The sequence below is a fragment of the Gossypium arboreum genome, chromosome 10, assembly GCF_025698485.1.
Source record: "Gossypium arboreum isolate Shixiya-1 chromosome 10, ASM2569848v2, whole genome shotgun sequence".
NCBI lineage: Eukaryota > Viridiplantae > Streptophyta > Magnoliopsida > Malvales > Malvaceae > Gossypium > Gossypium arboreum.
The window spans coordinates 122,484,099-122,556,187 of record NC_069079.1 but is presented as its reverse complement, the minus strand read 5'-3'; the positions used below and the strand labels follow the sequence as shown (position 1 = coordinate 122,556,187).

General features: G+C 31.2%; 6 protein-coding genes across 12 annotated transcripts in view; 1 reads left to right on the top strand and 5 right to left on the bottom strand.

Moving 5' to 3' along the window:
• The window catches only part of LOC108489621 (GATA transcription factor 8-like), a 2,962-nt gene extending 1,555 nt beyond the window's left edge, over positions 1 to 1,407 (bottom strand). Inside the window, exons 1-3 of one of the 3 annotated variants that reach the window (XM_017794286.2) lie at positions 1,234 to 1,407; positions 685 to 766; positions 1 to 253 (exon numbers count right to left, since the gene is read on the bottom strand). The exon at positions 1 to 253 is cut by the window's left edge and continues 30 nt beyond it. In XM_017794286.2, the coding sequence (XP_017649775.1) occupies positions 1 to 210 (210 nt within the window). In that variant the 5' untranslated portion in view covers positions 211 to 253; positions 685 to 766; positions 1,234 to 1,407. The other 2 variants (XM_053020119.1, XM_053020120.1) reach the window with 2 other exon arrangements.
• Positions 1,408 to 23,374: 21,967 nt separating this feature from the next.
• LOC108487041 (dolichyl-diphosphooligosaccharide--protein glycosyltransferase subunit 1B-like) lies at positions 23,375 to 28,102 on the bottom strand. 2 transcript variants are annotated; one of them, XM_017791256.2, is made up of 8 exons: positions 27,819 to 28,102; positions 26,958 to 27,002; positions 26,025 to 26,659; positions 25,768 to 25,915; positions 25,058 to 25,237; positions 24,859 to 24,927; positions 24,514 to 24,603; positions 23,375 to 23,819 (listed from the first exon to the last, which is right to left on the bottom strand). In XM_017791256.2, exons 1-8 carry the CDS (start codon positions 27,933 to 27,935, stop codon positions 23,697 to 23,699), a joined length of 1,407 nt encoding a protein of 468 aa, XP_017646745.1. In that variant the 5' UTR covers positions 27,936 to 28,102; the 3' UTR covers positions 23,375 to 23,696. The 2 variants fall into 2 exon arrangements, with proteins under 2 accessions (XP_017646745.1, XP_052876669.1); XM_053020709.1 differs by lacking the exons at positions 23,375 to 23,819; positions 24,514 to 24,603 and adding an exon at positions 24,606 to 24,722.
• Positions 28,103 to 30,138: 2,036 nt separating this feature from the next.
• LOC108488836 (BTB/POZ domain-containing protein At5g03250) lies at positions 30,139 to 33,275 on the top strand. Its single transcript, XM_017793118.2, has 4 exons — positions 30,139 to 30,430; positions 30,966 to 31,035; positions 31,173 to 32,396; positions 32,626 to 33,275. Exons 1-4 carry the CDS (start codon positions 30,366 to 30,368, stop codon positions 33,103 to 33,105), a joined length of 1,839 nt encoding a protein of 612 aa, XP_017648607.1. The 5' UTR covers positions 30,139 to 30,365; the 3' UTR covers positions 33,106 to 33,275.
• Positions 33,276 to 34,227: 952 nt separating this feature from the next.
• On the bottom strand, positions 34,228 to 37,748 carry LOC108489012 (E3 ubiquitin-protein ligase WAV3-like). The gene is made up of 2 exons (XM_017793252.2): positions 37,023 to 37,748; positions 34,228 to 36,376 (listed from the first exon to the last, which is right to left on the bottom strand). The coding sequence occupies exons 1-2, from the start codon at positions 37,275 to 37,277 to the stop codon at positions 34,508 to 34,510; spliced, it is 2,124 nt and encodes a 707-aa protein (XP_017648741.1). The 5' UTR covers positions 37,278 to 37,748; the 3' UTR covers positions 34,228 to 34,507.
• A 9,759-nt stretch (positions 37,749 to 47,507) lies between these two features.
• Positions 47,508 to 49,883, bottom strand: LOC128282161 (uncharacterized). The gene is made up of 5 exons (XM_053020330.1): positions 49,830 to 49,883; positions 49,216 to 49,335; positions 48,775 to 48,870; positions 47,936 to 48,217; positions 47,508 to 47,771 (listed from the first exon to the last, which is right to left on the bottom strand). The coding sequence occupies exons 1-5, from the start codon at positions 49,881 to 49,883 to the stop codon at positions 47,508 to 47,510; spliced, it is 816 nt and encodes a 271-aa protein (XP_052876290.1).
• A 7,115-nt stretch (positions 49,884 to 56,998) lies between these two features.
• On the bottom strand, positions 56,999 to 61,985 carry LOC108487263 (synaptotagmin-3). 4 transcript variants are annotated; one of them, XM_053020767.1, is made up of 13 exons: positions 61,831 to 61,985; positions 61,559 to 61,724; positions 59,878 to 59,976; positions 59,725 to 59,775; positions 59,523 to 59,646; positions 59,268 to 59,386; positions 59,083 to 59,184; positions 58,887 to 58,961; positions 58,698 to 58,774; positions 58,185 to 58,434; positions 57,708 to 58,079; positions 57,479 to 57,607; positions 56,999 to 57,403 (listed from the first exon to the last, which is right to left on the bottom strand). In XM_053020767.1, exons 2-13 carry the CDS (start codon positions 61,667 to 61,669, stop codon positions 57,275 to 57,277), a joined length of 1,638 nt encoding a protein of 545 aa, XP_052876727.1. In that variant the 5' UTR covers positions 61,670 to 61,724; positions 61,831 to 61,985; the 3' UTR covers positions 56,999 to 57,274. The 4 variants fall into 4 exon arrangements, with proteins under 4 accessions (XP_052876727.1, XP_052876728.1, XP_017647050.1 ...); XM_053020768.1 differs by having other exon boundaries at positions 61,559 to 61,691; XM_017791561.2 differs by lacking the exon at positions 61,559 to 61,724 and having other exon boundaries at positions 61,831 to 61,983.
• Positions 61,986 to 72,089: the final 10,104 nt, after the last annotated feature.

Genomic DNA, 72,089 nt, shown 5'->3' with positions numbered 1-72,089 from the left:
AGCGCTGTTGTTGGAAAAAACTGAGTCAGAACCCGGGAATGACTCGGAGTGAGCAGTCCAAATGCTGGGAAAAGCGGCGGCGTTGATGGCGGAATCAGCGGCGGAGAAACCAGCTTCGACATCCTCGTTAGGGAAGTCGAGGAGATCGTCTATGTGGTCGAAGAAGCTGCCGCAATCTATCTCGTCGATGAAGTTGGTTGGTCCAATCATGGTTTCTTTATGTTAATAATTTCTCTCTAAGAAATTTATAAACCTGTCAAGAAAAGAAAATGTAAAATTTATTATTAATAATGTTAATTTTGCATGTGAATGTCTCTCTTTATTGAAAAGCGGGCACTGCTAAAATGATTGAGCCGTGTGGCGCATGTTAGCATAAGAATTTTTTTGAAAAATACAATTTTGAAAATTGAAATTTCAAATTTGAGCAATTTTGAATTGAAATTTGGAAGTATTTGAGATTTTTTTTTTTTTTTTGTAATACAAATTTGTTTTTATGTTCCAAAATTTTTTATTTTATTTGCTCAAATGGAAGGTGAAGTAAAAATTAAAATTTTCTAAGTTAGTGCAAGGTGGTCCAATGCTAGCTAAAATTTGTTTTTTTTTTTAAGGTGGTGGGAGGATTATTGATTTTTAAAATTCTATTTTCAAAAGTGAACAAAAAAATGGAGGGATTATGAAGCAAACCTTTCGTTACTAAGTGAGCAAAACTTTTCTGGGGAAACAGGAGATAATTTTCCCGGAAAATGAAGAGAATTGTTCGAGATACCTGCAACCAAAAAAAAAAAGTGAAATTGTTAGCACATAAAAGACTACAATGCTAGCTGAAATAAACTTTTTGAGCTAATGAAAACCACTTCTCAAAAATTCAGTTTCAATTCCTCTGTTTTCTCAACTACCAAACAGGGTATCATTCATGGAAAAAGAAATGATTTTTGGACCCAAAATTGAACACCATACTCCCTGCCGACACTAAAATTTCCAATGTAACAACAAACCCAATTTTAAAAACCAACAAAACTCACTGAAAATGTTAAACTTGGAGCTAAAAAGAATTCAAAAAATTCCCAATTTCCCACCAAAACAAGAACTCATTGAGAAACCCAATGTTCAAAAAGATCAAAACTTTCAACTCCAATGAAACAAGTTCCAAAAACCCAACTTCATATTGGTCCAAAATCAGTCATGTAAATGAGTAATAGTGTGAGCAAAGGCAATGAGGAGAGAAAATAATACCTTTGAAGAAGAAAGAGAGGAAAATTGAAGGGGAGAGAGAAAGGGAAACAAAGGATAAAAAGGAGAGGGAAGGGAGGATTTATGGTAGGTCAGCACTCAGCATCCTTTCCTTCATTGCTAGCTGTCTTTTACTCTTCTTTATGTCTTCATCTTCAAGGCTTCTCTCTCTTTTTATTACTCCTTTTGGGTCCCATCCTTTCTTTTTTTTTTCTAGATTTTCAATTTTTTTTCCACCCAAGGTTTTCAATTAAAAATTAAAAGATATCAAGAAAAAAAAAATCAAATTTTGGGGTTTTTTACAAAATTTTAAAAAATAATTTGTTTGAATAAAATGGAGGCAAAAACGTGAACTTTATTAGAGCACTATTTACATATTTAATTACGAGTTCGTTTTGTTAGTTCAATCATAAGAAAGGTTTTGTTTTTAGTTTCATGAGTGAATTAAGAATCATAAGTTTACCTAAAATATTTATATTTCATGAATTTAAGAAAATAGTTAATTATATATTTTTATAATAGGATAGTATTTAATAAATTATTAGTAAAAATACGTTTCAACATATTTGAATGTACATCCTCTTATATTAATAATAATATTTATACTAATCAATTAAGACTCAATCGATATTTAATTATTAAATTTAATTATAATAAACTTTGAAGTAAATTTCAGACTTAATTACCATGACCAACTTAATTTACCCCTTAATTTTTTAACTACCCTAAGTCAAAAGAAACAAGTAGCGCGTGTAAATAAGACGTGGCTGGAAGTACACCGAATTTGGCTTGCGTGGCAAATTATCATTGGGACTGTTGACGTGGAAATAGAAAACTGCGCGTGGGGTTTGTTTTACTTGGAGTTTAAAATTCCCGTGTGGATTAGATTTGCCACCTATTTCCCATAAAAATACAACTTTTATTTTCTCTTTTGTCAATTAACCTAACGCGGTTTTTATATATACCCAAGATTTTTTTAAAACCAAGTAAATTAATTGGATATTTTATATTCTTTTTATTTTTGCTAAAATAATTATTTTTTATGGATTTGCTACTTCTTTTGGAGAAGTGTCGTTCGTTTGAATTTGGCCGAATTTCAACAAATCTATTATTGTTTCCTATGCAAGTTTTGTTTATTGACTCTATTGAGAACTCGAATAAATTCGCAAAGTAATTTTATCGAGAATTTGAAGAAGTAGCGAGTTTAGTAAGTAAAAAATATCTCACTAAGTGTTTGAATAGGCAAACTGTGCCCACCATTGTGAACTCATGCCATGTAGCTTATAAGGAGTTAATTGTTGTTTAAGCTAACTATGGTGCATGGGTTTGAGTTCAACCGTGCACGATTGTGCATGGCTCAGTTTGTTCAGGCATCAAACAAGATGCTTCCACTTTATGAGTAAGATGCATCTTTAGGCTCTTAAATTATTGATAAAATCACTCTATAAAACCGAATAAGTTTTTAATAGAGTTGAAAAACAATTCCCTATTGGAGGACAATAACGATTTTGCTGAAGGGTCTTTCGACTTTAAGTGAGTGATACTTTACAAATTTCTCTTAAAAGTATCTAAAAATATCTCAAGACTTTTAAGTTAAAAAAGGTTTTATTTTTCGAATTTTAGGAAAATTTGTTCTAATATAATTAATAGTTAGCAATTCGCAAATTAAAATTATTGAACTTAAATCCTTTTCTTTGCAAAATATAATCTTGCATATTTCTAATTTTTGTTCTTTTACTTGGTGGCTCTTGAAAGTAGTATTGCATGTAAATTTTTAAAAATCTAATTATTCTCAAAATAGAAGCTTCTTTTATTATCACTTGTATAAAGTATAATAATTAATAATAAATGATGTTGCATTAAAGTTATTTGTTCATTTGATACTAATTAATTTTTTATGAACAATTTAATATTGTCTTCCAATAAGTAATTAGTTTTAGTTAATAACGTAATTGTAATGCGTGTGTGCTGATAAATCTATTACAATAAATAAAAATTGATTGAAGTGATTGCATAGAATTCCATTTTATTAAATTTTATTAATTGCAACAAATTTATTTTCATGGGGATTAAATAATAAAGAGATGAATTAATCATTTTTTAATTTTTTAAGTGAATTATAAAAAAGAATAAAAACTTAACAATAACATAATTAACGTAACTTAAACCCAAACCACAATTAAAATAGTAAATATCCTAATCATCCTAATCATCATACTAACGCACGATTTTTCTTTAGCTTTTCAAAACACGTTGCGATGCACATTTGGTTCCATAAATTTAGACCAATCATGAATTTATTTATTTTTTATTTCTGAGTATAATAATAGAGACACATTTTTACTTTTAATTTATATATCAATGAGTTGTTTTCAGATATATCCCACATTTTTTTGGTATTCGATATTGACCACTAAATTTTGAAGTGGGATGGAACAACTTATTATTATCATAAATGCCTCCCATTGTAAGGTGTTTAAATTTCGATAAAATTTTAAATAAATTTAATAAAAAGTGGGGAAAAAAGGGTTTCATTCATGACATGGAAAAACTCAAATATTTTAGTTTGTGTTTTCTTTTCTTTCAATAATCGAATTTAGAATTAGTGTTAATTGAGAATATAAGCACAATTTTTTATTACTTTATTTGTGATTCAATTGATAAAAGTAGATTTCATTGTTAATTTTAATTAAAATTTTCAGTTAATTTCTTTTAATTTTCAAATTACATCTTTTAAAATAATTTGAGTATTGAATGACATTACAATTTCAAAATATTGATTTAAATTTGAATTTTAAAAATAACATAATTAGAAGGAAAATCATAAACTTAAAAAATTAATTTTATAATTCATCAAACAAACATGAAAAATATTTATTTATTTTTTAAAATAAAATAAATGATGAGAAATTAATTAGAGGTCTGTAATTGAATACATTCATCAAGGCACCTTGTAAAATCTTGACTGTATAATTTAATGTATTTATAAAGTTATGATTTTTGGACAATGATTTTGGGTCCCCTTCCACTAACTATTAATTATAGTCTCTCCTTTTAGTAGAGGAAGAAAGAAGGAAAAATTTTAATAGAATTCGGGGCATTCTTACAAAATAATTTTACTTTTTGCCTTTTTTTTATTTTTATTTTCTATTCTTTTACTACATTTATTTTACTTCAACTTCAACTTTTTCTCTATAAAAGATTAAGGGCTAAATTGACAACAGATGAAATGCAAAGAGCTAAATTTAAAATTAACCTTTTTTTTCAAAGTATAATTACATGTAATATTGGCAAATGTGAAATATTTCCTTCTTTTTTTTTTTTCAATGTTACCCTACAACACCTAATGTAAATTAATTTATTTATTATTTCCTCCCATGTTTCCCCCACTCTATGGATGGGAACCACAGGTTGTTCAAAATTGGAAAGTGGCATTACCATCAAATAAAGGATACGAAATTTAGGATTAAACATATTTTAAAAGATTTTTTTGGGTAAAAAAAAAAAAAGAAAAAAGTTTTTATTTTTTAATTAGATATTATTAAAAGGTTAATAAAAAGAGAGTGCAAAAACATGGTTGGAGGGGTATTAGGGTGTAGAAGAAATGATGAACCTCACTCACTCCATATCTCCTTTCACTCTTTTAACTAACTTCATTTCTACTCTTTGCATCAATTCCTTCTAAAATACTCACTCCTTTTTTATTTCCATAGAAAATTTTGCTATAGTATTTTTAGAAAGAACTCAAATTTTTTTTATTATTTTTTTAAAAATATATAACTTGGGTTGCACTCTTTGGATCACTTTCTTGTAAAAGACTTCTCCCCTTCTTTGGAAAAAGCAAAATTAGGGTTGAAAATCCATTTAAATTAGTAGGAGGGGTTAGGCTCTATGCACTATAAAATTTTGGATTTGTTGCCACAACCAAACAATGGGTTTCATCCTCAAATGTATATGCCAATGAAACAATATAATTCTATAGTTTGATGGGTATCTCATTTGATTGAAAAGGAAAGGTTTTATATCTTAAATTAGATACACTAAATTATGTTACATGTAGTTGAAAAAATCATATAAAAATTAATTGAAATTTTGGTTGAAAGGGATGAATTGAGATAATGAAAATTATATTTTAGATTCAAATATCATGATTCTCGTTATTTGTATGTATTTATATAGATGTATCAAAATATAAAAAGAAGACATAAATACCCAAAATTGTTACCTTGTAAAATGAATTTTCATAATTTTACAATTGAGTTAGGACTTAATTAATTAAACAAATTATAATAGTATAAATAATTATTTTTTTCTAAAATTACAATCAAAATCAGTATAATTCGAATAACTACAATCATAATAAATTAAATTAATAATGAAATAAGTTTATATATAGCTCTTGATTATTTACTTATGTCTAAAGGGAAAACATGTTTTGTTCCTTCTTTTGTATTTTCTTAATTAGATGATGTGATAGATAATAAATCTCTTAGAAATGATGTCAACATGGATAATTTGTAATTGTAGAAAATTATGTTATTCACCTTCAATGAAGATTTTAACTTTTATAAGTCTTACTAAATTCATGAAATTAAGACATTCCACTAACAATAATAAAAGCAAAGTTTTAAAAGTTTTAGTTTAATTTCTTAAATCATCTTTTTTTGGGGGATGATATATCCATAAATTTTGTATTTGAAGGGTGCTTTATTATTTATTTACAAGTTGAATAAATATGACAATATTAATTGTAAATTTGTCATGTGTCTGTGACATACATTTTAATACCATTAAATGTGAGGATTGCATTCATAAAATTATGATAAGCATACCATTTCTTCACTTTAAAGACAATAGGAAGAAAGGTGTCATGTCCATCATTTTTTCCCCCTCAACAAAACCTTATGATAACTAATAAAATGTGTAAATAAAATAATTTATTCACTAAAGGTTCAAAATGCATATACTTATTTGGCAAAACAAAATGAATCCCACATTTCCCAAAATTAAAAGAAAACATATATAAATAAATTTTGTTATAATAAACGTTTATAATGACGGTAAAACGATTGTAAAGCAATAAGAAAATAAAAATAAGAACACACAGATTTTACATGGAAATCCTTTCGAGAAAAAATTATGGGCACAGGAAAAGAAATTCACTAATGTTGAAAAATGAATGATACAATAGGATTTTCGACTACATCTATTTAAGGGTTGAAAAACCCTGTTCTAATCAAAGTCAAATAGTAGAAGTATAGTTTTATATGGACTCAACTTGCATGGTAGTCGCAACCTCAATCCAATTTTGTGCTTAACATATATAGGCCCTCGGCCTCTCGCCCCCACAAATACCTTTATTTTACCATTGTATTTATTTTTTCAACAAGTGACGAGATTCGGGTGACACAAACTCTAACAAACTCAAATTTCTTATTTTTTAATGTTGGATTAATTCGATTGTTGATTATTGATTGTTGATTGCACTAATTGATTATGATTTTAATTATTTCAACAACATTGATTCTTACTATAATTGTAATTTTTCTACCGCAATAAAATAAATTTAAAAAGAAAAGAAAAGAGGCTAACATAAGTGTGGCATTTCCTTTTGGTCAAAGAAACATTAGGCGGTACATAATAATAATAATAATAATAATAATAATAATAATAATAATAACTAAAAAAAACCCATAATATTTACTTATGTCAAAAAATATGGGCAATGCATCTAAAAACAATGGAAAAAGCACATGGGTTTGTGCCCTAAAATGGGTTCCCATGCATTTATTCATTGATTAAATATTTATTTAATTATTTAAATTACAAGCTACTTTAAATACATATATAGTATCTAAGATTACTTCATATTAATCCCTAAACATTACCTAACACGTTGTTAGCAAATCCACTTAGACATTGACTACTAAATTTCGACTCCTTCTCAATTATATGGTTTAAACACATTGAAAAATTCTCAATTAATTCCATTTATAATGTCTACACTTTTAACTTACACAAATTACGTATGAATGTATAATAGAAAACATTTTTTTCGCCAATGCTTTAATGTTAGTTGATAATTACGTGTTAAACGACAATACAACAAGGGCACTGTCTAAAATTATTATTTTATGCAATGAAAATAAATCACTAAAATTACCAATTATTGAAATTTAAAATAATATTATCAACACTATTGCTATTATTATAAATATATAATAATTCCTGTATCTTTCCCATGCTCATGTAATACATCAATAATTTTTAAATATTTTATATAATAAATAATTTCAGAGAATGTAATGGGAATTTACTAAAGAAGAAGACAATTCTTTTACAATTAGGAATTAGTTGTCACTTACACATGGAGTTGATGAAGGAAAAGACAGGGTAACCTTCCTATTTTTTCATGACTAATATGTCCTTCCGTAACCCTGTTCTTTAATAGACAATACATAGGCAAAACCGTAAATTCGATTCGACCGTGACGTGGCGGCACCCGCGCAATAAACGGGAACGGGGCTCGTGCTGCTCCGGTCATGTGCATCGTGCGTGCAAGCAAGAGAGGGGAAAAGAAAGAAGAAGAAGAGAGTCTATGTTGATTGTGGGACCCATTTCGCACGTTCGAAACTGTCAGTTTCGCACGTTGTCATGTTTCTTTGCCAACATGGCGAGACAGGGATTCACGGCCCACAACGGGGAATCGAAGCTCGCTCAACTCCAGCTACGTTTTTGTGTAGCAAGTTTCTTCTAGTAGAGAAAGAAAAACTAGAAAAGGAACGGAAAGCACGTGAGGTGGGGCCAAAAGACACGTGACTTTCCCTTTGGAACCTTTGTTTTACTTTTGACCGTGTGGACTAGTCGTCATCGGCCACGTTGATAAATACTGACTTTACTTGGACGAAAGTACCCACGAGGAATTGTTTTTTTTACCTCTTTAGGATCTTTGATTGTTTTCGTTAGATCATGTGTTCTGTGGGGGCCACTTTTATAGCATCAAACGTAGGCAGACAAAATGTGATCTGAAGACTTTTGTGGGGCCGAGTTTAAGGTATGGGTATATATTTATAAATGAAATTACTTAAATACCCTTATTAGATATTTATATTTTAGATTAATCTATTTTGGATCTAAAGTTAAATTAAGATTCCAATTATTTCCAATTTAAACTTTTTTTTGGATTGTTTGGGTGGATTTAGATTCAAACAAATATTATTTTATTAAACCAAATCAAGTCTAATTTAAATTAAACTAATTGAATGAATGTTTTAAAATTAACCCAATTTTGTCAACTAAATCATGGACTAATTAGTAAAGGATATTATTATTATTATTATTTAAAATATTAACTCAATTTTGTGAATTTTAAATGGCAAAAAAATTGTGAATTTTATTTAAAAGATTAATTAATATTTGTTTGATAATTTTAAAAGAAGTTCTGATTCTGAACTAGAACTTTAATCTCGCAATCATCCATGGTTTGTGAAACTAATGATTAGTTTATTTAAAGTGGAACATTTGCACAGCTATTTTAATGTTTTGACTAAACCAAACACATCTTGAAAATAATATTAAAAAGGATTATTAGCAACTAACAAAAGGTTAAATAAATATATAGATGTGTTTATATATATACATACAATTTTATTAAATTTTTAATTGGCATTCAGAATTTCTCTACATGATTTCATGTGCTTGCATATGCATCCTACACACATTTTAGACTTATCATAAATTATCTGCTTTTTTTTTTTTGTTCTTTTTAATTCATAGGAGCTTTACTTAGAACCAAAAACAAAGTCAATCTGGTTTTGAAATTTTAGAGTAAAATTTAAATCTTTACATCAAAAAAATATGAGGATATATAATAATAAATTACAAAATATTTTAGTTTTCATATTTAAACATACGGAGGATCAGCTCATTGAGCCTTAATTTGGTTGGTATTAATATTATTATCAGTAGAGGAAGACATAAGTTTAAAAGTGTTGAAGTGTATTTACTCTCGTTGAGAAAAAATTAAGAGTAATTTTTTTAAAAACCGAGGAGAGACTAGGTATTTGTATAGAAAAATAGAAGATCACTATGCGATTAAAATATAAAAACTAATTAAAAAATATGAAAATTGGAAAAGAGAGACACTTTAATTAATATTTTTGTCAATGAAATATGCTCTAAATATATGTTGTTATGGAAAATCAAAACCCCTAAACAGAACCCCATAGACAAAATAGATTCAAAAGTACATGATTGGTGATTATTATTATTATCTTCTATTTTATATTTTTGAAAATTTCACTTTCTATTAATAGAATAAAATCAAGTAAGGTTAGAGGATGTGGATGAGTGTGGATTTAGCTTTATGTTACTGCTAATTGCTAAGTGCTAGCTTGCTGTCCTAACGTGGGATACAATTAGAAAGGAATAAAATGAAAAAGATGTTAATTTATTTATTTATTTACTTACAAGATTATGTGAAAATTACAATAAAGTAGTAATAGTTGTTTAACTTTTCAAAAACAGTGATAATGAAAGGTGTTTTCTCACTTTTTTGTACAAAGTTGTTTTCAAATTTTAGTGGAAACCACAAAATTATAAATAGTATCATATGCATAGATAGGGTGAATGTTTTTCATTGAAAGAAAAAAAGAAAAGAAAAACTCCATTTTTATATGGAAAATAGACTTATTTAATAAATTGTATAATTTTTAATATAAATACTGTTATGAGCAAATTTTATTTTAAAAAACTAGTTTATATAAATCCTGATTAATTTTGATAATTATTAAACATGTCAAGCATAGAATTACTTGTCCAAAGTGAAACAATTTAAAATTGAGATAGTTCAGATAAAAATATTATATATATTCAAAAATAAATTTGGTAAAAATTTCATTTAAAATATGGATTGAATTTAGGTTCGATATTCAAAACTTGAAACCATAATAAATTTACTTTTTCAAGTTTTTAATATATTGTTTTTTTTATTTCTATATCATGTAATTTATATCATATGAAAATTAAATATATTATAATATAATGTAAATATTAAAATTTATGAACTTGTTTATGTTTAAATTTTTATTAAAGGATATAATGATAGTAAAACATATATATAATATAATAAATATCAAATATGAGCTTAAACGATCTGAGATTAATTATTTATAAAAACAATTGGACTTGAATAAAATTTGAGAACCATAATCTAAGTCAAATTGAACCGTTCGACTCATGAATACATCTAATTTTATTATATATATATATATATATATATATATATATATTATTTTACTATTTCTTTATTTTAATACAATAGTTGAATTGTTGATTATTTTTAAACCTTAAAACAAAGAATAATACATATTTAAGTAAATTTGAATCTATATCTATACTTCACTGTATTCAAGAGATACAAATACAATAAGAGAATGATAAGATAGCTAAATACATAAAAGAATAACATAATTAAATTAAGCGAAATATGATTTATTTTAATACAATACTTTTGAAAATTAGAATTTAGTCTATGTGTATTTTCAAAATTCAATCACTTTTAAATTTTAAAATTTAAGTCTAATTTTTAATATTATTAAGTTTTTCTTTATTAAATTTAAGTTAATTGCAATATATTCTTTTTAATTACATGGCTAATAAGTAAGGAGTTTTTTAATTTCAAAACATCACTGCAATAAATTTAAAAAAATAATGTTAATAGTTTTACCTGAATTTGAAATATGAAAAATAGAGGATTAACTTCCTAAAATAACAAGTACAATGACTAAATTTTTAATTTTTGAGAAGTACAGGGACTATAGGCAAATCTAACCAAAAAACAAATCCAATTTTTTTTTTTTTTTCTCTTTTTAGAGAAAGGAAACACAGTAAAGGCTAGAGGGTTGAAAAAACAACATACATATATTGTTGGCTGCAAAGACAAGTCTCAATCCAGTGGGCTGAAATTTCACGTGCTCGCATGATCGTATGGTCAAGTACCTCTCACACTACGGATATCGGACCGTCCCACCACGTGGACCCCACTCTCCCACTTCCTCCAATCAACTCTTTCAAAAACTCCCGGACCCACCACTTTTACTATACACCGCAAAACACCCAACAATCCCTTCTTTAAGAGTAAAAAAAACCACCTTAATAGCCACAAAATATTCGAAGAACTCGATTACCGGGTATTAATCTGGCGTGTCGGTGCCGACACTTCGATCACCGACAGTGTGACCGGGTGTAGCAGGTGATGGTAGCGGTACCCGGTTGCGCAACCGGATATAGAAAACTTAAAAATAAACAAAGCCCGGAAATTCATGCACGAGAATGTGACGCATTATTTAACGCGTCGGTGCGGGGATTATTGACTATCGTGAAAAAAACGCCGTTTCCAACGATTTTCCGTTTCGTTTCTCTGAGTTTTCGACCGTTGACATTTAGTATATTACGGTTTTTTCCATTTTAAAAATAATTTAGTATTAAACAACATATTTTTTTTTCATTATTTCCATTAAATATATATGATATTGCACTCTTTTCTTTTTGGTGTATATTACATTGAGTTGAAATTAATAGAAAATAAAAATTTCCAAAAATAGTTATATTTTAAAAATATTGAAAGAAAAAAAGTTAATAAATCTTAAATTTATCAAATAATTTTATAAATAATGTGTATAGAGAAATGCACAACAGCATGTGATGATGCCACGTGGATGCAGACCTTCAATTCACGATGATGACGTGGGGAAATCATGTTAAAAATGGTGATACCACCGTTACACTCGCCGTGAACACGAAAGATGATTGAAAGCTATACTGCTTTTACATGTGAAAATTTTGCTACCAATTTAATTTAAAAAGAAGAAAAAAACATTTTAATTTTAAAATTTCAAATGTAAATGTTGAAAATTACAACATGGAAATTATCAATCAAATGATGTAACGTAGGGACTGCGATGCGATGTTTGAAAAATTATTTGAAATGACTATTTTTTACCTGTCAAGTGAATTTTTTTAAGGTAAAAATAAAAACTGGTAAATATTTGTTTAAATTTTATCCTTTGAAATATTGTAGTTAAGTTTTGATTTATATTACATGTTATATAAATAAAATATATTTTATACAATACAAATAATTCACACACCCACGCACTTCAGTATCACACAAAGTCAACCCTATAGAACTTTGATTTCCATGAATAAATTTACTGCTCAGTTAAATTTTAAAATACAACAACTTCAACTACAAGAGTTAAATGAAATAATAATTGTTCTTTTTATTTTAACTAATGATTGAAGGTTTGATTCTCGCTCTAGGTATAAAATAACTTTAAAATTCTTGATCAGCATCTATCTCCTTAATGAGCTTACAGAATACGGAGAGTTAATTATTGAACTTACTCCAGCAGATGCCTTGAGAAATAAAAAAAAAAACCAATCTCATTTTTTCAAGTATTATTATTAATAGTAGTATTAAGGTAAACTACATTAGTAGTCACCCAATTATGATTTTTTCTTTTTGGTCATCTAATTATAAAAAATTATCAAATGGTCACTCAACTATTTAATTTTGTCTTTTTTGTCTCCCAATTATCTTAGATTTTTAGGTGTTCCTATTTTAATATTAGCCATCTAGTGACTAACAAAGACAAAATTAAATAGTTAGGTGACCGTTTTATAACTTTTCATTATTAGAATACAAAAAATACTAATAATTAAATAACTATTTTATAACTTTTCATAATTAAAGAACTAAAAGAATCATAATTGAATGAGCTTATTGTAATTTACCCTTATTATTATTATGTAAATTCATTCAAATATGAAATAAACTGTAGTCAAGTAGAGTGGCATCCCACGTTTGTATCAAGGGCCAAAGGGAGACAAGTTCTAAAGGTTGGGACTAGGAAACATCGTGTCATTCGTACGAAATTGAAGCATACTTCCCCACACTTTAATGGCTTTATTATTATTTCGACTATTTCCTACCCAAATTTAATGTCTCCCAATTGATTCCCACTAATTAAATTTCACAAATAATATTAGGGTTGACAAGTATTAAATAAAAGTATAATAAAATACTAAAAAAGACGCGCCACAATTTTAATACAATCAGTTGAATAAAAATACATTGTTATGTATTAAATATTAACTCTTTCTTTTATTATCATATAAAGATAAGTAATAAAAATAAAATAAACTGTCATCCAATTTGTAATGTGATACATGAATTTTAATTTAATTGTATATATAAATTTTAAATTTAATTTAACTATACACATTTAGAAAACAAATGAATAATTTCAATTATTTTATGTTAAGGATATCAACTAGTTGTACCAAACATCTCTCAAGTTATGACCATTATTCTAAATTGGTTCTTAAATTTCAAAATGTTTTAATTACATCATTAAATTATCGATATTAAATTAATCATGTCATTTCATTACTAAAATTGTTAATCTATTCTTACGATATTTATTTTAAATTTAACTATATAAAATTTTTATGTCATTTAACGATTAAATTAAATATTTTAATAATAAAACAACTTGATTAATATAATTTTAATTATCTTGAAAAGTAATTAAAATATTTTAAAATTTGACAACTTTGAGTAAATAAAATTGCATGTACACAAGTAGACAAATTTAAAATTCATGTAAGGCAGATGAGGTTTTCTTTTAAATACACTCAAAAGTCAAACATAGTATCACTATGGGTTTTAGTACATAATATTTCTTTTTATAAAATATCAAAGTTATAATTAATTTCCTAAATTTAGGCAATTATATATACGAATAATATGAAATTAGTTGATATGAGGAGGAGAAAGTGACATAAATAGATAATCAAATAAGAGTATAAATATCACCTTTGACTTGGAACGAGTTAAAAACTTTATAATTTTATTATCACGAGGATATTAAAATCTTAAACTCTTTTAACTTGGTTATTGAACTATTAGAAAGTCTCCATTTTAAGTTATTGGGTAACTAAAATTATTGTTGTATGCCTTTCTTTGTTCGAACAACCTACACCAATCGAAAATCTTCATTCTTTTTCTCTTTTATTATTTAGTTTTTTTTCTTTATGAAATAATTTTTACTGTCATGAATTTGTAAACCAAAATCCAAATAACTTTCTTCTCTGATCACCAATATTGACTGTCAAATTGACTTGGAACTGTTATACCTTGTGTAGTGAGCCTCGTAGACCTTACAATGTACCTCACAGTATACCCATAGAGAGCTAAATATGTGTATCCTAATGGAATCAACTACATTGCAGACCTAGGGTTAGTTCACAAACCTCAACTTGGCGAACTTTAAAAACGGACTATCTGCTAAAACTATGAACGGGTCATGTGAATGCCCGACATAATTGGTTGCTAGTCACCTTAAAATGTCTCATTCTAGGACATAGCATCATCGTCACTACCAAGAGTATCAAATTAGACTTCCAAGTTAGTAGCCTCAGGACAAGTATCCAAACTTGTTCCCACTATAAAAGGGCTATACAAATAACTCATATGGACTAACAAGTCATTCCTTCTGCCTGATTTCCAAACTTTCCCCCAAAACTAAAATCACTCCCCAATCTTCACTCATTTCCTTCATTCAATCCCCATCTTCTTCCCCTTGTTTACCTCACTAATTAACAATTTGTGCGGTGAGCATGGACAAGCATGTCGCATCCAAGTAACAGTGATCCTCCCAGCACTAAGTTTGATCTTATCCGTGATCAAGTTACAAACCCCACTGGTCGTACCACATGAGCAAATAATGAACAAACCAGGACAACCTAACACCCAAATTCCTTACATGGAAACCAAAATACAAACCCACAAAATCAAACCAACACTCAAAACCAAAACCAACATAATCCTTATCAACAAAATCCATAACAACAATTTTACTAGTAACCCCATGGTATTACAATCCCCAAAATCAGTATCATGCCAGAGCATTGTCGACCGACCAAGTGTCTCAGCATCATCATTCATTGTCAACAATATATGGACATGCAAGAGAGGATAATAGTTATGGAAGAGCAAATGTCCTCCCAATAAAAAAGATACAAAGAACAACAAAAGTTTACCTAGGAACAAATGGTTAGATAAAAACAAGTAGATGGAAAAAAATGAAAGGAATGAAAAGCTCATTGAAGAGTTAAGAGTAGGCATGATAAATCGTGATCAGAATCTAAGGTATGGAAAGGAAGAATTTATTCATTCTGAGCATGATCACCAACATACAAACCAAGCTAATGAGGACTTAATAAATGATATTGACATGGATGATATCTATGATGAGGATCGTGATGATATTTATAACTACTCTAGTTAGAATACATTGGAACAAAAAAATAGAAAAGTTAGAAAATCACTTACAAGATTTTCAAAAGGTTGAATCCCAAGACTAGTGAAAAAGTATAAAATGAACCTTTTGCTAAAAAAATTCTACGACATCATGTCTCCCCTACTTCTATGTTCCCCAAAATAATGTATGATGGTCGAGGGGATCCTCAAGTCCATTTGGCCCATTATGTGAACCATATGAATATATTTGAGGCTTCGGATGAAGTTAAATGCAGGGCATTTTCAGTGAAACTAAAAGACTTAGCTCAAGCTTGATTTTTAAAGCTACCACAATACTATCACAAACTTTGAGAAGTTGGCAGACTTGTTTATGAGCAAATTATTGGCAAACAAAACTTTGAAACAATCAGTTGCGTACCTCATGTTTGCTATGTAGTGTGAGAATGAACTTTTAAGAGATTTCATGAAACACAACACGTGCATCCAAATATTAAAAATAATGACGATTTCATTGATAACCCAATACATACACCATAAAAAATCGCACGTTTCGCAAATTTCATATATTTCATTAATATATCCAACATCCATATTGTATAATAAAAGTATTACACTATATTTGGTATAAAATTGATTGTGGGAATAAAATTCCAAATTAAATTAAATTAAAATTTAATTTGATATAAAATTTAAAATATAAGCTATATAATTTTTAATAATTATAATAATTCGAATTAGCATAAAAATAAAAATAAAAACCAATACATGTTTCTATATTTAATTCATTAATTAATTTTAAAAATATTTATAATTATTGTTCACGAAATCAATGCATTTAGACTTATTTTATTTTCAACATATGATTATAGTTATATTTTTGTTGAATAAAGTCAATAAATTTTATATGAATACAAGATTATATATGCACATATCTTTAATTTTTTTCAAATAATTAATTAAATAAAATAAAATTATAAAAATATTATAATATTAAGACAAACAAACAAATAATCCATGCATCATGAAGAAATTGAAACTAGTTAAACTATATTTTTAGTCACTACATTTACAATAATCTATTATATATATTTGTTTTGAATTATAATTGTATGGGAATTCTTACCATGTAAATGCATATTATCTAGGGTTGCAGATGAACTAGGTTAGGATGAATAGGCCTATGTTCATTTTTTTTTTTAAATTTGATTGTATTTGGTTTATGTTTGGTTTATAATCTCAAATTTGTGTTATATTTATTAATAATTTTAAAATTCTTTTATTTAAAATTGTGTGTGGTCTTTCATTAATTTAAATTAATGAATCTATTCATGAAAATTAACCGATCATGATCACAAACATTAAACAATATGTCGCTAAGCATGCTCATGAATTTATACTTGAATATGTTCTCGAACAATTAAAAATATGTTCTTGAATAATAAACAAACACATCATAGATAAATACATGCCTTATTTTAAATATAAAATAATCAAGTATAAATATTGATGATTATATTATAAATAAAATAAATACATTAATTATAAAAATAATATTAATTATATAATAATTGAACAATAAACAACTTTGAACAAGCTTTAAATGATTTATTAAACAAGTTTTAAAGGAACATAAACGAGCTTATTTAGAAACATAAATGAACTAAACACGAACTGAACATGTCATGTTTGTGTGCATGTTCAGTTCGTCTAATAAATGAGTCTCAAAATGTTGTTCATGTTCGTTTATTTAGCTTAATAAACGAACATAAATAAACAAAAATCAAGTTATTCATCGAACACGATTTCTATTTATAGCCATAATATTATCTCTTATGAAAGAAAATTCAAAAATCGTTTTAGATTCGAATTCTTTTAGATTAAAATTTGTTGAGGTGGGCTAACTCTTTTAAGAGAAGTTTTTCAGGTGTCATTCGCTAGGTGAACCCCCAATAATGGAAGGTATTGTCCCTTAATGGGGGATTTTGTCTCCTGCCTCTACTAAAAGCTATGTACAATTCATGAAGAGGGAGTGTCTCGGTTGGTGAAAATATGACGTACAAGGCTTAAGAGAGAGGTGTCAGTATAGGAGTCGCCCCCCTTAACAACACCTTTTATTGTTGAGGGAGGCAACTCATTAGAGAGAAGTCTTCAAAGTGTCATCCACTGGGCAACCGACCAAACCCCTGATAGTGTAAGGGATTGTCCTCTAGTGGAAATTTTGTGTTCTACCTCTGCGAAGAATGGTGAATAATTCATGGAAGGGAGCAAATTGTTTGTGGAGATACGACCTACAAGGTTACGGAGAGGTGCTAGTATTGTGTGTAATATAGCTCAAGTGGTACTATAGTTGCAAGTATCTAAGTTATAAGACTTATGTTAGTGGTTCGAGTCCCCCCATATGCAGGTGCCCAATAAAACTGTATTAAAATTGAAAACCAATTTGCTAGTAGTTAGGCAACAACCTGGAAAGCTTGTTGGAGAGCTTACCTAAAGGTTCAGTCAAGTCACTTTGGAAGTAAAATACCTCACTGATAATTGAGCCATGTTCAGATTCAATAGCTTTGATAACATGCATGTCAAATTGGGTGATCGATGATTCTAAATGCTTAAATTGGTAAGAAAAAAATTTAATTGTTATATTTAAATTTCAAGAATAAATATGCAAAAAAGTTGAATATAATTCATGGAGAAACAATTCCCAAAAATTCAAAACCAAATATGGATGAAGAAATATGAAAAAAATGGTTATCAAAATTTAAATTCAAAAGCTCTAATACCATACACGTCAAATAAGATATTTAGTTGTTTTAAATAATTAAATTAATAAAATTGATGTTTAAATCTCAAGATTATATATTATTGATGAAAATAAGAATTTGAATTCTATTAAATTTCAATAAAATAAATGTTAAAAGAAGTTATATACAAATTTCTTTAGATTGATTGGTTGTTAAATTTCGATAACAAATATTTTCAAAGATATTTTTGAAAAGAAATATTAAATTGTTCTCAATCTTTACATAGCATCAGACCAAATGAATTTTTGATTCTTAATCGAATCAATCCAATTAATTAGCTTGATGTTTTTTTCTTTATATTTGACAAACGAATAACCTAAAAAAGAGAAAAGAAATTGAAAACAAAATTTGTAAAGCCTTTAATTTGGAAGTGACATAAATTAAAGCAATGGTGCCCATAGAAATTACATATATGTGATTTGATGTTTGCCACATGGTTTGTAAAGACTTTAATTTAAGAATCCAATATCCCAATAATTACAATTAGCATGGATTCTACTATATTTCCGTTGAGTTAATTATTAATTATTTTAGGTTAAATTATAAAGTAAATAATTGAATGTTAAAATGTAGTTCAAATCTTTTTAATTGTTATGTACTTTTAAATTTAGTCTTTGTAATTTTATTTTTCTAGTTTCAATTTAAAATTTAGATCTAATTATTAATATCATTAAATTTTTTATTAAATTTGTTAGTGTGACATTTTAAAATTAAAAAAAATCACTTAGTAGCTATGTAACAAAAAATGACATTGCAATGGACTTAAATTTAACAAATAATTTTAATAATGGTAACAACTCGTTACATCAACATTTTAATTAATATAAAGTATTTGAGCTAACAAATAACATTGTAAAAATTGAGGTACCAAATTATGTCAGAAAATTGAAGTATAAAGATTAAATTTTAAATTTGAGTGTAGTATAGAGACTAAAATGAAATTTGACCATTGTTATATAATCTTAAATTTAAGTAAGCATAGGGACTAAACTTGAAACTTGACCACTATTCTATACAATGAAACAAACGAGGGTGATCCACCACGTGTCAATTTTATATGTAGGTTATATGGATTGTTAGAATTAAAAATGAAAACAAAAAGCTTGCGATGCATTTCTAAACCAAACAACTCAACAAGAAAAAAGGATTCTTTGGGAAGAAAGAAAATGCTTTTATAGTGGGTTTTTTTTTTTAATAGAAATTGTGAGAAAACGAATTATTAATGATAACATTGCATGCTGTTATTTTTTAAGTAGAGAAAAAATGCATTTTATATGTGATTTTGTATGTTAGGTTTTGAATGTTTAATGTTCAAACAAAAGAACATTGTTACTCTTGAATAAATAAAGATTTAGTTAAAATTTCAATAAATTAATTTTAATAAAATATAAAATACATGAGTTAAATTACATATTCAATTCTTTGTGTGACTGATAATATATATTAAAAATGGAATAATCACGTTCCACAACATAAATATGGCTTGATGGACGAAAATGAATTGACTATAAGTATAAAAATATAGGGTTTATTATTGAATTATGGGATAATAGATATTATCAATCATTCATATTAGAATGTTGAATTCCAAAATGAGCCAACTAGTGTTGGAATAATCATTTTACAGATTATATTACCCCCACCATATGGTGAACACATTGGATTTATTTTCAATTTCCACTTGATTGAACGGTATGCCAAGATTGAAAAAACCTATACATGATTTGGTATTAACTTAATATATAATTTCAATAAACAAAGAGAGGAAAAAGGATCAGACCTAGAACATGATATCAATTATAGCTTTATTTCTATCAAAATCCTATGATATCAATATTTATCATGGACAAGGTCCGGATCAAATGCAAAATTTTAAGTCTGTTTTTAGGTCACACTGAAAATAGACCTAAAATTCTGTCCAAGGCTAACCCAAATTAAAAAGATTAATCCCAAACCTGACCTAACCCATTCATATTAAAATTTTTAGATTATTTTATATAAAATAAATAAAAAATATAATACATCAAATACACTAAAAGATTAAAATAAATGTTTCTCAACAAATTAAAAATACATTAAAAAGTCTTTATACTTAAATAACACTAAGAAAGTTACAACTTAGCAAGCAAATGTCTCTAAAATAGTAACAAAATTAATATTAAAATAAGAGTTATACAATATCTAAACAATAACAACAATATAATAGCAATATAATAACAAAATAGTAGCCTAAATTCTACCACTTTTCGAATTGGCCTTCATACCTAACTGGATAACTTATCCCTAATTAAGTCTAAGAGTTATATAATATCCAAATAATAACAACAAAATAATAGTAATATAATAACAAAATAGTAACCTAAATTCTACCACTTTTCGAATTGGCCTTCATACCTAAGTGGATATCTTATCCCTAAAAAAGTCTAATCATAACAAGAACTAAAAGAATTAGTAATAAAATATTTGAACTCGTTTTCTGTTTCATTATCAGATCATCTTGTTCATGTGACATACTTTTAATAAGACCAACAATGTGTGCCCATAGGTCGCTATGAATGATAAATCATTTTATTTAGATATTATACATACCAATACCAATATATTGTTTTTGAGTTTATCATTATTTTTAAAATAATCTTTCATATATATATTTATAATTTAATTTAGATTTTAATAAAACATATTATATATGCAAATATATCTTAATCATATATAAGAAATATATTTATAAGCAAATATAGTATTAGGGTAACTATATAACTATGCCCGCCTTTCTATTTTAGTAATTTAATTTTAAAAATTTTTAATTTAGGCAATAATGTTTGAATTTGTTTCTATTTTGATCATGATCGTTAAATTGAAAATGGAAAGCCTCTTTTCTAATCGGTATGACGCATTTAGTCCTCAATACTTACATATTCTATCAATTTAATTCTCAAACTTCCTGATCAAAACTTTCAACTTTTAAAATAAAAGCATTTTACATCTATAAATTTATAAAACCTAAAAAAGAAAAAAACTTCTCTCAATTACAAGCCATTTTCTAGCCAATTCCTAGTACCAACGAGTTTATCTTGAAACCTTATTTTCTTTTTCTTTTTCATTAGTTTCCTTTTAAAACTTTAAAAAAAACATTTTAGATTTACTCTTGTTGTTCACAATATGATATTTCCTTCAAGGTACATAAAAATAATCCCTAAAATTGGTCCTTGAAATTGAAAATTAAATCTAGAGTTAAAAATTGACTTAAAAAAATTCAATTGCTCAACCAATACTTACATAAAAAATTATGAACATTTAATCTCCTTTTGTTACATTGATAATGATTTTTAATTTTATAAAGTGATTAAGAAATTATGTATTCTATTTATTTTAAATTTTAAATCTACAATAAGCAATATGTATCACTAATAATCCAATTTAGTGTCAAATCATTTACCAAATTAATTAAAAACTAAAATTATGCTAGTCGAGTGAAATATTATTTTTAAAAATATTAAATTATTTATATAATTTTATTATAGATTATATATATATTTTTAAATTTGTATTTTCTATTATGTTTAATGGTGTTTAATTAATTTCTAACACTAACGTCTTAAAAATATAAACAAAAAGAGTTATGTATCGAATTGAATAATTTCAACCATAAATAAAATAATTTATAGATGTGAAATTCCTCTGTTTTAAAAGTCAAAAATTTAGTTGGGAAGTTTGAGGATCAAATTGGTAGAATTTGTAAATATGAATGGTTAAATTTATTGAATGATTTAGAATTAGGATAAAATTGATAGAATAAGTAAGTATTCAAGACTAAAATGTGTTATTATACCAGTTAGAAAAATATTTTCCGTTATCAATTTAATAGAGGATAACCAAAACAGAAATGAATCCAAATGTTAGTGCTTAAGTTGAAAAATTTTAGGGTTAGGTGACCAAAATAGAAACACAAGCATAATTGGATGACCATTTGTGGAATTTACCCTTTATATTAATTAGCTAAAATAATTTCATTTGATGATTATATTTATGTTTATATGTAATTATAAAAATAAAATTAATTAAGACAAAAAATCAAAATTAGTTTAAAATTTCAAAATCCAATAGACCGAAACATATCAAAATTTTGACTAAACCAAAACTGACCATTTGATAGTGAGTACTAGTACGGTACCGATAACCATGTATTTTTAAGTGGCGATCCGTACATCATTGTTTTGTTTTGCGATTAGACTATGAAAAGCTTAAGCTTAATTTGGATGGGTAATGTGTTTACCTCCAATAAAGTTAAAATTAAAAACAACAGTGGCGATAAAATTAGTTAATATAATGGTGAGATTGAATACTGTAGTTGTGAGATTCAAAACAACGGTGGGATGTATGTTTAAATTTAAACACGTTATAACAATGAGATAAGAATAGAAAATAACTATTAAGAACATTAGATTAAAAATAATATATAATAGAAGTTTTAAATTGTTTTACTTTAACGAAATTATTAAAAATATGTGAATTTATAAAATCATTTAATAAAATATTAAAATTATCTTCCGATATTTTATTATATAAAATAAAAAATTTAACATTTTTAAATCAAAGTAATTAAAATTTAAAATTTAAAATAAATAATCTAAAAGTAGTTAATTCAAGGAATGGTGAATTAAAATTTCTTTTGATAATAACATATATTAGTTTATATTAGTTTGTTATAAAATAATGGGAAAATGTTTATTATTTTAAATTAATAAAATTATCTCACAAATGAAAATACAAAATTATTGAAGTAGAAAGTAAAACGAAGAAAGAGACAAAAAAGTAAAATGGAGAAAAAATAAGAGTAAGGGTGTAAAAGAAAAAAAGACCACCAATGAGATGTTGGAACATTTGACTGGAGCATAAAGCTCCAATAGAGAAACTGGTGTCCAGTGTGTTGAGTGATGTTCCAATAGTTTTGTTCTTTACAATCCAAATGGATTGGTACGGTGTGATTCAGCCAAAAAGTACTCCAAAGGCACTGAAATGAGATCAAACGGGCATCCAAAGGAAGCCATTGTAATTATTCATCTCATTATTCTTCCTATGGAAAGGGATAGTTTTTGCCAACAAAAATGACAAAATATAATGAAATAATTATTTCATTGTAAATTACGATATTTAAAAAAAAAAAAAACTACTAATTTCATCGGAAAAAATTTCGGAACTTTAGCATGCAAAATAGTTGCTAAGAAATTCCTATTTACGGAGTTGGGGTCTGCTCTAACCTGGTAAAGCAGCTTTACTGCAGGCTTAAGAGAGAAGATTCGGAACTATCTGCTAACTTACCGTTGTGATTACAGCAAAGCTCACTTACGTATGGAAAGATCGATGTGTATGTAAGCAACACAAGCCACGAAAAACATGAAGAATGCGGATGCCAACATCAGAGGCTCGGCAAGCATGAAGATTGGGTTGAAGGTGTAGTAAACCTGCCAAAGAGGAGGTAAATGAAAAGACACGAGGTTGAAGAACGTTACTCGTTCCGCTAAACACCACCGATGAAGAAATAACATACGACACAACCGATAAATCGTCTTAATGTGGGTTTGTCTACAGAACGAAGCCCAATATAGTGGCTAATATCACTAGGCTTGTTCACTAGGTTGGACCAAATTATTAAACCCCAAACAGTCCAAGAGCATGAATCATTTCCTAGTACATAAGCTTATAGTTTAATGTAGACAAACATATAGCGTCTTCATAGAATTACCTAGAAAGCATAAGCAAAGAAAAGATTTTGGCCGGAACAATTGTATTCATCAAAGCCGATCTCTGGAATCTTCAACTCTAGGGTTTGACTCTATATCTTAGATAAATTGGTATATTGTCTAAAATGTAAAACAAGTAAAAAATATCTATAAATGAAATTGCCAAGTTGCACGGTTAATTGTATGCCTCTTGTTATTCATATGCTGCAATAGTTGGCTTAACTAATAAGAGTATAACAGCCTCCACAAAAATAGTTTCATATGTATTTCAATCATCATGATTCGAAAGTGCCACTTAGTATGGTGTTCTATCCACCAATGCACAATACCTCAAGGAGATGAAATATTATGGACAATGATAAAATTGACACCATTGCAAAAACATATAAAGCTAGTAGAAAAGGTGATAAATTACCTGGAAATGAGAGTTATGCATGGGAACAAAATTTTTCTTTTCCAAGACCACCACAGTCCTTCCAATAACATCAAGAGAAGAATATTTAGCCTGCATGATTAAATTGGAGTGCATCTCGGTCAACACGGAATACAAGTCTCCTGCAACTATACGCATAAGTGCAAAGCCTTCATATTGCAAGACAACATTTCTTAACGTAGTACTCAAAGCTGCTCACAAATTTTGTCAAAAGAAAACATTGAGGTCATCGTCATTGTAGGCACAAAAATTTATATGCAGCACAAACTACCTTTGCAAGTGCACCAAATTATGAGAGACAGAAAGTGTTATATTCGGAATAACTACCTCAAGACGATGCTCCACAGGGAAGGGAACCACGGGGGAAGGGTCTGTTGACCCCTCGGGTAGCACAACCTGAAAAGTAACATATTAGTTCTGGTATGATAAGATATATGTTTAACATTATGGACAAAAGGACTAAAGCAACAACTATAAACAAGTAGATTTAAACAAGATGAATCCAAGATCATTCTACTAAACCCACTTTTATGGTTAACTTGTCAACCACCATCCCAATAAGGGGGCATCCAAAGGTAAAGTTAAGGTAACGCTTGTCATCAGATGACTCGAAAAGAAAATCTTGTAATGGTAGCCCATAACCAATAACAAAAGTTGCTTTCCAACCTCCAAATAAAGGATAACGTGGCTCAATTTCCAGCTCCGACTGTAAAAGCATAAATTTAGTCATAATACACAGACAAAAACAGTAGTGATGCCGAAAAAAGCATAAATAAAACCTTTCATATTACTCTGACCTTTGCCTCTACAGGAATGATGGCAATGGCCGCATTAAGATGTAAATGCATGATCATAAAACTGGAAACTACATTAGCAACAGAATAATCAAAACACCTTGCATTTAAAGCACAAAGTGCAATGGACCTTCTCCCATTCTAAATGTATGCTGTATTCTATGAAAAAAAAAATGTGGGAATGAATCAAAACCCATCTTTCCAAAACAAATGTTCCCAATTTATATCAAGAAGAAACTGAAACACCATCAAGGAGGATAAAAATGAAGGGATTTAGCCATCTAATTGGTCAGAACATCCAACGAACAGGAGTACAATGTATAAATTTCTAGGAATAACTCGTACATGAATTCAAAGTTTTCTAGGAGAGTAATTTGAGTGTTCAAAACAACTTTTTGCTGCAAGGGACAAGAGAAAATAGAAGAAAAACATATCTGAATACCTTCAAAGAATTTGTACGCAGATGTGAGGATGAGATGTTTCCTATTTCATCCCGGTAGTAGACAGAATGAACCCTAGCTGGTAATCTTGCCAGAAGGTATCTAAATGAAGATGCACCATTAGAAAATTGCCTTGATTGGTAATCAACCCTGCAAATAGTACACAGCAGAAAGTGAATGATCAAATCAACCTTAAAGAAGGTGCTTTTGTTCTTGATGAACTTTTAAGCTGAACCATAGGAGGCAGTAGCTACCCTACCTTGAAAAAACACCTTTGTGACGGGCACCTGCATGAACTAACGTGTAATGCCCTGTGACCTGAATGTTGCCCCAATGTGATATTTCGATTTCCTGAACAAGCTCTTCAACGACAGCAAATGGGCTATTATTCTCAAAGTGTACATGAATTGGAGAAATAGAGTATGGAGGACAGTCCTCATATGGCCCATACTTTATTTCAGTGCCGACACGCTTTGTAGGTTCCACCCTTATGAACGATTCGACCTTGGTACTTGGTGTCTTAATAAAAGTTGTTTGTTGCTTAATATGATACGGCGACAATATTAATGCAGTATCATGATAAAATACTAACTGAGATTCTGATTGGGCTATCTCTGCTGGAAAAGGCTCTAGGAAGTGCGTGAACACGTACAACACTTCCAGCGTTGTGCTTTCTCCTGAATTTAATGGATCAGCCAAATAAATAGTAAAATATTTAGCGTCAATAGGTGGTGCATCAGGCAGTTCAGTTGGTTTTACTTCAAGACGAACTGAAGTAGTCTTCTTCCGCTTTCCTTTAATTGCTAATGCATCAACCATTGCTAGATGGTCAACTTCAGTGGGGGTCAAAGCAAGAACAACTTCTGAAGCAGGTCTAGTACCAGTATTCTCGACCTAAAAGAGACTCATATGTTAACATAAACAATATTACATGCAAATATTAAAAATCTAGAGATTCGGTAATTCAGTTCTCCATATCATCATGCAAATATTTGAATGTTATGTTTGGGTAGATGAAATTGAGACCCCGTTTATAAACCTCATCCTCTATGTGTTAATATTCTTTTCCTTTCAATCTTTTTTTTTTTTGAGGAGATATTCTTTCAATCATTTAAACAATAATTCATATATGTCAATAAATATAAAGTCATTAGGAAATCAATAAATTGGCAGCATTAAAGAAAGAAATTACCTTCAAAGTCAAGTGAACATTAATAATGTGGGAGCTCAAGTCAATCTGCATCAACCAAAAACAATATCTTAAATAATCAAACAACTAAGAAGCAAAAACAACTGACAAAATCCACGTAAATCAGGTAAAAGGAAAGCTAAATTAAAGAAAAAATTAAAATCAAGCATCAATTTTACATTATTTTTACAACTGGATCAATTAAAACATAAATTCATATATATTCACACCCAAAATCATTTCCTTATCCCCCCACCCCACACACACACACACAAAAAGAATCTAGAATCGTAAATCATAATTTCAACAATTTCAAATAAAAAATAAAGATTAAAATAAAAGAAAGGGCTGTAATCAAGCATTAATGTTACTTTTTTTTTTTTGTGGGCAATAGGAGCATTTACAGTACAAATTCATATAGTCTCATTCAAAATCAATTCCTTAAGGAAAAAAAAAAGTTCATAAATTCGAAAATTTCGAATAAAAACTTAGGATAAGAAAAGAAAGAAAGAGCTGTATCAAGCATTAATGTCACAATATTATTACAATTGGATCAATTAAAATTCAATTTCATATATACTCTGACTCAAAATCTTTTGTTATCAAAAAGTAAAATTATATAATCTTAAATCATAGTTTCAACAATTCGAATAAAAAAATAAATATTGAAAAAGAAAGAACTGTAATCAAGCGTTAATCTTACGTTTCCTCCTTTTTTTTCAATTGGAGAAATTTAAATATAATTCTCATATACTCTAACTCAAAATCATTCCTTCTAAAGTGGATAAAATAATTTCGACAATGTCGAACAATTTAAGATCAAAAAAAAAAAAAAGCAGAAGAAGAAAAAGATACGGTGTTTACTCTACGCTCGGCGTTGGAGATTACAAATTGAAGTGGAGGAGAAGATCTGGAGACGAAGAATAAAAGAGCGAATAAAGTGAGAGCTAAGGTTACTCTAGCTCTGATCCAAGCCTCCATTGCTGTTGACGAGAGACTTGTAACACTGTCCTCGGCTTTAGGCTAAGATCGAAGGAGGACTTCAGTACAAAGACTCAAGAGTGAGAGAGAGAGGGACAGAGGTATTGTTCGTTGGGTCAGCTTTATGGGCTTCTTTTCATGGTTTGGGTTAACCTTTTTCTTTTCTTCTTGTTATTAGTAGGTAAAAAAACTCTCCACTCCCTCTTAATATAAAAATTGAGTAAATTAGTCCTTCTAAATTTTGTCAATTTCAAATGTGAGCAACTAAGAACAATTAATCACAATATTAATATCTTCCGTCAATTGAAAATAATTTTGATTGATATAATAAAAAATTAACTTTCAATTTTACATATTTGTCATTTTGGCCTTATTCTAAAAAAAAAACTCAACAAATCTTGCCTCAACATTTACATATTTACAAAATGTTGTGGGATAAATTTGTTAAAATAAGACCAATTTGACTGAATTTATAACATTTTAGGGTTAAATTTGTTAGTATACCAGTCAAGATCATATACAATTTATGAAAAACATTAATTTGTGATTAATTATCCTTAGTTTCTCACTTTTGAAATTGACAAGGATTGAATTACTCTAATTTTTTAGAGGGACCAAATTTCTCAATTACAAAATTGAGAGGGACTTGAGAGATCTTTTATCTTATTAGTCTTAAGGGCATATAAAATTTTGAAAATGACATAATTTAATTTAATGAATTTAGCAATTATCCTTTAGTTAAGACTAAATTTTAAATTTTGAAAGGTACAGAAATTAAAAATATCAATTTTAAAGTGAAAAACCAAATCTGTAACTTATGCATAGTAAAAGGACTAATAAAATTATTTGACCTAAGAATTTATATTGATTCAATATTAATTTAATTGATATGATGCGTTTTGGTGTAAATTTAGACATTTAATATTCTATTAATGTGAATAATTTGTTAAGGACTACCGAGATTTAAATATAATTTAAAAATATGTTAAAATTAAATGGTAAAAAATCTGTTAGGTCTCTCTTAATTAGAATATTGATCAAATTAGTCCCTCTAGAAAAACCGCAATAAACTAATCCTTATCAATTTCAAAAGTGCACAACTAATGACAATTAATCATGGCGTTAATGTTTTAGTCAATTTTACATAAATTTGATTGGTATAATAACAAATTTAGCTCTCATAATTTACACATTCTATCAATTTTTTCATAATTTTACAAATTTAGGCCATAATTTTTTTGTCAATGTGTAAATACCGAGACTAAATTTGTTGAACTTTTTAGAATCAAGACCAAATTAACAAAATATGTAAACTTCGACAGCTAAATTTGTTATTATACTAATAAAAACTATGCACAATTGACGAAAGACATTAACACGGTAGTTAATTGTCCTTAATTGCTCACTTTCAAAATTTACAAGATTAAATTGCTCCAATTTTTTTATAGGGACTAATTTGCTCAATTCCGAAATCTAAAGATGTCTTTTTACCAATTAAAATTAAAGTTTATGAGCCGAGGTACTAACCCTGCTGACTTGGCTTGTATGTAATGGGCCTTAAAATGCAAGTCTTTTAAATTTTTTTCGATTTGACTTGAATTAAAATTAAATAATTAAAATATTTATATTTTAATTAATTATTAAAATAAATAACAATGGAAATAATTTTACCATCTTTTGCAATAAATATCATTTTTAAATCTTGTGGTGTTTGGAAATAATTTTATTTTTATCGGTTGATTTTTATCTTCTTCATTTTATTAATTATTTTCAATTCAATATTCAATATAGTAATTTGTTAATGATATATAAATATTAGTTATAAATCTTAAAATTATACATGGATTTCAATTTAATGTGTAATTTGATATATAAATTTTAATTTGGTGTAATTATATGCATTAAATTATGATTATGGCTTAAATGTATATATGAAATTTTAATTTTGATTTAATTATACACATTCAAATATATAAATATATTAATTTATTTTATATTTGACAAATATAATTTTTCTGTATGCAATATATAAATAAAAATAATATTATATTAATAATTGTGTTAATAATGTGTAAGAATTAAATTAACTCAAAATTTTATATATAAATTATACAAAATTAAAATTTATGTATATATAATTTTGATATTTATCTGTAAAGATTTTTTCTTTTTTGTCAAATTTCACGTAAGTTGCAACAAGGAACTGCCTGGATATTCCTTCCCCTTAAGACTCGGGACTTCCCTTATTTCCCATTTTCTTTTAATTTTTCTTCCTTTTTATGAATATTATTTACTATTTTTTTAAAAAGAATTTATTGTTTAGTGTAACGTAGAAATCATTTCTATTTTCATTTCACTTTGTTTCTTTCAGTTTTTTTTTTTTTAAATTTAAGGTGACAGTGTAAACGTTTGGATTCAAGTGAAAAAAAAATGGCAAGCATGACCATGAAGTTGGGATCGAAATCAGAAGTCTTTCACCGTGACGGCCAAACCTGGTAATTTCTTCCATTTTTCTGTAGTTTCATTCTTGCTTGGTTAACTGTTTCGATTTTTTTTTTCTAAATTTCCTAAAAAATATGGGTTTAACTGTTTGTTTCTTGAGTTACAAGTAACTTTCTATTTTACTTGTTATTATCATTTTTAAGTTAGAATTTTGGGTTTTTGATGGTTAGGTGTTTCTAATTCCCAATGAAAAAAAAAAAGAGATTGAAATGTGCTTAGATGGATATTTTGGTTTTATTGTTAATATGCAGAATTTTGTTTGATACCTATTTGTATTCTGTGCTGATAATTAGGATTTAGGGTTCATGGATTTATGGTTTTCTTTTTAATATATGAAGAGTGAAATAAGAGTGTGAAATCAGTAAATGCGATATGGGTTCAATTCTGGTTTACCCGTATGTGTCTGTGTTTGAATTTTTCTTGAATACTGGCATTAGTTCCATGATTGAATTGGCAGCTTGTTTCTCCATTATTTTTGCCCTTTTTCGCGTTTCGTATTACAATATGATCCTGAATTTCGTCTTTCAGGTTGTGCTCGACAGGTCTTCCGAGCGATCTTGTTGTCGAAGTAGGAGAAATGGCCTTCCATCTTCACAAGGTGCTTACCTTGGTTCATATCGTTGTAGAAGAATGCTTCCTACTTTCATTCATTAAAGATATTGTCAATGGAATGCCTTATTCCTTTACTAATCAGATTGTCTTTTCCCTTTTCTTGATTTTCGCCTTGTTAAGCAGTTTCCTTTGCTGTCAAGAAGCCAAGTAATTGAGAATCGAATTAACGATTATTCCAGTGAGGATGACGAAAAGTGTGTCCTGCAATTTCATGACTTACCTGGTGGAGCCAAGACCTTTTTGCTTGTAGCCAAATTCTGCTATGGCATCAGATTAGAGCTCACTGCGCTGAATATAGTAGGTATTCGTTGTGCTGCCGAGTATCTTCAAATGACTAAAGATCGCGGGGATGGAAATCTTATAATGCTAAGCGAAAGTTTTCTGAACGAAATGTTTGGTCATTGGACGGACACGATCAAAGCTCTTGAAACCTGCAAAGAGTTTCTACCGTATTCAGAAGAGCTTCATATTTTTTCGCGATGCATTGATTCCTTGGCAATGAAAGCTTGTGCTGATACGAATTTGTTTAGTTGGCCTCTGCCGGAAAACGGCATCGCACAATGTCCTGAAGGCAATCATGTCTTATGGAATGGAATATGTTCGACAGCCAAACCACAACCATTGAGTGAGGATTGGTGGTATGAAGATGCGTCCTTGCTTAGATTATCGTCGTATAAAAGGTTGATTCTAGCTGTCGAATCAAGAGGCATGAAGCCAGAGAGGATTGCCGGTTCCGTTGTCCACTACGCTAAGAGGCATCTTTCGTTGTTGTGTAGGCAATCAAGCTTTCAGGGCCGAAACCATGCAGCCCCTAGATCACTTGTGTCTCACCCATCCGATGCAGATCAAAGGAATCTCCTTGAAGAAATAGTGGCATTGGTACCCACTCAAAAGGGTGCCACCCCAACAAATTTCTTGTTGAGGCTTCTCCGAACATCAATGGTTTTACAGGCGAGGCCATCGTGTCAAGACAAGCTAGAGAAACAGATTGGGGCTCAGCTGGATCAAGCTGCTTTGGAAGATCTTCTGATACCGAATATCGGGTACTCCATGGAAACCCTTTACGACATTGACTGTGTTCAGCGGATTCTTGATCATTTTGCTCGCGTAGATAACGAGCCGCTCGACCCTTCGAATTATATCATTGATGAGGGGCAGCTTATGGGAGGTTCCCATCCATTGACCCCAATGACAATGGTGGCTACCTTGGTGGATGGATACCTGGCTGAAGTGGCACCTGATGTTAATTTGAAGTTGCCAAAGTTTCAGTCACTTGCTGCTGTTATTCCCGATTATGCCAGACCATTAAACGACGGAATTTATCGTGCAATCGACATATACCTTAAGGTAAGAATCTTCCTAGTTCTTGGTTCATCACCAAATTTGATCATTCGTTTCGAATCACTGGATTGAAAAACTATGATTATGCATTCATTCCTATTAATAATTTCAATATTTCATATCCTTATCAGCACAGCTACTCACACCCGAATCCATGGAAGAAATGCCTGCAAAATAATCTTTGTATTGCCATTACATTTCGTCTTAGCTTCACCGTTTATTACTTTTCATCCAGGCACATCCATGGCTGACAGATTCCGAGAGGGAACAAATATGCAGCCTTATGAACTGCCAGAAGCTCACATTGGAAGCCAGTACTCACGCAACCCAGAACGAGAGGCTACCACTCCGAGTCATTGTCCAAGTCCTATTTTTTGAACAACTTCGGCTTCGCACATCCATTGCCGGTTGGTTATTTGTCACGGACAACCTCGAAAACTCACAAAATCCAAATGGGAATCTCGATAACGCTGGAAACAACACACGTGTTGGAGCTGTTCGAGACCATTTGGTGGAGGCTGATGACATAATGGAGCGGGTTTCGGTACTTGAGAAAGAATGCTCGGGCATGAAGGAAGAACTTGAAAAGTTGGTGAAAGCAAAGCGTGGTTGGAACCTTTTCTTGAAAAAATTGGGGTTTCGATCGAAGTCTAAGTCCATTGATCCGAAAACGGTAAAAAGCTGCCTTCTGATTCAAAAAAATCAAAGCCCCTAGCAAAAGCTCAGAGGAAACCTCAACAATGGTGAGTCTGGATTACAGGTTCTTAAAAAAAACTAACAAAGGCAAGTCCTTTGTTGCTTTAGGCAGTATTTGTACATAGTCAAAAGTTCATTAGGCTTTAAATTATAGAAATTAATCTCTTTATTTTTAATGAAGTACATGTTTTTGACACTCTGTCTTTAACATTTTCTCAAATACGGATTTAGAAATGAATCTCTAAACTTTGTACTTCATTAAATTTCTTGTTGAAAATTTTTTTAGTGCCTTGAATTTTTTTTTTTTGCTCAGAAAAAATTACATTGTTTAATTTCATAGGAGTAAAGAACTTTATTTCGACTTTAACTTTTATCCCTAAACAGCATTAGATTACAGTAAAAAAATATTTCCAGCCAATAAAGTAGAAAAAATTAAAAAAAAAAAAAAACAAAACAAAAATCTACTGTTGGAATTTAGTGATAAAATTTATTTATCTTAAATTCATTAATTATGAAAGCAACCCACAATTTTTAATTTTAACAAGTCAGGAGCATCAAGAATTAAAAATTCAAATTATTTATCAGTTTTTCAAAATTTTGGATAAATCTGAATTTTCTTTAATTCCTAACCTTTTTTATATTGATTCTATTATGCTAAAATTTTACGATTTTATGATTTTAGCAATTTTTCGAGCTTTTAGGTTTCATTCTTGGTCTTAAGATTTCTTTTATTTTGCAGTTTTTCACAATAGTTTCTTTATTTTTTTAAAGCAAAACTAAGAATCAAACAAGAATTCAAATACAAACTTTTAGTTCTTAATGTTCCCGATGTGCTAAAATTATAAAATTTTGTGAAATGCCTATACAATTAATGAATCTAAGATCTAAAAATTTTGGAAACTAAATTTCAACCATAAAATATTTTCTTAATTATTTATCAAGTTTTTGAAAATTTCAAATTTTTTCAATTTTGTGGTTAAATATTATTTTTCCACTATAATTTAGGGACTCAAAAATATAAGGTTAAAATTTTAAGTAAAACGAGATTGTTTAAAATGCGTTTCAAAGTTAAAAATATATCTTTCTATGGGTCAAAAAATATTTCGATCAAAAAATATATGTATGTTCTAAAAATTGACAATTTTAGTAAATTTAATTTAATAAATTTCATCCCATCCATGCATATATCATAAAGATACAAAAATATCTGAAACCTATGTTACCGGAGCTAAAGATATAACCTTATGACTGTTGGATACATGTATTTCATTGAAGAGTTATTCTCATACTTATTCGGATATACATTTGACACAAGTGTCGAACACAAATGTTGGATATGATTGCAGGTACTCGTAGTAACATACGTGTAGTTTGGCTTCTATTTGCTGCTCCATGTTATTTTGCCCTAAAAACTTCCAATATTACCTTGGCTTTGGTTGTGACCATAGTGATTGAAGAAGCCCTTGTGTTGATGGACTACTCAATAAAAATGCCTGAGATTGAGTTAGCATTTCAACCATTGATGGCGTTTGATATGCCTGAACCAAGCTTGAACCATCGGTGGAGTCGCCTCTCGTGGTGGCTCTTTGCCATGAGTGCGAGCTCAGTCCCGAAAGAATATATGCTCTCCCAGATACCTCGTATACATGCCTACTTACCATTCTTTCTTCCATCTCCTTGAGCTCCGCATCCAATGCAACCCAAAGTCGGTCCCGAGATTTGGCGGAAACAGTCTCGGACAATACCCTTTGGCAATTTTCGAGGATTGAAACAGCACCGGCAAGATCTCCTTGCTCGGCTGCGGTTCTTGCCTCCACCATTGCATCTGCTGCTCGGAACCTATTGCGTTGCCTATCTACTTCGATTGACACTTCTTCTTGCCCGGCTATTTTAGGTCTTTGAATCCGGACGACACCACCCTCCGTAGATGTCATTTCTTTCGTTAAAGGATCCCTATAAACACATTTGACCTTTAGTAATGATGTTTCACATTGAGAGGACTCAGCTGGTACTTTAACCGATACCAAGAAACCCCTCTCTTCGTCGGCATAGAGATCCCCAACATCGATCAATCCGGTTTTTCCATCAGCTGAAACATGGCTTCGATAACTTCCAGCTTTAAGTGAACTGAGGCAGAGATTCGGATTCATGCACTTTACACACACTTGTAGCTCTTGAACCACAACGCTTAAAAGACCTCCGATGCATTGTGCAAGTGCATCTTGGATCATAGTTTCAGTTTCTATAAAAGAAAACGTCCCTCCAGAGATCTCCGAAATCGAATGCATCAATGAAGCATCATGATCTGTACCAAAACCGAAAGTGTGGACTGGAATCTGAAATTCTCTGTTGTCACCACTGCGTATAGAAATGGGAACGAGCGACCCATAGTTGGGGTAAGACGAGTTCGGACGCACGCCATTGACGGTATCCTGCCCATCAGACAAAAGTATAATGCTGGAAACTGGATTCTTTTCAGTCCGATCTTCCATTACCTTGGCACCTTTTCTTAGACCTTCTGCAATGTTGGTACCACCATTTGCAATCACAGAATTAACAGCTCGAAGTGCCTGCTGCTGCCCTATGTCAGACATCCGACGGAGTGGAAAGAGGCGGCGAGCATTTGAGGAGAAGGCAATGACCGAGAGTCTATCATTGCAACCGAGGTTTTGTATGAGAAATCCCATTGCTCGTTTTAGTAACGCAAGCTTAGTACCGGACATGCTACCACTAATATCAAGCAGCGTTACAAGGTCAACTGGAGCACGAGGACTTCGAGATTGCAACAAGTTAACCTGACCTCCACTCAGACTAGGATTTCGAATTGCAGCCATGACAGCAGCCTTAAGATGAACAAGAATTGTGAAATCATCATAAGAATGGGACCTCGGTGCGGTTGAAACCTCTGGATACGTTTCGATCTTTATTGTTGTATCAGACGTGTTATCCAAGGTATTGTTACTTTCAGCAATCACAGGTAGATGATCCAAGGATTCATCATCGTTGAAAACACCTGGCTCGGGACCTCGAATGTGCCATTGATTTAAATTACGTTGAGGTACAAGCAACCGGTGGGCTACATCCATCAAAGCATCGTTTCGTGACCATCCTCCAGGATCCAAACCGGGGCTCCGGATCGGGATTTCTTTCCATTTCGATCGACAAACCGGACAGACTTGATTGTCATGCGAAGCAACGCAATGGAAGTGGAACGAATGTGAGCACTCTGCAGTGAATATAGCATGTCCATCTCCTTGTTTCATCTTCGTCAAACATATCGAACATGTTTGCTGAAACAAAATACACAACAAACATTTAAGGTATTATTTTTCGTGTCCTAAATTATATACGCGTAATATTTATACTCGAATCTATGTAAGACATGTCACAACATCAGGCTCATAAAAAAAAGGTTATTTTTTTTCTTTCTCAATATTTTTTTAGTCATCTTTAACCATGCAATAGAAAATAGTCCTGAAAGGAACTTTTTGTATTAACCCCACAAGCCCAAAGGAAAAATCCAAAGTTCAACAACTTTGGTCAATACACCCTACTTAATCATATGTTAAAATAAGAATAAAATATGATTAGACACACAATACAACCTTAATAATTGAATTAAGGCTATCTTAGTCAAAATGTAGGATGTATATGTACTTTCAAAACTATGAAAATTATTTTAAAAAAATTGAATATACTAAATATATTCATAAAAAAACAACATTTTCCCTCAATAAAAATCCAAGTTCCAACATAACAAGAAATTTTCAGCATCAATAGTTAATATCAAAAGCTAAACAAAAAATATCAAACGGAACATATGCAAGAAAAAAAAATGCAAAACGCAATCAAACTACAACTTTTTCTCACTAACCAAACAGGAAAAAGAAACAATCCAAAGGGGAAAAAAAACTAGAAGAAAGAGTTGAACCAAACCTTAGATGATTTGCTTGAACTTTTAGACAAACTTTTAGGCAACCTTAAACAATGAGAAGAAGGCAAAGGAGTTGTTGTCCTACAACGAACCATATTTTCCCAGTTTGAAGGAGGTAACAAAGCAGCATCAGATAATCTTTCACTAGAAGGAAGTGGATGATAATCACCATCATCATCACCATCTGTAGTTCTTGGTAAATAAGCACAAAGATTCAAGCCTAAACTCAACTTAACTCTCCTCCATTTACTACCCATTTTTTTTTTACCCAAAAAACACAACAAAAAAAAACCCCCGAGTTAAAAAAAATGGTTCTTCAAGTTGATTCAAATGTCAAAGCTGCTACCTTTCACAGAGCATGGAAAAGAAAGGACAAAAAAGAAAATGGGTCCATAATAGAAGTGAAACTGGAACGAAAAACCAAGAGAAATATTATATAAAGAGAAGAGAGAGATGGGTTTAATGGAGGTTTTTGTTATTGTTTTAATATTACATATACATATATATAAGAGTGATAAAGCTGTAGTCTTTTTTTTTTTTTTTAAGGATTTTGTCAAAGGGACTAAGTCAGAGTGAGGAGTAATGGTTTGTTTCTAACGAGAAGAAGAATAATAATGGTGGTGGTGTTGGCCGCCATTACAGGATTTATTGGAGATTTGAGAATTGTTTGACCTTTTTGTTGTTGTCTGGATATGGTAAAAGGAAGACCCCGTTAGTAGAAGCACGTTTTGGTTGAATTCTTATAGTGAAAAAAGCAAATATTTTTGCTGCTTTAAAGAGATAATTCAATCCTACGTACTATTTTGATAAGTTTTTTTTTACATATAAATTATACAGTTTGTTGCTAAATTTTAAAAAAATTATTTTAAATATCGAAAGAAATTTGCATTTTATTTAAAGAATAAAACGGCTTTACAAGTAAAAACTCATTTTTTTCTTATAAAAATCTAAATAATTGGATGTAAAACCCTAAGTTTTCAAAGAATATTAAAAATAATAATTGAATTTTATCTATAAAACATAAATTTTCCTATAAATCTCAAATTTTAATTAGTTGTTAATTAAAATGAACGTAGAATTATATTAAAAAACGATAAGTAATCAAAATAAAATAATTTTTAACGGTAATACTTAAAATATAAACGCTTTTGATTAACAACCCTTTAAGTAACCGTAAGTATAAATACGAAGTATTACCGTATTAACTTTTTATAATCATTTTCTCCATAATAATACACCATTTGCTGGTTTAAGAATGGAGATGTGTTATAGAAACCCCAAAAACTCTTAAAGTTTTCCAATTAAAAATACTCTACTTCTAAACCATTTATAAGTAATTATTTAGCATTTTATTTAAGTATCTAACTTGTAAATTTCATCATTAATTTGTTGATTTTCTCAATCTTTTTAGCATCTAAATATAAGGGAATGGAAAAAAAAAAGCATTGGTAGCATCTATTTGTATTATCAAATTTCAGATTTGACACTGTCCTATCTTTTAGTGGCAAACAATCAAACTTTTCTCTGTCAAATGGCTGACAAACATTGCAGACCTTTCTATGTACCAATGTTTGGTTGCCAAATATTGCATTTTCCTTTTTTATATTAATTACGTAAATATAATATAAAATATATTAAAATTATGTAAAATATTACATCATGACTAAGTGAAATGATAAGAAACATTGTATTTTTTAAAAAATTTACGTTCAAATCTTAAATATGATATTATTAAAATAAACATTCATAAACCCAACATGAACATAAACAGTAGAAAAAATATTAAAAAAATGCTGCTTTAATGTACCAAATCACAAAGTCCCTTTTGCTTTGGCGAATGGAAAATCACATCACATCCAACATTTTTAGAACAATTGGCTCCTGCTCCAATCGCATCAATTTCTTCCTTTTCTTTCATTATTTAAATATTTCTTTCTTTCTCCATTTATTTTATTATTACATGCATCATATATTTTTTCATTTTAATTTCGATTAAATCATTATTTATATTAATATTGATATTTGAATTTTTATTTTGTCTAAATTAATTTTTAAACTTAATAATTATTTGATAAAAATAAAATTTAAATCTCAATACAGAAATAAATGCTAAATTAAGTATTTTTTTATAAATTTATTTATTTTAATACTTAGAAATGATTTTGTTTTCTGGTAAACTTGATTGCTATTGTTACTTCCAAAATGGGAATGAATATATTCATTGAAATTTATGCAACTTACGTGGCAACCACATGCTTTGATAAATTCTCAAAAATATTCATGTGTAAGAAAGTTAGCTTCTAGATTGTTGACTTGACTACCATTAAAGTCTTTATTATATAAATAAAAGAATTGTTCAAAACCTTGATCTCAAATTCGGAAAATTTCCTCCATAAGTAGTGTATCATCCTCCAAAGGAAATCACAAATAATTTTTTGAAGTAAATATTACTTATTGTCAATGAAGACAAAATTGAGAGTTCTAAGTCCCATGCTATATTTAAATCATGTGGGAAGTTTTCAGTCCAAAACCTTATCATTTATGCCCATTATTTTGATTTAAATTTAAATATGTTTTGGTTATTGATTCTGGTTGTAATTATTTAAATATATTAATTATAATTGAGCTTATACTTTATAATAATTGTATTTGTAAGTTTAAAAAAATAGGGTAAATTACATTAGTAGATATTTAACTATAAAAAGTTACAAAATAGTTACTTAACTATTCAATTTTCTTTTTTTTTGTCATTCAATCATCTTAGATTTTTGGGCATTTCTATTTTTACTTTAACCAGTTGGTGACAAAAAAAGATGAAATTGAATAATTGAGTAGTTATTTTGTAACTTTTCATAGTTGGATCATAAAAAAAAATTATAATTGAGTGACCTTTACTTTAATTTACCCAAAAAGTTATTATTGCGTCTACTATTCCCATTGGAATTGACAGATTGGGATTTAAGATTCATTTTGCAATTACACAACTTGATTTTGAAGTCAAGTTGGATTGACCCGAAAACCCAATTTTACTATTCAAAGTAACAATAAAATTATTTTAAAATATTTTATATTAATTTTATTATACATTTAAATAAACTTTTAGTTATTTAAATTACAAAATATGTTATTCGGATCTAAGCTAATTAGATATCTATAATTCATTTTGAATACGATTATTTTCTTTTTAAAAGAAATATATAAAATCGTTTATGAGTCAAAATAAGTTATGGTTTATTTATAATTTATTATATTATGAATTTTAATTAAAAATATCATAAATAAAACACAATTAAATTATAATTTAGTTGATATTAATATTATTGTCAAGATAGAAAAATATGAGTTCGTATTGAAATGCATTAATCATTAATTGTTATATTTAAGAGTTGAGGTAATATTATAAGTAATTATAAAAATAAAATTATGCATGACATGTTAAATTCGATGGTGATAAGAGAATATTGGGAAGAAAAAAAAAGGTGATTACTAAGCATATTTCACATAAATTGGACCGTTAAAAGCATAGGTTATCAACAGAAGTCATTATATGAGTTGAAGTTAGGTCCAATCCAAGCTTTATTTTTTCGAATAGCATAAAACCATATAATAGAAGAATATGGGCACTAAAATTAATTAAGAGTGGAATATTGTTGTTAGAAATTTAATGAGAAAATTCTTTGTGTTGGAAGAATTTCTCTATTTTTTCTTCATAGGGAATCTAGAATAATAAGAGCTGCAATTGCATTCTTATCATGGAACTATATTTATTTGAAATATTTTTTAATAATACAAGTTGATTTGGAGACTCGAAAATATTTTTAATATATTTTAAATAATAAATTGAAAATTTTAAGATTGAATTAAACTTTATTAAATTTAAGTAAATAAATATTTCTTATTCCAATGAATACTTCAAAAATCAATAATAGATGCATACAGAAAAGTAAGCTATAGATAGAAATATTAATCTCAAAATTGAATTTAAAATAAAATATTTATTTAAAATATGAGTCAAGTTTGAGTTTTAATATTTAAAGTTCCAACTTAATTCACCCAAATTCATTTTCAAGTTTCTAACATGCTACCTTTTTTGGGGATAAATTATACCGAGATTACTAAACTATTAGTAAATTTACCTTTTGCTCACTGAACTTCAAAAAGTTATAAAATGGTCACCAAATTATTCAACAGTTACTGGGTTGTTAGGTTTTATTTTTTAAAGTTTGCGAATGAGCTTCAAGCAACGATTCAATAACCGGTACAACGGATCAATATCCATCGACAAGAAAAAAAACATATCTTAGATCCAAGTCAATCTAACAATTAATCTCGGAGATCAGAGAAGAAACCTATTTGAATTCAGGTTTGTAGATTTGTGACGTTCAAAACTGTTTCATAAAAAAGAAAATTAAATTATAAAAGAGAAGGGGAAAAAGAGATTTTAATTGGTGCAAACAGTGCAAATGGAGAAAGCCATACAATAATAATTTTAATAGCCTAATAACTTTCGAATAGTTTACTAACATTTTTAACTTTCATATAGAAATTAAACATACTAAATATAACGCAATTATTAAATATGTTTAATTTGGTTATAGTTCATTTATAAAATTGAGTAATTAGGTGAACTTAGAACCCATATTTTCAACCTACCGAACTTGAGTAATTGTATATAATATTAATATTATGTATGAAATCGATTTAAATTTAATTTAATGAAACGTGAATACCTCTAATTTCATGTATTTAGATTAATGAATTATTGAAATAAGAATAAAGAAGGTGGGTTGCAATGAGTAGAGATCCATTAACAAAAGTATACTTCGATAAAAGGTAACTTTGTGGAGGGTATAAGATTCCCTTTCCTTTTACCATCCTCTAAACTTTCTAGGCCAAGTCAACTACAAAAGCTAAAACCTCGCCTTTTTTCCCCACTAAACGACAATAATAATAATAATATATAAATGAAATTTGGTTAAAATATATCATAAGTTTTTGTACTCTTTTTAAATTTATAATTTAGTCCTTATACTTTTATTTCTAAGAACTCAGTCTTTCTATTTTTAAATTTTCAAATTTAAAACTACTTGTTAACACTGTTAAAATTATTTTGTAAAATTTAGGTTTATTATAATACTACTTTTTAGTTACATAACTATCAAATAAAATTTTTACTTTAGAATGTCACACCAACATTTAATGAATTTTTTTTTATGGTGTTAACAATTAGACCTAAATTTTGAAATTTGGAAAGTAAAAAACTAAATTAATGAAAATAAAAGTATAAGGACTAATGTAACACCCCAAACTCGGCCTAGACGTTATGGCCGAATCTTGCTATGTCACATGAAGAGGAATTTGAAAACGAATTTGTCAAGTTAAATCGTTTCCATTTATTAGCTTTTATTTATCTTCCATCAATTCCAAAACTATTTTCTTGTTAATTTGATCCGTTTAAACCTCTTCTGTAGCGGAAGATATTAAAACTGTGATATTTGAGGAAAATCGTTCGCTTTTAGGAAAAACGTTGTGTTTAATAAAAAACCGAGTTTCATTGCGGTTCAAAAGTTCGTGAAAATAGTTAAAATCCCAAAACAAAGGTAGACAGACCAAAAGTCCCATATTACATCAAAAATACCTAGAAGCAAATAGGAATTAAAACCATAAGAGAAATTAAATTCGTTCAATAGACTTGTAGTCACCATTGAATCCTCCGCCGCACCGATCCGTCTAAGTCTGGGGATTACCTGTACAAATTAAACAGAAGGGGTGAGTTTACGTAAGCTTAATGTGTAATCCCCACAGAAGACATGCATACAATCAAACATCATCATCAACAATGCGATGGGCCTAAGCCCATTTCGATTTCCAAGATTCGGGCCCTAGCCCATTTCGGTTTCAGTATTAGATATGCATTAGGGCCTAAGTCCATCACAGTAATAGTACCAGGTATACATTAATCAGTAATAGAGTCCTACCCAACAAGCCTCTACACACCATTTCTGTCTATCGTGAGGTTTAAAACACCCACCCATCCCTGCACTCCAAGTTGTACCAAATGCGGTACATAATCAATAAATTGCAGCTGAGTTTCCAGATAATAGGCTTAAGAGCCTTTCAGTACACTTCCTCCAGATATCAACACCCCAACCCAATGCAATGCAACATACAGTAGATGACATGCTAATAAATAAATATCAGTTATACATACAGTTCTGTACTCATTCATATAATCATCATGCTCAGTACATACATCATACGTATAGTTCACGCATTTAAAGGTCTAAGTAGTGCTTACCAACCCTACAGTAGGTTCACAGTCGACTTGGAAGACCCGTGCAACCTTAGAACACATTCCAGTTAAATGGGCTCACACGCCTATATGGCATGTCCGTGTTGTAACGACCCAAATTTCAGTGATATCGGAATAGTGATTTGAGATTACTAAATCTGACATGTGAGTTTATATGTTAGTAAGTAAAGGTTAGGTGTGGTTTTATAATTTTTTTTTTAGTGAAATTATGAATTAAAGAAAATTTGTATATTAAAAGAGATAAAAATGAGGTATCGAGACCTCGAATTTATAAACCGAGCCATAAATATTTCTAAAAATATTTATGGAGTGTTAATAAGTTATTATTAAAGTTTCAGTTAAGAAATTTTAACATTTCGGTTATTAATTGAATAAAAAGGACTGAATTGAATAAAGTACAAAATTATAGAATATGATTAAATAGCTTAAGATATTATCAAAGAAGGAGTTAAAAGGTAAATAAACCCAAATTTATGGGTTGCCAGCATGAAAGTGCAGGAAAAATAAAAATCAAGTGTGAACAAGGGGCAAAATTGGAAATAGGGTAAAAATTTAATTGTAATATATGATATATTTGGTAAATCTAGAGTTTTCTTCATTTTTTCTTCATCCTCTCCAGAAAAAACACCATTGAAGGGTTATTTTAAGCTGGTCTCTCATATTTTTACTATATGTAAGCCCAATTCTTGATTATTTCTTGTAATTTTTGTATTTTTGAGACTTTTACAACTAGGTCCACTTGTTTAATTCACTAGTTTTTTATTTCATGGGTAATTTTTAAAGTTTCCATGAATAAGTCCTGAAATTTTATGATGATTTATCATGGAATTGAGGTTTTAATTTTATTATATGATGATTTTATGAAGAGATTTTTATAGAAATCAATTTTTAGGATCTAAAGTTGTTGGAATTAGGGTTTTGTGATGAAATTTTGAGTGTTAAAGGCTTAGACGTAGTTTATAATGTCTTTATAAAGTGTTATTTGAGAGGAATTAGCTCAATAGATGAATAAATTGAGTAGGGACTAAATTGTAAAATTTGAAAAGTTTGGGGTAATAGTGTAATTTCAAAAATTTAAGGGCATAAATTGTGAAATAGAATAGAATTGAAATAGATGCTAATGAAGGAATGATTTTATAATTATAGATCAAGAAAACGAAGTGAATCGTAGAAAGGAAAAATTGCAAGAATAGTCCATGAATTTCTACGACTTTTGCAAATTAGCCTAGGTAAGTTCATATGGCAAAGTTCAATGTTTTATTATGAAAATATTATGATTGCTAAGGTACCTTATTGTAGATGAATACTATCAAATTGTATTAATTACTAAATAATGTTTAACTAAAAGTACAAATTAGTTGGAACAATGGTTTTGAGTGCTTTCGTTTTATGAGCATGATGAATTGACGGAAAATATGTGATATGTGCTTCCATATAAGAATATGTGCTTCCATATAAGACCATAGCTGGGCTATGACATCGGTGCAATATGATACGTGTTCCCGTATAAGACCATAGCTGGGCTATGGCATCGGTGTGATGTGATAATGTGTTCCATATAAGACCATATCTGGGATATGGCATCGGTATGATATGTGATTCGTATAAGACCATGGCGGCGCTATGGCTTCAGTGTGTGTTATGTGATTATGTGCAATTCCATGGTTTACCATGACAATGTGATAATGAAGTACTCAATTCGATTATTGTTCCCTAATTTGACAATAGAAGTAAATGAGAAACGGGCCCAAAGGAATTAAATATTTTGAATAGTAACATGGAAATTATTCAAATGAGCTTATTAATGAAATTGTGATTTACAGGATGAATTAGTTAAACTAAAAGATATATGATTGTGTACAATGTTCAGTAAGATTTATATTTTATACCTATGAGCTTACTAAGTTTCTATAAGTTTACTTGTGTATATTATTTATTTTGTAGATTGACTTATATACATACGGAGGATCGGATCTACATCAAGGATCACACTATCCAGATTTATTCACGTAGATTTTGTTAAACAACTTTTTTATTTATATGGCATGTATAAGGGTTGATTTGATAAAGTAATTGTAAGAATGATTAAGTATGCAAAGTAAGTTGAATGTGATGTTTTGTGTTTGAAAATGAAATATACATGTTTTGGCTTGAAATAATTGATTGGTTGGACTCTATTAGTGTATAATTGTGTTTAAGTGCAGGAAATAGATGAAAGGGTGAGAAAAGTGGCCTAAAACGGCCTATTTTCCATATGGTTAGACACACAGACGTGTGTCTAGGCCGTGTGTGACACACGGTAAGCCCACGGGCGTGTGATATGACCGTGTGTCCACTGCATCCTTAAATGTGAAGTCAGGATAGTATACGGGAAAAAGACACGGCCGTGTGTCTTGGTCGTATGAAGGACACGGGTTTCAAGCATGGTCGTGTGTCAAAATTGGGTGAAAATGGCTTAAAATGGTTAAAAATCAGTTTACCACACAGCCCAGCCACATGGACATGTGCCCAGGCCGTGTGCCCCTCTAATACTTAAGAAATTACAAGCTAGAATTCCACACGGGCTGGCCACACAGCCATGTCCCAAGCCACACGGGCATGTACCCCTATCTTCAAGGTAAAATTTCTAAAGTTGTCAGTTTAGTCCCGAACCACTTCCAAAGCATGTATTGGGCCCCGTAGGCCCATATTAGGGAATTTATCATAAAATTTCAAAAGTTTTTAATTTAGAATGCGAATTTTTGACTTGGTTTTTATACGAATACTGGTGTATAAGTCCAGTAATACCTCGTAACCCTGTTCTGATAATGTATACGGGTTATGAGTGTTACACGTGTGGACTACCCCTTTAGACCCATACGGTCGTATGGCCCACACAGCCTAAATCAGTCCAGCTCATGTGTCGAGCAAAGCCAATTTGGCCATCACACGGCCGTATTTTGTGCGCACAACCTAGCCTCATCGATCACACGCCCGTGTTATGGCACACGGCCTACCACACGGCTGTGTGGTGTCGAAAGAAAGGTTTTCTGCTTTTGCTGAAAATGAGTTTTCTTGCGATTCGGGTACACATCTGGTATGATTTTGATGCTACTGCAACTACGAACACTCCAGAACCTAAAAATCAGTATACCAACACTCAGAATCAGACCTATTACAAGTTTGAATCGAAATTACAAAACTGATAACGACATCAATCCACCTTCAACACTTACCCCAACACCCTTAAATGATTTGATCACATTTTCGCACAAGGACAGCCCATTATGTCCTAGTTTGATGCTACCAAAATAGCGAATAAAATTCTAACTGGAAAGAATAAAAAAATCATGAAAGAATTAAAAGGAAACCCCTATTCATAGAATAATCTATACTTACTTACAGAAACACAAGCAACTGAAAAGCTGGAATATTGAAGTGGAACAGAAGAATTGACAACAATAGAAAAAAGCGAAAAAGAGGGAAAAAAGCATGAACGTCAGAATGTTGAGAGGAAAAGGGGGAGAACCAAAATTTTAGGAAAAAACAAAATAAAAATCTGATAACTCCCCTCCCCCGAAATCCCTTAATTTTTTCTGCTACTCAGAATTCCTGTTTGATCGAAACTCTATTAGTCAAACGAGTAAAAATAGACTCCTACGCTCGCGTAGGGATTCGAACATAAGACCTTCAACAATCTGACACTCAACTTAACCGCCAGACTAGTAGGCCTATTCTGATATGGTTTAGTAAATAATTTAATATAAGTCCATTGAACAGAGATAGGGCTTAATTCCAAAAATAACAAAATTTTTCAAAGCCAGGGCTTAAACTTGGAGCCTTACACACACACACACACACACACACACACACACACACACACACACACACACACACACACACACACACACACACACACACACACACACACACACACACACACACACACACACACACACACACACACACACACACACACACACACACACACACACACACACACACACACACACACACACACACACAGGACACATAACCATTGAAGTAAAATACATAGTTGTGTCACTTTTTAACAGAAACAAAAGTAAGAATTTTGAAGCGTTACAACTTTACCCCCTAAAAGAAAATTTCAGCCTTAAAATTTACCTGATTAGAACAGATGAAGATATTGCTGCTGCATCGCATCCTCAAGCTTTTACGTAGCCTCATCAGTGCTATGATTCTGCCATAGTACTTTCACTAATAGAATAGACTTCCTCCAAAGAACCTTTACATCACGATCTAGAATCTGAACCGGCTCCTCCTCGAAGGTCAAATCTGGCCTAGCCTCAATATCCTCAATAGGGACAATATGAGTAGGATCATAGCGGTAACACTTCAACATCGAGATGTAAAATACGTCATGAATACGGTCTAGCTCTGGAGGTAACTCCAACAGATAAGCGATCGGTCCCACTTGCTTCAGAATTCGGTAACAATAAACCTAGGGCTTAATTTGCCATTGCGACTGAACCTCAAAACCTTCTTCCATGGTGAGACCTTGAGAAGCATGAAGTCCCCCACAGAATACTCAATCTCATGCCTCTTCAAATTTGTATTGGACTTCTATCTATTAGAAACAACCTTCAGACGATCCCTGATCAGTTGAACCTTATCCTTAGTCTCAGAAACCAACTCAGGACCCAAGACTCGACATTCACCCAACTTAGTCCAACATAGGGGAGTGCGATACTTACGTCCAAACAGAACTTCATATGGTGCCATCTGAATGCTAGACTGGAAGATGTTATTATAAGTGAACTCGGCTAACTCGGGATAATCCTCCCAACTGCCTCGAAAATTGACAACACAACTCCTCAACATATTCTCTAATATCTGAATCACCCCCTCAGATTGACCATAGGTCTAAGGATGAAACACAGTACTAAAGTCTAATCTTAAACCCAGAGCTTTATGTAACTTTTTTCAGAACCGATACGTGAAGCGAGGATTCCTATCAGAAATGATTGAGACCGGTACCTCATGCAATCTTATTATCTTAGAAATGTAGAGTTTCGCCAACTTCTGAAGAGAATAGTCTGTCCTAACCAGAATGAAGTGCGTAGACTTGGTCAATCGATCCACGTTGACCCAAACAGAATCCTTTTAATGGGTGTCAAGGGCAACCCACTAACAAAGTCCATAGTCACTCGTTCTCATTTCCATAAGGGAATCTTAACCGGTTGCAGCAAACCTGAAGGTAACTGATGCTCAACCTTAACCTGCTGGCATGTCAGATATTGTGCCACAAAATTAGTAACCTCACGTTTTAACCCCAGCCACTAGTACAGTTTTCGAAGATCCCAGTACATCTTATTCCCACCGAGATGCATAGCATAAGGGCTACTATGCGCCTCTTTCAGAATAAACTGCCTCGGATTAGTATCATTCGGTACACAAATCCGACTTCGAAAACAGATTACCCCATCATTATTCAGCCTAAAGTCCGTAGTGCTGCCGCTCTCAACCTGATGGAACCGAAGATCCAACGATTCATCCTTTAATTGTTTATCCCGAATCTGTTCTATCCAAGTTAGTTTAACCTGCAACTTTGCTAACAAACTTCCGTCGTCGAACAAACTAAGTCAAGCGAACATCACTTTTAGATTAGTCATCTCCCTATTGCTCAACGCATTGGTCACCACATTGGCCTTACCAGGATGGTGCTCAATAGTACAATCATAATCCTTAAGCAGCTCAATCTATCTATGCTGCTTAAGATTCAACTCTTTCTAAGTCAGGAGGTACTTGAGGCTTTTGTGATCAGTGTAGATGACACACCTCTCACTGTACAGATAGTGCCTCTAGATTTTCAAAGCAAAGACTAAGGCGGCCAATTCCAAATCATGCGCCGGATAGTTTGCCTCATATGTCTTGAGCTGATGAGACACATATGCCACAACCTTACTACCCTGTATCAGAACACAACCCAAACCCACATGTAACGCGTTACTGTAAACCACAAATTCCTTCCCAAGTTCAGACTGTATCAGAAAAAGAGCCTCAGTCAGAACAGCCTTGAGTTTCTCGAAGCTCTCCTATTGCGCATCAGTCCAGATAAACGGAACACCCTTACGTAGTAGCATAGTTAAGAGCACTGCAATCAGTGAAAAACCTTACACAAAGCACCAGTAATAACCCGTCAAACCTAGAAAACTGCGGATCTTAGATACATTCTTAGGCTGTTTCCAGTCCAGAACAACATTGATCTTAAAAGGATCAACTTGAACCCTCTCAGAAGAAATTACGTGTCCCAGAAAAGTGACTTTACGAAGCCAGAACTCACACTTACTAAACTTAGCGTATCACTACTTCTCACGCAAAATCTGGAGTACAACTCTAAGATGCTCATCATGCTTAACTTTAGTCTTAGAATATATCGGAATATCGTCGATGAAGACCACGATGAACTGATCCAGATAAGGTTGAAATATTCGGTTTATCAGGTACATAAATACAACCTTAACATTAGTCAGACCAAAAGGCATAAATGTCCATAACGAGTCCTAAAAGCCGTCTTATACACATCCATCTCTTTAACTTTCAACTGGTGATACCCTGAACGCAGATCAATCTTGGGGAATACATAAGCTCCTCAGAACTGACCAAATAAGTCGTTGATCCTCGGAAGTGGATACTTGTTCTTAATAGTTAGCTTATTCAACTGGCGATAATCTATGCACATCTTAATGGTTATATCCTTTTTCTTAACAAATAAAACCAGTACTCTCCATAGAGACACACTGGGACGGATGAACCCACTGTCCAAAAGTTCCTACAGTTAAGCCTTAAGCTTTGTAAGCTTATTTAGTGCCATACGGTATGGAGCGATAGACACCAGAGTTGTACCAGGAAGAAACTCAATCCCAAATTTCACTTTTCGATTTGAAGGTAAACCCGATAACTCCTCAAGAAAAACGTCTGAAAAATCCGTTACAGTTCTGATGTCCTCTACACTAGAGTCCCCAAAAACAGAAACACTAATATAGGCCAATAACGCCTCACATCTCTTACAAACCAGTGCAGAGATCACATTAGACAAATAATTCTGACGTTCTCCAATCGTGACTAGCTTATTATCCTCCTCAATTCTCAAGATAACCCTCTTAGTCGCACAGTCCAGACTAATACGGTGCTTGACCAACCAGTCTATACCCAAAATCAGGTCGAACTCTTCAAGCGGAAGCTCTATTAGATTAGCCAGAAAAATTAACCCTTCAACCTCTAGCGGAACATCTCTATACAGTTTGCTAACCCAAACCGATTGCCCCAGTGGGCTCAGTACAGTCACCTTACTAGAAGTACTCTCAACCAAAATCCTAAGTTTCCAGACACAGTGTTAGCTACATAGGAATGTGTGGAACCTATGTCTATTAAAGTAAAGTAAGATACATCATAAATTAAAAATGTACCAGTAATGACATCTGGAGCATCTCTATTCTCTCGGCGGTAAGTAGCATAAACAAGAGCATGCTGTCTCGCTTCAGTCTGTCCAGCCCCTCTGCTAGATGCTATCTATCCGCGGCCTATACCGTTACCATTCCTAGCCTGACCACGGCCTTTCTGTTGCTGCTGAACTGCCATCTGTGGCTGTAAAGTACCAGAACCAAGAGCTTGCATCTGATCGGCTTTCAGCGGACATTCCCGAATGCTGTGCTGTAATGTCCCACATTCCAAACACGCTGCAGTACTCCTCCAACACTCATTTTGATGGCCTCTACCATAATCTCCATACAGTTGTAATCTAGTAAGAGCAACATTGGGCCTCGCCCTAACTGGCCCATCAGTCTTAGCCTCTTTCTTAGGCCTCTACACCGAACTTGAGGGCTCCGAATCCCTTTTGTTCCTACCCTTCTCACGATCTTTGTTTTGGCACTTAGAGCGCTTAACCTCTTTGGTAGTCTTCACCTTCTCTACCAGAACAGAGAACTTTCGCTCCTTTTATGGAGTTATCAGCACCCTCAAATTATCCTTAAAAGTTGTCTTCAAAATGGATGCATCTCTCATACTTAGACACCACCGTGCATAGTGGCTCAGTCTCAAAAATTCAGCCTCATACTCGGCCACTGATCAGTTTCCCTGAGTGAAGTTCAGAAACTCACGTCTACGAGCATTGATGTAACTGGCTCCTTCATACTTCTCTTGGAAAGCAGACTTAAAGAACTCCCAAGACAGACGATCGGGCTGTGTGCCTCCTTTATAGTCAGCCACCACTGATAGGCCACATCGCGAAGTAACAAGACTGCACCTTTCAATTTCTACTTATGGGTACAGTCTAAATCATCCATTATCCTCTCAATAGCCTGCATCCAGTACTCAGCCACATTAGGGGCGACTCCAGTGGCACCCCTAAAAAGTTCAGCTCTATTGGACTGGAGTCGTTTCGTAACTGACCCTCTGCCTCCAGATCTAGTGTTGAGCCCAGCGACCCTCTTCAGTATCCTTAGCATAGCTTGGGATAATGGGTCATCCCCAGCCATGCGATCTTGAGACCCAGTCTCAGTAGTAGGTGACACCAACGTCTCACTCGTATCCAGATTCGGCGTGCTGCCCAAAAAAGAGAATTTTGCTTGAGCCCTTCTACGGCCTCTACCTCGGCTTTTAGTACCCCATACACAGATATCTCGTGCGCTCATGTCTATTCGGATTTATCTGTATTACGAATTTTATGAATTAGTTACAATTTCAGTATTTGTTAATAGATGTTTTATGTAAAATGGTATCATAAATTCAGAGTTTGTTTTTCACAAGTATAATCTCTATCAGTTTCAGTTTCACTACAGTTTCAATTTACACTAATTAGAGTGTTTTCAGAAAAGACTATTTATAATATCATGATAGTTTATCATAATACTTATAGGATTGACTTAGAAGACTAGGTGCACCATATTCTTAGTCAAATCATTTCAAATTATTTGAAAATCAGTTCTTAAAATCCAAGTTTTAAAACCCTAAAATCCACAGTCGAGTTTTGTAACCTGACTCTGATACCATTAAATGTAACACCCCAAACTGGGCCTAGACGTTATGGCCGAATCTGAAAATGTTATATGAAGTGGAATTTGAAAACGAATTTGTCAAGTTAAATCGTTTCCGTTTATTAGCTTTTATTTATCTTCCATCAATTCTAAAATTATTTTCCCGTTAATTTGATTCGTTTAAACCTCTTTTGTAGCAGAAGCTATTAAAACCATGATATTTGAGGAAAATCATTCGCTTTTAGGAAAAACATTGTGTTTAATAAAAAAATTTGAGTTTCGTTGCGGTTTAAAAGTTCGTGAAACCAGTTAAAATCCCAAAACAAAGGTTGACAGACCAAAAGTATCATATTACATAAAAAATACCCAGAAGCAAATAGGAATTAAAAGCATAAGAGAAATTAAAACCGTTAAATAGACTTGTGGTCACTACTGAGTCCTCCACCGCACCAATCCGTCTAAGTCTGAGGATTACTTGTACAGATTAAACAGAAGTTGTGAGACTCAGTGTGTAATCCCCACAGAAGATATGCATACAATCAAACATCAGTCATCAGTCAAATGCAGTTTGGGCCTAAGTCCATTTAAATTTCAGTAGCAGTTCGGGCCTTAGTCCATTTCGGTTTCAGTATCAGATATGTATTAAGGCCTAAGCCCATCACAGTAACAGTACCAGATATACATTAATCAGTAACAGAGTACTACCCAATCAGCCTCTACATACCATCTCCGTCCACTAGGATTTAAAACGCTCACTCATCCCTACACTCCAAGTAGTACCGAATGCGACACATAATCAGTAAATTGCAGTTGAGTTGCCAGAAAATAGGCTTAAAAGCCTTTCAGTACACTTCTTCTAAATATCAACACCCCAACCGAATGCAATGCAATATACAGTATATGACATGTTAATACATAAATATCAGTTATACATACAGTTCAGTACTCATTCATATAAACATCATGCTCAGTAAATACATCATACATACAGTTCAAGCATTTAAGGGTCTAAGCAGTGCTTACCGACCATACAGTAGATTCACAGTCGACTTAGGCGACAGTGCAACCTTAGAACACATTCCAGTTAAATGGGCTCACACGCCCATGTGGCCTACCTGTGTGGCCTATATGGCCCAATTTGGCCATCACACGTCTTGGCCCAAAATCCAACACGCTCATGTGGACTACCCGTGTGGCCTACACAGCCCAAATCAGTCCAGCCCGTGTGTCGCGCACTGCCTACCTGGTCATCACACGATTGTGTCTTGCTCGCACGGCCTGGCCTCGTCTATCACACGCCCGTATTATGGCACACGGCTTACCACACGATTGTGCGTCGATAGAAAAGTTTTCGGCTTTTGCCGAAAATGTATTTTCTTACGATTCGGGTACACACCTAGTACGATTTCGATGCTACTGCAACTACGAACACTCCAGAACCTAAAAATCAATATACCAACGCTCAGAATCAGACCTATTACATGTTTGAATCAAAATTACAACATCGATAACCACATCAATCTACCTTTAACACTTACCCCAACACCCTTAAACAATTTGATCACGTTTTCCCACAATGAGAGCCCCTTACGTCTTGGTTTGCTGTTACCAAAATAGCGAATAAGATTCCAACTGAAAAGAATAAAAAATAATCTGATAACTTCCTCCCCTCAAATCCCTTAATAAGCTCCACTACTCAGAATTCCTATTTGACCAAAACTCTCTCGGTCAAACGAGCAAAAATAGACTCTCACACTCGCACAAGGATTTGAACACAAGGCCTTCAACAATCTGACACTCAATTTAACCACTAGACCAGCAAGCCCATTCTAATATAGTTTAGTAAATAATTAAATATAAGCCCACTGAACAGAGATAGGGCTTAATTCCAAAAATAACAAAATTTGCCAAAACCAAAGCTTGAACTTGGGACCTCACACACACACCCAAAACACATAACCATTGAAGCAAATATACAATTATATCACTTTTGAACAGAAGCAAAAATAAGAATTTTGGGGCGTTACAACTAAATTCTAAATTTGAAAAGAGTATAAGAACTAATGACATATTTTAACATGAAATTTTTATAGTGCCCAATATTTTAACAACCACCAAGACTTGAGTCGCTCAGATAACCAATTTCCAATTTAATTAGTTCAATCAATTTAAAATTAAAATTTGTTAAAAACTCTAAAATATTCATAAATATTTAAAATAATTAAGACAAATATCATAAAATAAAATAAAATAAAAATAACTACACATAAATGATAATAGAAATATATGCATCCATTTTATGAATTATAAAAAATAAATTAATTGTTTTAACTAATTTTAGATCCACTTGAAATGGTTTTTACTACTTGAACTAGTTTTTGTTTGAATTCAATTTTCCTCAAATTTTTTTTATCAATGGACCGATTGGATTATTGATTTTTAGTTCAACCGATTAATTTGGTCTAGTTCCAACATAATGCCCAACAAAGGTGTTTACAGGTTGAGCCTATAAATGAGTACATACATAACTGCTTAAGCCCGTCGCGTCATAAAATATGTGCCTCAAAATCTGCTCAAACTCGCTTATATTTGTAAATGGTTAATTCAAACTCATTTAGGCTACCCATATTATGTAACTTAACATATTTTTTAATATTTACTTTATGATATAATATATTTAATTTAATATGATATAAATTACCTAAAATTTAAAAGAAAAGAGAAAAAAATTCATATTATAAACTTGAAAATGAGTCAAGTCAAATTAAGCTTGACATTGAATATTAAAACCCGAATATGACCCATATTTTAAACCAAGTATAATTTTTTTATCCAAGCCTATTTTTCAAAATCTTTCTAAACTTTTCTCCAAACTTAAGGTATACTAGGGTGTAAATGAGATATTGGTGCTCACAAGCTACTCGAGTTTGACTAAAAAAAATTTCAAACTCGATTTGGTAATTATCGAGCTGAGCTCGAGCTATCGATCAACTTGAATTTGAGCTTAATAATACTTGACTAGAATGACTCATGAGACTTATCAAGCTTTTCATATTTTTTTATTATTAAATTATGTTATTACCCATAATATATATTATTAGCCCTAAGTTTAACTATTTGGTCGAGCTCGAATATAAAAATTGGTAAACAAGCTTAATCAAACTTGAAATTAAAAAAAAAATGTTCAACTAGACTTGAATTGAATATTAAACTCTGAATTTTGAATCAAGCTTTAGCTGAACAATATTTGGGTCAGACTCAACTCAATTATACCCTATGTATAAATACGGGCTGTTACTGCCTTAAAATAAGAGTATCATGTAAGTACATTTATTTTAACTTAAACCAGTATAGTTACTAGTAAGAAATAAAATTTACGATCATGAGGAACATCAAGTTTGGATAATCTTTTTTCTGAATATAACTAATTAAACATAATTAAATTTTGTAGTAAACTGTGTAGCCAATCAAAATTTATTCTTAAAACTTAAAACAACAACTTTATTTCATGAAGATTTGGGTTGTGTTTATGCCACCAAATATTAATCAAAAGAAGATTATAATTATAAAATAATTTAATTTTCTTATATATATAAAGCTTTTCTTGTGATCTCACATGCATTTGATCATAATCAAGCCATATCTAAGTCATTTATTTAGTAGGGTCCATTTTCTTTTTCACATTTTATAAAGAAATTGTCAGCTTATGTTTCTTTTCCTTTTGTACAATGAAAGTTTCAGTCTTCTGCATTATTGTGAATGCATGTAAATGTCTATTTTTTTTTTTTACTTTTTTAATGTATGACAGCCATGAGAGAGGAAGCTTTGGCTCATATAAATTAAAGCGAAAATGACTCCTTCAATTAGGTTTTTTTTTTAAAAAAAAAATTAATTATTACGTTAGGGTATTCTAAAGTAAGGTTGATTTAGCAAAGATAACAAGTGATTGGTAAAAGCTATATTGCTTCTGAATGGTTGACTTATGAGATAATATTAGATAAAAGAGAGTAGAGATTGTGATATATATATATATATACACACATGATGGTCCATGTAAACTCATATATAAAACAAAAGATATAAGGAGTAGTGCATGCTGCATCATTTTACCTTTCTCTAATTTAGTGATCTATCATCCTACATGAAATTAATTGATATATATATATATATATATATATATATATATATATAAGTATACTGTCTAAAATTTCAGCATCCAATTTGAAGTATTCACTGCTTTTATATACACATACTCATGTTTAAGATAGTATTATTATTTTGTTTAAGTTTTAACATATTTGTTTTGTATATATATATATATATATATTATCCTTCATCTTGAAAAAGAAAAAGAAAAACCTTTTGGGTACTGAAAGATAAATTGGACTTGAGCAAGTTCAAGATGCATCTAATTCAAACTGAGCTTTAACTTTAGCCTAAGAAAATATGGGAGTTGGGCTGCCTCACATCCCAAAAGATTAGTCCTAAAATGGAATTTCCAAGTTCCCTTTCAGCCATTGATGTAAAATAGTTGATTTGACAAGTAAATTTGATATGTTTATTTTGTGTTATGTCTAAAACATTAGATACTTTTATGGGGTTTAACACATTAAATAAATTCATATTTTGGATTGTCAACCAAGACATCCCATAGCATCCTATATGTGGATTTATGAATTGAGTTGGTAGGTTCCTCAGCTTCATTGGCTTTTTTCAATAGCAATAACAACATAAGAGGTATACTCCAAATAAAATAACTAAATAAACATACCTATATTAAGGCACTGAAAATTTACAGTCAAAAATTATATTGGCACTGAATTTAACTGGGATTCTATACATGGATTTTTTGCAGTAATCTTTGTCTCCATATATTTCTCTTGTATCAATCTTTGTATGTTATTGCAAAACCAATTGACATCGGTTTAAATTCTCTTCCTGTTTCTCAAGCTGTCACCCATTTTATCGCAACATGTATTACTCCATTCTTCGAATCGATCAAGTGGTATTTCTGGTTGATTCGTCCGTTCTGGACAACGTCAGTAAGATTGATATCGACATTTCCCAGATGTTCCTACATGGGAAATGATTCAAAGTAACGTTAAAGATATAACGACGCAGTGAGAATCAGAGAAAGTTGAGTGCATACCTTTGATCGGAAGCTAAAGCCTGTTCGCTTGCTCATGACTTCGATATGGATCTTCTCATTTAATGGAGGTTCCTCGAGCATGTAGTGAAACTCTTCGTTCCAGAGGGGATCTCGGGCTCTCTTGATCATCTGAAAACACCATTTTTGTAAAATGGTGGACCGAGCAATGTTAAGCCGAGAAAAGAAGTTGGAGTTCGAACACAAACAAATGCAACTGCGAGAAGTTTACCTTTGTCCTTTTTGTTTCTCCTCTGAAAAAAACTACGGCATAAGGGTTATTGTGGCGTTCACCCTCAACATCCTCGGCTCCTTGAATCAGAACTGAAAGGAGACCTGCTCCACCAAAGACTTCACTGTCGGATGTCCGGTCAAACCCGCTTTCCTTTCTGCTGTATCCGTCTTGTGTCCCCTCTAACTTACCACTGTCAGCTCTAAAAGGGGCATACATAAGTTCAACCACAATTTTCCCTCTTTGCTTCTTATCCTGAGGATCATAACTATCTGTATGCTTCAGCAAATCGAGTTTAAATTCCTTTGTCTCGTAGGGTGTAAGAAATTTCAGTGGGACAAACTGCATTCCAAGTCGGTCATGATTACCAACCTGCGAAAAACAACACATACAAAGAAGAAACAATTTGAATTGTCATCTAGATAAAATCTGCTTTTATCACAATAAATTAACTGAGTGACCGGAAGGCGAAAAAACCTTGTCCCAGTCGAAGACTTGTAACTGAAGAACTTGAGATCCGGGGTCCTTTACGATAAGCTTGAACTTTTCGTTCCATTCTGGATTCAAATTCCTCTTCTTGATGGTTGTTTTCTTCGATGGCAGCCTCTCTCCAGATAGATTTAACTTGACATAAGGGTCCGACGTTCCGAGGATGTCCTTCTTTAAGAGCTTTTGTGCCCGCACAACCTTTACATGTAGTATTCCAACAGGCTTCTTTACAGCCACCCTAAAAAAAGAACCAAAATAAAAACTCGGCCAACAAGCATAAAACTCTATAGTTTTATAAGAATCGATCGAAAATAATTATTAGAAGTACTTCTAGTACGCATGGTTCGTAAAGTACCCAATATCCAGAACTTAACGCAATATAACCAAGGCCTTAAAAGTTAAAATAGTTCACAACATACAGTATATATGAACATTAAAGTTCTAGAACGCTCGGTAATAAAAAATGGAGTAGATATAACACGGTATGTAATAGAAACTTACGTTGCAGAATCAAGAATGGGTATCTCTAGTGCTTGTGGCCAGATGTAGAGGCTTGCAAGTTGCCTTTTAATTGTTTTCTGCAGGCAACTCGAACAGTTAGCCGACTGTTCTTCAGACAAAATTCTAAGTTCATAAGCCCTCCACAATTATATCCGACTATTTTTTGTATAGAAATTACCAGTACAATACCTGGACAAACTGATAAAGTCCGGGTATAGCCATAATATCACCTCCAAGTATACTCATTCCGAAGTCTACATCAGGCTGAATGGTAGGTAGTAAACATCATCATCGGAAAATAATTGTAGTTTTCATTGATATTTAAAACTGAACGTAACCAACATTTTAATCCAATGATTTTCGATGTTCAAAAAGTTTTACTAACCTTCCAAAGGAGTGATACTGCAACGGTTGCAAAACATGGAAAGGTAGGTACAAGAGGTTTCAAAGTTATCCGTGGTGCCATAAATATTTGTAAATCTACTAACTGCGAAGCAGCATAATCAAACTCTAGAAGAAAACAGAAAAAGATACATTCTTCTTTCAACTCTGTCTCTAGACTCTTCTGACCTGAATGGTGATTCGGAAAGACAACAACTTCAGCGTCAAAACAATGTTCGGATTGCCAGCCCAGCGAACTGCCGGTTCGAGGACTAGTTCTTTCTCATTTGTTTCACACACTTTAAGACCTGCAAATAGTGAAATACGATAAAATGAGAATATTAGTAGGAAGAAATTTCGGCCTCATGCTCATGATTCCCGTGCTTAATCGTTCTATGCTATGATTTTGGGGAACAAATCGAGAAAACAACATCCATTTCTTACCATGAATTTCCGGAGGAATAGTTCCGAGACTTAGATTATCAAACTCAATGGCTTCTATTTGATACTTCCCCACATACTCGGCAAACATCGGTTCGGTAGCGCTTCTTATTTGAGCACAAATTGCCTGTAGATTAAAATTAAATTCCGAGTTCATAACTAACATAATTGAAAATCTCGAAACTTTTTCAAGTCATCGAACTACCTTATCGAGGTACGGCCACATATCAGCAACAAACTTGTTCAGCCAATCTACCTGCATTGTTTTCACAATTACCATCAATATACAGCTAGAAGAAAAACAAGATGAGTGTAAATCAAGACTTTGATAAATCATTCTAAAAGTTCGAATACTTACTCTCTCATAATCGGGACATTTAACCCATAACGGAATATCAGGAAGAATATCCAGCAATTGATCGTTATCTAGCTCATAAAGCGGCCTAGGAACTGGTTCCTATACCAAGCAGTCCATACATGAGCTTAAAACAAACATAAATTAGCCGGAAAACAACACCATTATCAACATGGAATTTCGATTCTTGAAGTTCTGGAAATTTTCTACTATACTAGTGAGTACATAAAAGACAATGATCACATGAGGAAACCCGTTTCTTGTTGCGAATTCACCATCATGTCTGTGACTTTATTCGGTATCGTAAAACCTTTGGTTTTATCTGTTTCAAGGAAATTCAACTTCCATCAAACGTATACAAAAATTTAGACACACCATTCCATCTTAATTCGATAATCACGAGCTATAGCAACAGAACAGCTAGAGGCATCATTGAATAATTTGGCCATACCATGGATGAATGCAATATAATCAAATATTAGATCAGAATTCCATTCCTTGTCCGGAATTTGCTGTCGGTCTTTCCACGACTTTACAATATAATCTTCCGGCTTATCCAATTCAAGGGAATTCAACAATCATTGAATCACCAGAAAATCCATACATCCCATCCTATCTAAAACTTGATAATTCATATATTTCTTTGTCAAACGACCCTATGTATGATATCAATGGAACAGCTAGAGGCATAGATCATTAATTAATTAGGCCATATATCAATTGCATTAATATAATTCACCAAAAATATAAAAAAGAAAAAAATAGAGCAAGTCCATGGGTGCTTTTTGATTAAGGAATTGTCCAGAAAGAACATTAAATGCAGGGAATAAAAAATGGTCCATATCCATTTTGTCAATTACTTCCATTGTTAGCTTAGCTCCCCTCACTCAAGGAACAGTTAAGAGCCACAAATTCTTGACCATCAAAAGAAAATAAAAGTTCCCATTTTTGCTTATAATTCTAATTACTTTAATTTTGAATATTAATTCTAAATACTTGACTTTGACAACAAGGGTTTTTTTTTTTTTAAATAAAGACAACAAGGTTTCAATCAATCAAAATTTAACATCTTGAACAAGTTTCTCTAAAATCAAAATATGTCAAGTTATCAACTATGATAAACATGAAAAATAATCTCCACCATGAAAAAACACACATATAAAAACAAAGAAAAAAATAAGTCACAATCACTTGGCTTAGGTTCCAGCAGTAATAGTAAAGAAAAGTATGTATTTAGTAAAAATATTTAATAACAATTGAAAAGCTTCTTTCGTTAAAAAAGTACAGGGAAAAAAATTGCAGAAATTAGTAATGGAAAAGTTTTACGGCAGTTGCAAAAAAACATCATTTTTACCAAGGCTTTGAAGGCATCAATGAAAACCCAGATGGAATATAAATCCTTAGTACAAAATACTAAGAAACTATGATACATTGTTATCTCAAAACCAATAAGAAGAAAAAGTACAAAACTGTGGCAGAAGAAAATTAATAAAAAAAGAGAGGATATTTTTACAATAGCAATGGAGAAACTAAGAGATACCCAGATGTAATCTTAACAAAAAACTTGAACTTTGATTAAAAGAGGTGGAAAATATATATTTTTAACAAATACCCAGATGAAATCAGAACATGAAAAAGGGAAAAAAAAAGAACACATTGAAGCCGGGATAAATTCATTGCTTACCTTTACAGTTTTGGGTTTAGAGTATATGAAGAGAAAGAATCCAATCAAGAGTCCAATAGAAGTTCCAATCCCAAAACCAAAAATTCCCAATAAAGTACTTAAAAATCCCATTATTTTCCAGGTCAGATTGGCTCTTTTGATGCAGAAAACATGGACAAAAATGGAGCTGGGATTAAAATCAAAGGAAGAAAAAATAAAATAAAAGAAGAGATGTTTTAAAAATGGGACGAATTTGTAGTGTAGAAGGAAATGGTGTGAGTTCAGAAACGTACCAAAGACAAAGAGAGCCTTTGAGACTCTAAATAATACCGCCAAAAACATAGACTGGTTTACGTTGGGCGACAACTTTTACTTTTCTGTTCAAATAATAGATTGAAACTTCTGTCTTCTAAATAAAATCAAATATATCACATTCATATAAAATTCACATATGATTTAATATAATTTTAATATACATAATCTAACATCTAATTTCAAGAGAGAGATAATCACGTAACTTAAACATAGGCATTAAAATAGACATAAAAATATCAAAAGAATTTATAAAATATAAACATTTAATTTATTAAAATTTTGTATAAATATAAAATATTTTAAATATGATAGAAAATATAAGTTTAATTGACCCAATTCTTCAATTTTTTTTATTTTTGAATTTTACTCCTTTTGCTTCAAATTTCACGAATTTAGGTGTTTTTAATAAATTGAAAAATTAAAGTTTTCTTTGATAATATATTGAAAAATATTTTAATAATTTAATTTTTTTAAAATATATTTGATAATTCACAATGAAAATTATGAGATATACGTAGGTAGATTGGGACATGCTAAAATTCAATTTTATTTCATTTAAGGTTATATTATCCCTTATCAAACAATATAATTATATTCAATATTTAATTTTGAATAATATAATAAACATATTTTATAATTTAAATTCATTACTTAATTACCAAATATAGTCTTAATTAGAAAAATTATAAAACTCTATGTAAAAATTAAATGTTAAGATATCATTGTTGGGAGAACTTTACCTAAATATCATCCTTGCCGAACAAGATTAGGCTTAAACCTTAAAACGAATGAAAGACACCTATAATTATACAAAAAACTAAAAAATAAAAATTGAAATCTTTTCATTTTCAATGGTGGTTCAAGCACACCCTTATCTCTCTATTTATTTGATATAAAAATTAAAATCCAATTGATAATATTGTTTATTAAATTGATGGTAGAAAGAAAATGGACTTTAATTTTAAAATAAAGTTAAAATTAAAGAGATTAAGTATTAAAATTTTAAAGAATATAGGGACTACGACATAATTAAACCAAAAATATAAATATACATTTGACAAGTTTTTGTTTTAACAACAACATGGGTAAAATTAAATTTAATTAAGACATTTGTTATCAAATAAATAATAAAAAGAGGAAAAAGATATATGTTTATGAAATTTAATATTTATTATCTATATTTTTAGGAGATGGATTATTTAATTCGTATGGTTGGAATTATTATTGTTTTCTAAAATGACAATACTACCCTTAACAGCTAAGAAATACTTCATACACGTTATGTAAAGAACTATTCTTTTCGCATTTTTAGTTATTTATCAAATAACAAAATATTTTCAATTCATTTAACTAACAAAATATTCTTTAAACATGTTGAACAGTACAAAAATAAAAAATATATTAACAATATATTAAAAATTTTAAATAAAAAAATATTACAAAGATAAAAACTAATTTTTAATTTACTTAATTTCATATAAATGTAGTATCACGATACTTAATCTTTGTTTTTTTTCTATACAATATCTAGAACTACTTGTAACTTTTCTCCAACCCTTACATAAGAGGACAACGTGTTTCAATGCACACAAATTTATATCTTCTTGCATTGACAACAATATCGATACCAAATCAAATTATTAATTGAGTTAGAGCCAATCCAACTCATAAATTACCTAAAAAAGTTATATGTACTTTATTTATTTTTTTCATTAAAAAGAAAGGAAAATTCAAACTATGGTCTTTGAATAATTATTCCATTATTCTATACCCACCTTAACCAAAATAAATTTTTTGTTTGTTGGGGACAGAAAGGACGAAAAGGGTAGGTTTAATTCTTAATCTCAATTTTTGAAAGAATCAAATTAAAAAATTTCCTGATTCATAATCAATTTCTTAAAATTTCTGTTACATTAAAAGTTTTAGAAAATTTTAAAATAATTCAAAAGGAAAGTAAATCAAATTCGTCTTTGCCTCTATCCATTTAAAATGAGAGAACCATAAAAAATTATTAATGTTAAAAAAATATATATAACTTGAATGCAATGGTAAGATACATTACATTCTCAAGGAGAAGATTAAAGTTTAAACTTTGAAGACGACATTGTTGAGAGGGACAACCTCAAATCTTGAACATGAACCGTAAAATAAAAACGAAGTAAAAAAATATATTTAAACAAACAAAAACTAAATTATAAATTCAATTGGTATATATGTGGAAAATGAAACATTTGTCAAATGCTTAGATGAATTTCAAGTTGGCCAACCGTTTTTAATTTTTGTTCAACCACTTAGCTGGTTAATTAGTATTCAACTTTCCTAGTTTAATGACCATTCTACTTTTGTCCCCAAATGAAAATAAAGAAAAAGAAAAAAGAAGGTGTTCAAAGGGTTTATTTTGAAAATTAGGGATTCAATCAATTAATAGAAAGTATATTTAATTAGTAATAAAACACTTTTTAAGTGATGAGTTTGAAATCTTTAACCTTTAAGTTATATCTAGGTTAAAATTTACTATTAATCCTTATATTATGTATAAATTATGGATTAAGTCCATATATTTTAATTTGATTATTTTAACTCTTGTATTTTTTAAAAATTTCAATCATGACCTAATTAGCTATTTTTAAATTTGTTAATTTAGATTCTAATATTTCTAAAATCTTATGAGACAAAGATTTTATCACATGTGTAATGTCATATCAACTTGTTATTTTCACATAATACTTATAGAAAAACACATATTTTAGTTAATAAATTAAATGGCTATTATTTGAGTCAAATTAGAATTTTAAAATGTGAAAAGTATAAGAAACAAAAATAACTAAATTGGAAAACATAAACTAAATCTACAATTTACACATAGTACAAGACTAATATTAATAAAATTTAACTGCTTGATTCAATAATAAAATTTTAAAGTTCTAAAATATAAGAATTAAAATTAACTAAATTAAGTATACGAGTTAAGTCTACAATTTACTCATAATACATTAATAGCAAAATTTAACATATATATTTTAAGTCTTAAGTGGTTGAGGTAATTAAAAGTTTGGAATCTTTAAGTCAAAGTCTGTAAATAATATCTTCTGCTCAAATTTTATTTCATTTTAAGTTTCACCATTTTGTGAATTATATCTAGATTTATTTTAGTCGAGATTCGATATATTACAGTAACCTATTTATACCTGCATTGTAATTATTTGAATAGTGATTTTTAAGATTATTCGTAATTATATTTATATTTTTTAATAATTAATTAATATTTATTTAATCATATTTTAATTAAATAATCTTTACATCGATTTAACATTCAATCTTTTATTAATTTAAAATAAAAAGTAGAATAGAGAAGAAAACAACAAAACTGAAGTCTACCTGAATGAAATCCAATTGGAATGATTTTGTGAAAGGCATAATATCATCACGCCCCTCACGATTTTCTTTTTTGTGTTTTTCGAAAAAACCATATAAAAAGTGTTTTTTAATTAAAAATAAATAAATTTGAAATTGAAAAACTAGATGGATACGAAACGACATCATTTTTAATTAAAATAAAATTAAGTTGGCAGCTGGTACCAGATTATATATAATAAAAAAAATGAGGTGATAGTCATGTGAAAATACCATAAAGATGCCTAATGCAGAGTTTGTATCACAGCTTTGGGAAATACGATTCTTGAAATCAAATCTTATTTTTATGAGATCAGATTTCATTTTCCAAAAAGTACATTAATTAAAAATTACGTAATTAAATTATGTAATACTCTATACTCGGTATGATTATCGAACTCGAGCTATAAAACATTATATTAGTCACCTAAGTAACTCTCTATTAATTCCCAACTTAATTTCCATTACACTATAATGTTCAAACATAAAATATGCTTAAATTATTAACTATGCAGCAGAATATTACAAAAAAAATTTTAAACTAACTTTCTTTCAATACAACTCGCATGCAATACAGGGTTCCATACATAGAATGTAAGGGCTCACATGCAAAATAGGTAAGGGTTCACATACATATATTAGTACTGTAGAAGCTCAAATTGCTCGGGCCCGATTATATCAAAACCCAACCAAACCTCTAAACCCACTAAAATCTTTAACCCATGACCCATTTACATCTACCCAAACCCATTACAAAACCCAAATATTAAACCCAATTCAAAAGCCCATTAAGCCCCCCCAAAAAACCTAACCCTAAAAAAAAAAAAAAAGAAAAACCTAACCCCCCCAAAAAAAAACCAAGAAACCCTAGCCACCTAGCCACTTTCCCACTTGCCATATTTTTCCTCCCATTTTTGATATCCATTGTCTACCACCACCACCTACAAAATAGAAAAAGAAATAATAGAAAATCATGTAAAATATGGCTATAAAAAGCCATTCAAAAATCATGTAAACGAGGAGGGGGGATTTTTACAAAGATTGAAAAAGGAGACAAACACAAAAATCCCTTCAAATTTTGAACACAAAAGAAACATCAATAAAAGGTTGCATCTTTTTCTTTTTCCTCTTCTTTCAATTTTTTTCTTTTTTTGTGTTGTTTTTTCTTTCTTTATATATACATATATTGTTAAAAAATTTTTACCTTTTCCGCCACTGGTATGGTGGTCATGCATGACAGACGATCGATCGGTGATCGGCCCCCATTGGTGGATTTCCTTTCCCCCCCTCTCTCTTCTTTCCCCTTCTTTTTTTAGGTATTTTATATATATTATGTATATATTTTTAATGCCATTAGTTATATATTTCTTATGTATATATTCTTAAATACTATTATATATATATATATATATATATATATATATATATATTTTAAATACCATATTGTGTATATATTATTATTACAAATTATTACTATTGCTAGTATTATTATAACTATTATTATATTAGTGTATATTTTATGTACATATGTATATATATATATATTTGTACATATCATTATTTATATTATTGTTGTAAATTTTTATGTATATATTTTTATGTACGTTTCCGATATTTTCTTTTATTGTAGATATTATTATTATTATTATTATTATTATTATTGTTACATACTTTTATTATATGCATATATATATATATGTATTTTTATGTACATATTATTATTTTATATTATTATTACCAAATATATCATTTTTCTTATTTTATTATTAGTACATGATTTGTTTTTATTTTGTAAATATCATTATTATTGTTATTCTAATATTCTAGTATTCCATGTTAATATTTTTCATTAATGATATCATTTTTTTGCGTCCTTTATCTATTTTTAATTTCTCACTTTAGGAATATTTTTTCTCATGTTTTAATTAATTTCAAAAATAAGGCAATGTACCGATTTAATATTAAGCCATCGATTTCATCGCTATGTTGGGTGAAATTCGTCGGCTTGTGTTAAAAAACGGGACACCCTTTCTAAAAAAATCGAAAACTAAAAATTCTCATTTTTCAATCGGATCACGATTAAATATTATATTGAACTCGTATTTTTGAAAATCAAGTCAACACATGTTTATGAGATACCAATTTTGGGCGTCGCGAGGGTGCTAATACTTTCCTCACGCAGAATCGACTCCCGAACCCCAATTTTTCTCTAGACTTTCATGTAGACCTAAATTTGGCCTTCTTTTTGTTTTAAAATAATTTTATTAGGTGTTCGATCACACCTATAAAAAAGGATCGGTGGCGACTCCCTTTGTTAATAAAATCGAAAGTTGGTTTTCAAATGTTTAATAAATCGCCACAATTAGCGACCAAGCGAAACTAAATTTTTTCTTACGTCGCACAATTGGCGACTCTTTGGGATAAAACTTATGAGTCGAGTCGAATTAAACACGTTTTGTCAAAATTTTCAAATTTCCTTGTTCAAAGTAAATATTTGGTCGTGATCCGAAAATCTCATTTTCAAAATTCATGCATTTGTATCGTGTTGTAAATATTTATTCTAACTTGTTATTTGGTTGTTTTTCAGTTTTCAATTTTTATGGTTTTAATTTTGGTTTAGTTTCTTTAAGTAAAACGTAAAGGTTTATGAGTTTTTCCCCACACACCGTGCACTTGCATTTTCGCATAACATGAGCTCTCTACCCGGGCTCCGTTCGTTTAAGTGAAAGTAAACGCTACGCCTTCGTGAGTTAACTCGTCCCTCTGCACAGGCTAGTGAATACTTTCGGGTTACATATGACTTATGCTTTCGTGAGTTAACTTGTCCCTCCGCATAGGCATAAGTAAATGTAATCCCTCGAATTGAACTCGTGAGTCTGTGATGGGCTATGACCGAGGCTTCGTACTAATCTTAGCAGATGACAGTACGGACAATTCGAGTACCTATCTAGAACCAAAACCGCATATAATAAACTATACGAGCCACCTAACTAGAGCCATGCCGAACCTCCGCTCGTTTAGTAGTCACCGAAATAAGTACACGGGAAAAGCACATCTTACCGTCTATTTCTTTTACATTTGTGCTTTCTAAGCAAGGGAATCGAGTCCACTGGACCAAGTAGCTTAATTTGTTAGATTTTCCACAGTTTTTCTCTGTTTATATGTGTTGCGCTAACCAAGGTCGTTTGTCTGTATTTTTATTTTTCATCATGCATCGAAGGCATCTTGTTAGGAAGGTGTTGATTAGAGATTGGTTGCCAAAAATGGGTTTCTAATGGAGGAGTCAATTATACGAGTGACCGAAACGTTGTGTAATACTCCTTTGATTAAGGAAATGCCGAAATAGGGACTATCTTGAAATTAACACCAAATTTTTGCATATTCATTCATGACTGACATTCATTTGACATTCATGCATTCATTCATGCATCCATTTATTCATTGCATATCCCATACTCGTTCACTGAGGTTAAAACATACAATTCGCAGTTGCAATACCACAAGACTGGAACCACGTCATTCGTATAGAACGCGCTGACAAACTAGAGTAATGGAGGCCGAATTCAATGGAAGGATTGAAAGGATGGAGAGAATTCAAAAGGAATTACAAGAGCAACGGCCGGTGCCACATACTCATTTAGGGCAAGGAATATTCATATCAAATTCTGAGGCTAATCCTGCCAATCCAATTATTCCAGATCGGACGATCCAGCGGAAGTAGCCAGGTTGAGAACGGACGATTGTGAGGCTCAAGAGAAGTATAGGAGCTTAGAGGAAAGACTCAAAGCAATAGAGGGTACTGAAGCCTTCTCTGCATTAAGTGCCAAAGAGCTCAGTTTGGTGCCTGATCTAGTTCTGCCTCCGAAGTTCAAGGTGTTTGATTTCGAAAAATACGATGGCACGAGATGTCCAAAGGCACATCTTGTCATGTTTTGCCGAAAAATGACTGGTTACGTGAATGAAGACCAGCTACTCATACATTGTTTTCAAGATAGTCTAGTAGGATCGGCTCTTCGGTGGTACAACCAGCTTAGTAGGGAAAGGATCCGATCTTGGAAGGACTTGGCGTCAGCATTCTGTGAGCAATACAAGCATGTATCGGATATGGTGCGCATCGGATGACTTTGCAAATGATGGAGAAAAAGCCGTCAGAAACTTTTAGACAGTATGCGCAGAGATGGAGGGATGTCTCAGCCCAAGTGGAACCCCCACTAACAAAAACGGAGATAACCGTTCTTTTCATTAACACTTTGAAAGCACCGTTTTACGACAAACTAGTGGGAAGTGCCACGAAAGACTTTGCGGATATTGTAATATCCGTGAGCTTATAGAGAATGCCGTCAAGAGCGGTAGAATGGAAGGTCAAGAAAGTTCAAGAAGGGCAGCGCCCACGAAGAAGAAAGAACCAGAAGCCCACATGGTGAGAATGGGAAGCCGTTATGCCCTAACCCATATCCAAACCAACCCCGACCTCGAAATTGTCCACCTCCGAATTTCTATTACCCTCCTCAAACCCCTTACTACCAAACACCGCCTCCTTACTCTTCTTACCCCGTTTACGCCACAAGTAACTCGAGACCAACCACCACATTATCATAAAATACAATACCCGTCCAAGGTCAACCCAAAAACGAGCAGAGGCTAGCAAAACTCAATTCCGAGAGACCACAATTTACAACTATTCCTGTGTCATATGAGGAACTGTACCCAAAATTTTTGGAGAAGCAATTGATATCCCCGCATTATAATGGTACGACCCAAACGCTAGTTGTGCATACCATGCGGGAAACCAGGCACATTCCACGGAAAATTGCCTAGCCTTTAAAAGGAGAGCTCAAGGACTAATTGATGCGGGTATCCTACGATTCGATAGTGCCAGTAATACAACTAGAAACCCGTTCCCTAACCATACTGAAGGGAATGTGAGCACAGTGGGGAAAGAAGATGAATGGCAAGTCAGAAGATGTGTTTCAGAAATAATTTATTACGACGCGAAGAAGGAGCCGGTGAAACCAAAATTGATAATCGAGGTACCATCTCCTTTCCCCTACAAGGATAATAAAGTAGTACCATGAAAATATGACGTTAATATCGTCACACCTGAAGATGAAAAACCCAAAGCCATGATTGGAAGCATCGGGGAAGTAGGTCATTTCACTCATAGTAGAAGATGTTATTCGAAGGAGGTGAAGAAGAACAGTGACTTGAAACAAAAAGGAAAAGCATCGATGCACGTGACTGAAGAGGAGTATGAAACTGTGCCTGAACAAGAAGCTAAAAAGCCTGTGGACAAGGAAGAAGCACAGGAATTCTTAAAATTTATCAAGCATAGTGAGTACAACGTGGTAGAACAATTGAGCAAGCAGTCAACGCGAATCTCGGTATTATCTCTGCTATTGAATTCAGAACCACACCGGAACGCTCTGCTGAAAGTATTAAATCAAGCTTATGTGGCAAACAATATATCCGTTGAAAAAATGGATAGATGGATGAACAACTTGAATGCGGATAATTTTATTTCTTTTAGTGATGATGAAATACCGCCCAATGGTAGAGGCTCAGTGAAAGCATTGCATATCACAACCCGTTGTAAGGGCTATATAATACCGAACATGCTTATCGACAATGGATCGGCACTCAATGTTATGCCTTTGGCCACACTTTCTAGGATTCCGATGGATTTATCCTATCTAAGGCCCTGTCATTCTACAGTAAGGGCATTCGATGGAACAAGACGAGAAGTTATGGGAAAAATCGAGATCCCTCTAGAAGTGGGTCCCTACATATACAATGATTGAGTTTCAAGTCATGGACATTACACCATCATACAATTGTCTCTTAGGAAGACCTTGGATACATTCTGCTGGAGTAGTCTCATCATCCCTCCATCAAAAGGTGAAATTTATCATGGATGGTTGTTTGGTCACTGTCGAGGGAGAAGAAGACATTGTAGCATCTATTTCTGCCGACGCACCATATATTGAAGTGAGTAAAGATGCTCTAGAATGTTCCTTCTGATCTCTTGAATTTGTCAATGCCACATTCGTCGCTGAGGGAAACAGAATTCCCGAGCCAAAACTGTTAAGAAATACCAAGATGGGTGTCAAGTTGACTGTAGGAAAGGGAGCCCAAGCAAGGAAAGGTTTGGGAAGGTACCTGCAAGGAATAGTCAGGGCTCTAAAGCCAGTACATCACAAGGCCCGATACGGTTTAGGGTTCTAGCCGGACATGCGTCAAAGAAGAAAGCAGTGGAAGAAAGATCAGGAAAGAAGGATCGCGAGAACACTAGGCCGAGAACCAGAATGGGAGCCCATGGAATTCCCTCCTTTATCAAGAATATTTACGTCTGCGGGAATAATATACCCAGGGCAGTATAGTGCACAAAGCACAATGTTAATGATCGAAGAGGGTTTTCAGAATATCAGTATAAATGTCATTGACAAAGGAGCTGACACAAGTAAAGATGTCTCAAAGATACGCCTTCGTCCCCCGGGTTTTATGTTGAATAATTGGACTACCGAGGACCTTCTTGTAGTTTATAAGTCTTCAGAGTAATGCTCAAACATTAACATTCTATTGTGTCCTTAGATATAATAGAATTCTTTTGTAAGAGCTTGCATTCGCTCTTTATCATGAATATTAATGAAGATGCATTTTGTCATGATCTTTCGCATTACCACTAATTTCATAATCATTTTCTCATTTCATAGCCTGTCCTTACATTTGCCTCATGCCATGCCATAACATTTTGTTTGGATGCCCCTCTATAGTTTCCTTTTCCATTCAACTTTCAGGTGCTCAGATGTCAACAGCATGAACAAACCCGTTACGAGTCCTGAAATCA

Bases quoted from the DNA above. Each gene is read 5' to 3' on its own strand.
- LOC108487041 (XM_017791256.2), bottom strand. From the start codon at position 27,935: ATGGAGGCTTGGATCAGAGCTAGAGTAACCTTAGCTCTCACTTTATTC. The intron at 25,916-26,024 runs GTAGGGTAGCTA...TACTATTTGCAG, and splicing joins CACAAAGGTGTTTTTTCAAG to GGTTGATTACCAATCAAGGC. The intron at 25,238-25,767 runs GTATTCAGATAT...ATGCTTTTACAG, and splicing joins TGCGTACAAATTCTTTGAAG to TCGGAGCTGGAAATTGAGCC.
- LOC108488836 (XM_017793118.2), top strand. From the start codon at position 30,366: ATGGCAAGCATGACCATGAAGTTGGGATCGAAATCAGAAGTCTTTCAC. The intron at 30,431-30,965 runs GTAATTTCTTCC...TTCGTCTTTCAG, and splicing joins CACCGTGACGGCCAAACCTG to GTTGTGCTCGACAGGTCTTC. The intron at 32,397-32,625 runs GTAAGAATCTTC...CTTTTCATCCAG, and splicing joins CAATCGACATATACCTTAAG to GCACATCCATGGCTGACAGA.
- LOC108489012 (XM_017793252.2), bottom strand. From the start codon at position 37,277: ATGGGTAGTAAATGGAGGAGAGTTAAGTTGAGTTTAGGCTTGAATCTT. The intron at 36,377-37,022 runs GTTTGGTTCAAC...ATTTTGTTTCAG, and splicing joins GTTCAAGCAAATCATCTAAG to CAAACATGTTCGATATGTTT.
- LOC128282161 (XM_053020330.1), bottom strand. From the start codon at position 49,883: ATGGATGTGTATAAGACGGCTTTTAGGACTCGTTATGGACATTTATGC. The intron at 49,336-49,829 runs GTCTGACTAATG...TTTCTGATACAG, and splicing joins ATGGACATTTATGCCTTTTG to TCTGAACTTGGGAAGGAATT. The intron at 47,772-47,935 runs GTTGTTTCTAAT...CGAATTCTGAAG, and splicing joins TGATCAGGGATCGTCTGAAG to CAAGTGGGACCGATCGCTTA.
- LOC108487263 (XM_053020767.1), bottom strand. From the start codon at position 61,669: ATGGGATTTTTAAGTACTTTATTGGGAATTTTTGGTTTTGGGATTGGA. The intron at 59,977-61,558 runs GTAAGCAATGAA...TGCTTGGTATAG, and splicing joins CTAAACCCAAAACTGTAAAG to GAACCAGTTCCTAGGCCGCT. The intron at 58,962-59,082 runs GTTAGTAAAACT...CCTACCATTCAG, and splicing joins CAGTATCACTCCTTTGGAAG to CCTGATGTAGACTTCGGAAT.